This window comes from Ruditapes philippinarum, unplaced genomic scaffold, assembly GCF_026571515.1.
Source record: "Ruditapes philippinarum isolate M1 unplaced genomic scaffold, ASM2657151v2 ctg755_1_1_1_1, whole genome shotgun sequence".
Taxonomy (NCBI): Eukaryota; Metazoa; Mollusca; class Bivalvia; order Venerida; family Veneridae; genus Ruditapes; species Ruditapes philippinarum.
In genome coordinates, this window is record NW_026865297.1 from 200,409 (window position 1) to 261,356 (window position 60,948).

At 32.3% G+C, this 60,948-nt stretch overlaps 1 protein-coding gene across 1 annotated transcript; it reads left to right on the forward strand.

The window, feature by feature from the left end:
* The first annotated feature begins 13,037 nt into the window (after window positions 1–13,037).
* Window positions 13,038–60,635, forward strand: LOC132728575 (uncharacterized). The gene is made up of 32 exons (XM_060714235.1): window positions 13,038–13,121; window positions 15,227–15,352; window positions 17,935–18,039; window positions 20,466–20,603; window positions 20,855–21,014; window positions 21,506–21,647; window positions 22,066–22,126; window positions 22,475–22,580; window positions 27,045–27,136; window positions 28,040–28,075; window positions 31,128–31,209; window positions 33,104–33,232; window positions 33,574–33,843; window positions 36,919–37,122; window positions 38,702–38,848; window positions 41,696–41,799; window positions 41,983–42,226; window positions 44,483–44,615; window positions 45,721–45,839; window positions 47,562–47,690; window positions 49,080–49,165; window positions 49,959–50,055; window positions 50,516–50,684; window positions 50,901–50,998; window positions 51,474–51,578; window positions 51,998–52,141; window positions 53,135–53,275; window positions 53,492–53,604; window positions 55,027–55,444; window positions 56,066–56,272; window positions 57,591–57,789; window positions 58,707–60,635. Exons 1-32 carry the CDS (start codon window positions 13,107–13,109, stop codon window positions 59,014–59,016), a joined length of 4,629 nt encoding a protein of 1,542 aa, XP_060570218.1. The 5' UTR covers window positions 13,038–13,106; the 3' UTR covers window positions 59,017–60,635.
* Window positions 60,636–60,948: the final 313 nt, after the last annotated feature.

Below are 60,948 nucleotides of genomic sequence, written 5' to 3' on the forward strand. Positions count from 1 at the left end.
GATACCCTAGACATCTGAGAGAAACTGTCAAAGGAGACAAACAGCTGGGTAACAATATACTGGTAGGTGAAAACAGCCATCATCCATTTGTTGCTCGGCGTAGTAGGAGCGTTGAAAGAGTTATGTACGCTCTATTTTTGACAGTGATGGAATAACGGCCCGTGTCGCTGTGCCAGTGAGTGGTAGTGTCACTGAAACTTTTTACGGTGACGATGCATTCACTGCTGTATTTAATCATTACATTACAAAACACCCAAGGTCCGGGGTGCGCACGATCAAATTACTTGATGATAATGCACCTGCGCAGCGGTCAGCCTTGGTTCAAGCTTATTTAGAGGAGCAGAGAGTTGAGGTTTTGCTTCATCCCGCTTAAAGTCCTGACCTCTCTCCTAATGACTTATGGTTTAATCCATACATCAAATATTGCCTTCGCGGTTACTTGTTCAAAACCGTTGTGCCGTATGAAGCGCTCTCTTTCAATGTATTAATACTATACCCAAAGAACATTTTAAATGCTTTTTTTTTCAGAATTGATTCTGGGGCTGGCAAGGTGTATAGAAGTACATGGTGAAAATTTTGAAGGACCCTACTTGTCATCTTACACAGGTATGACTTATTTATAAAAACGCACTGTCGTTGCCACTAATTAAATTATTCCCCCGTAAACCGAATGAGTTCTCGAAATTGTAAAACGTGATAATCTAACCATTTTAAAGTAGACTGCACCAAACGTTTTTCATTTATCTCATCTGATACAAATTGTGAACATCTGAAATCATCTTGAGTCTGAAATAAAAATAAATCAAGACAAATTTCGCTCAAAATAATTGAAAAATATTTGTTTCCAAATTAGAAAGGTTAAACCAATATGAAAATAAAAGATATAGGGAGAAAACCGGAGAAAGCTTGACTCTCAAATCTCATTTCAGAAAAAGAAATAGGTGTTCATAACATTTTCATTTGTCAAATCAATGTTAAAAACAGATAAAAACAAGGACATAAATAGATAAAAATGACAACGTCTTAGAATATTACAGCAATAAAGCCGACAACTGAATTTTTAACCAATCCCACTTTTGTTACATGAATGAATGTCCATGTTTTATATATAACTCCAGATACTTTAATGTTTGTCATGTCATAAATTCCTGAAAATATAAAAGTCTTTTACTTCACATCTGTTTGATTACTTTTAGTTCCAGTAGATGTATAATATCTTGTCACGCTGAAATAATAGAGAAAATAAAAAAGCCTAGCGAATTAAGTATTAAAAGACATAGGCAGTCTAATGAAAGTTTCTAAATAGAATGGCATATCCTCCCACGAAATGTCTTTGTAACTCTACTGTCCATCCACTCACACGGGAACAGTCTGTTTCTAATTACGTTAAATGTAGATAGATAAAAAAAATCTCCTCAGCTACTAGCAGATAGTGTCAAAATATTATTTTCCAAATATGCTGCATTTAATGCCATTGCTTCATCAGGCAAGTTTTTTCTTCTTGTGTTTCTTCATTCAGTTGTATGACAATTAAACTTTAAATTGAAGCACATGAAGATATTGTTCGAGTAATATTTTTTATTTTCATACAGCAGGAGTTCAATAAAACTTTTTTAGTTAAATAAAGTTTTATAGTGTTTGCTGACGGAATATTGCAATTTATGAATTAAATATCGAGAAATATTGATAAAAGAAAAGGCGTATTTTCTTTTTTCCGTATTTTTACTGCATTGAAGCATATTTTCCGTTTTTTTACTGCAGTGAAACATATTTTCCGTATTTTCACCGGTTTCCTGTCGGATTACTTTCTGCTAAATTCTGCCAATATACTAAATTTAAGGTAAAGTCTTTCGAACTGTGATGTCAAAAAAGGAAAAATGTATATAGTAAACAGAAAAAATTCAAGTTGTTTCTATAAATAGGGATTTATTTTAATATTGTGCTATGAAAATTATTATATTTCATTCGAGGCTGCGGCCACTCATGAAATATTTATTTTCATATCACTCGATGAAAATAGATTTTGTATTTAAAAAAAACTTGAATATCCTTTATATATCAAAAATGTTATTTTTGTTCGTTTTTTGTTCGATTTTAAGGGATACTCTCTTTTCCGTGAGGTCAAAATATTAATTTTAGAAAAAATGATGGTATTAAAGTGAATTAAGCTATATATGTGCTCCAAGAATTATTATTTGAATTTAGAAAAAAAAGATTATGTTTGTATCTCTCCTAAAGAGCGAATTATCAATTTGAAAATAATTGCCAAACAGTAAAATATAATGATTAAAACATCATCAATATAAATTAATTATTTCATTCTGTTTACATACATTATTAAAGAGTATTTAACAACAAAAACATTCTATTTTACAACGTTTTCGATAATCGACCATAAGATTATAAAAATTTATAAAATAATCGGCATTTTACTGTTGAAAAAAAGTTTTTAAAGAAATTTTATTTATTTATCTCGCATACTTTAACCTATTTGTTTACAAAACATGCCCTATAAAAAGTACAGGTATCCCGTTGTTGTGCGCATGTGCAGCAGATGCTCATTTTGAGGCCCGAAAAGGGGTACTTTTATATATTGACCGACTACCGGTAAAGCAGACAATGTTTACGTATACATTTTGTAGATGAAATTCAGACTCACTTTTGTTTTGCTAACTCAGTAAAAAGGCTGATTACACAATTGTAATCTTTAAGTGGAATGGATCGAAAGACTGATGTTAAATGCTCCTTTTATATTTTAATGTGTAGGTTGAATACCACTAAAATAATTTCTTATTCACTCTGTTAAGCAAAGAAAAAATAAATTTGAATCACTTATTCTTTAACTACATATTTCGTTATACGTTAATAAATGATAATGCATGTGTTTTTACGTAAAAATGATTTAAATGTTACATAGTATGTTGCATATAAATGTTATCATAGATATTCATTACACTAACGTCATGCTCAACAATTTGGTAACAAATATTTTTTATTTGACATAAATGAACAGCAAAGAAATAATAAAATGTCAAAACATGTTATTTAACGTTTTAACTTGCTTATTTAAGAAGAAAAACAAAGAGCCGGAATTATCTACTCGCGGGCGTTAAAAATATCCTTTTTACGTACCTTTCCCAGGGCCTCTCAAAATTACCAATTATGTTTCTAAATATACCTTTTATGGTGATACCGGAAAATCGAAGAGCTGAAGTTTATTATGGTGCAAGATCATCAGAATACGTTAACAAATAAATGAAATATGCCCCCAAAACACTGATTTTCGGCCGACTTTATCTCCCAAACCAGTAAATGTTGTTTGTCATTGAAACATGTATGCTGTTACAATAAACTAATTGGACATTTTTAAATGAAAACAAGTTTTTGAAATATCACAATAATTATGCTGTTTTCTTTTTGTATTTAGTTTTATGTGAGGACATCAATCTGATGTCCGGTGTAAACTTACGAAGAGACAGCTTTAATAAAGACAATGTAAATCCATTCAATTGGATGTGCCAGGTAATGAAGAACGCGAAAAACAAAGTGAGCGATGCATGTTTCTGTACACCCCTTTTTAAATTTCTAATTAAAAAAAAAACTCGCATAATAAAGTAAAGTCAAGAAATAATGTTCCTAGACAAGTGAATTTTTCAGTTTCATTTTCTTTCCAACCATACATCCGTCCATTCATTCATCAGTCAGTCAATCAATCTATCAATCAATTTTTTATTAAACTTAATTAATCAGCTTAATATTTAAAACAGGTTTCTTTATATAGTTAGAGAAATGATTGAATTTATGAACTAATCATTTATATGCACACATTGTACGCCTCTTTTCAGGTGTCACGGAGTACAGTGTTCTCATTTCAACGATGACGTAATACCCAGTCATGATTTCTATGTTAATTTTAAGACATTTAATGTAAATGTGTTAAGACGTACTTATTGACTGCATATAAAGAAAAAGGACCGTCTGGTCTATAATTGCGTGACAATGAAGTCATATCATTGAAAAATAAAAAGGATTGTGTTTTGAACTTTTACTATCAAAGAGACAGACATTCCTAGGTAAATCCCCCACGTTTCTATGTCTGAAACATGATCATTTCTAAATTCTAATATTACATCCCTTATTTGTCGGTCTGTAATTCAACAAATAAATACAAAACAAAATATTACAAAAATTCGCCTTTAAATACAGACAAAAATAGAATTGAATAAAAGACCTTTATTCGGTGTAACTGTACTTTTATAATATACAAATTGCCAAACAATTGTCAATAAAAGAAATTGGAAAAGTTATTCCGTATGGCGCCATTATTTTCTATATAAAAGACACATTAACCGTTTTTAAATGGTGTATTAATTGAAATAAATGTGACTTATTTCATAAAAATCCTTGTTTCATTTTTTTGTAGTCAGATTCTTATAAAGTAAAGCTTCGTTATCATGATCGTGATTTAACAAACAAATCACATGAAGATGAACAATTCGGACAGATTCTGACAAGCTTCTCATGTATGTATCACTGTTATCGACACATTGTTTCGATTGTACGGTATAAAAACTGGGGTTTTTTTTATAATTCAGAGCTTATACAAATTTGCATTCAACAAGGTTGTCAACCTTAAATAAGAGAATCTCTTGAAATTAATGAAGTTTGGATCAAAAAAGCTTATCATTTCTATCAAAGCATTCGAGCAGTCTTATTCAGCATCATGATAAGCTTATATTCTAGCGTTATTCAGTCAAACCAATTGACGGAAACATGCATATTTGCATTAAATCTGATATTTTATTCATGTGCTTTTTTATGGTTTAAAACGGTGTCACTTGTGTGACATTCAAAGCGTTTAATGTAAAGTATTATCTTCAGTTGATGTTTTGTTTGAAATAATCGCAACAATTGTCGTGGTATTACGCCTACAATATTTTAGAGACAATGACTGTAATTGTAAACTGTTACAATAAATTGTGAAACATGTAACGATGACCCTTAAATATCATAGAAAATAAGTAATTTAATCCAATTTCCATAATTGTAGCAAAATAAACTTACATATTACATGTAGTTGAAAACTTACACTTATTTCGTGACACGGACGACATAGAACAGCTCTAGATAATAATATGAGAATAAAGATCAACAAGGCAAGGCGACGTTCACAGAACGCAGCCCCGACATAATCCATGCCACACAAGCAGGACACCCCAGAAGGCACCGAACTAAAATGGAGAGAGGACAGAAGGGCGGCGAAAGGAGAGGAGGGATGTGTAAGTATAAGTAAATCATACAGCAATGGTATTTTCTACAAAAATAGCCTTGTTGCGCCTCAATGTTCACAAAAACGAATTCGTCACACGTGTGAAAAATTCGCTCGCATTCCTCACATGTGTGTGACAAGTTCTTACGAATTTGGCACAAAAAGGTGCTATGAAATTCTCAATCCCTATTTTTCAACCACCTCTTATAGTATAAACGAAATTTCCACAAAAAATATGAGACAAATGGACACGTAATTTTCACACATGCAAGTGAGGGTTTTACGTTAAAGGAGGCTAAAATTTTAATTGTCCGGACAGTAACTCCTAAATATCCTTAGAACGGCTACAGCCATAAAGTGAAAGGAATTCAACCCCCACATCTGTAAACCCTGGACTAGATGGAAAGAATGGGTTTCTTCCTGTACACTTCCGGACAATGACTGAGTAGTTTGTGGCCCCTTACAATTGTGTCTCGCGCTTTTTCCCAAATAAAAAATATCCCCTCCCATTTTTATCGGCGGAGGATAATAATATGACATACTTTAAAGTTTTCATATCTTCAAATTCCAGCCCAGCCAGAGGTCAAGTTCACACATAAGTCAAAAGAATGGAACGTCTTGTAAAAAAGAATATTGTATAAAAGTTTGAAAATAATCCATCACGTAAACAGAATTAACGAGTATAAATTGTTTTAATATGCGTAATTGAATGTCTTGTTAAAGGGGTTATTGTGTCAAAATATGAAAGAAATTCATTCATTAATGAGGATAAAATATTTATCAAGATATTGAATGTAACAGAATTTCATATTTATGACCATTTATGACATTTCCCTCAGTCTATGTGCTCCTAATACCAGACACACTGGAAACAAATCGTGTATTAGTAACACATGAATAATTCTGAAAACTTCATTTCACCCTTTACGATTCACTAATCGAAATTTTGCAAGTTTTCTCTGCTAGACATGTCCTGTCGTTCTGTATGTGGGTCTTTGCAAACTAAGTAAAACAAGCAAATTCGTTGAATTGATATCCCCGCCGCATGATTCTAAACAATTTGACTGAAGTTTCTTTGTAGTATGTACCTCAGATATATTGATGAAGATAATTTATTATCCTTACTTATGAAATTGATCAATGTTGTTGAAATCCAATTATCCGATGTCGAAAAAAAAATTCAAAAATGAGTGTAACTGTATTACTGCATAACTAATGAGTGGTGTTATCTAATACTTACAATGCACTTTCATAACATATTCTGTTCATAAAATTATATGTGTATTGTTTAAAAGTATCCTTAGCATGCTTTTTCAGACTTTTTTGCAATAACTCGGAACTTACTAAGCCCGGAAACGGACATTACTTCATATGTATATTGTTTAACTTATCAGGGGTAATAACTATGGGTTTAATGGTCGAACCCGGTAACCTCAACGATATTCTCATCTCCTCTTGTTTAAGAAGTTTTATTGAAATCTAGCCGTTAATTTTCAAGAACTAGCACAGAAACAAAACTCGAACGCACAGATGGACGCACACACGGACAATTTTATCGGACGGGGATAACAATCTACAAGCGAACTTACTTGGTGATATTTTAGTATGTCGCTTTTTATTTTTCTTTTACGTGTGACGAATTCTTTTCTTTTTCCAGGGGGTAAAGGTGCTGAACAAATAATTCACTAATGTGTGCCAAATTCGTACGAACTTGTCATACACGTGTAAGGAATTCGAGCGAATTTTTAACACTTGTGACGAATTCGTTTTTTGTGAATATTGAGGGTTACCATTCCGGTCGCATAACAATTTTTTTAAAGAATCACGTCTTGGCCTTGATGAAGATCAAAAGCAAAACATTATATATCCTCAGAAATGGTGAAAGGGAGATAATTGAATTTACAACGAAACGAAAGAAATTGTTCGATAGTATATCTTCTTCACAAATAATATTGACCTAAAACACATTAACTAATAAAAATTGTAATCTATAGTTTGATTTTTGGCAATAACAATAACATAGACATGCTTAGGCAAAAGAAAATAAATAATAGAAATTCTCAAAAAAATATAATATATACATAAACAAAGATGAATCTAGACATGCTTAACATTCTTATTTTTTATTTATTTATTTTTCATTAACAGAAAATGATGAAAAGTATTGGAATCACCCAAAATCGAGTTTTTCCGTGTTAAAACACCCAAGAATATTTTCTTTTTAATTATTCCATGTTCTATGTTATAGTCACTTTAATACTTTTTCAAAGATGCAGCTTCCTTTTTGAAAATACCAATTACTTTTATCATAAATACGTCAATTTCAGAAAATTATGTTCCTGATGACATAGAAATAGCTAGGGTAAAAGTTTTATATAAAAAGAACTGTAATCTTGAAGTAGGAAATTATAGACCTGTAAGCATTTTAAGCATTGTATCAAAAACTGTAGAAAAATCAGTGTATTCACAACTTGAAAAGTTTTTAGTTGATAATGGTTTATTGTATGAATTTCAGTCAGGTTTTAGAAATTCCTATTCCACCGACACTTGTCTTATCCATCTTATGGATCATATCAGAAACAACAATTCCAAAGGTTTATACACAGGCATGATAATGTTAGATTTACAAAAGCATTTGATACTGTTGACCATGATATTTTATATGGAAAACTGAAATTGATGGGTATTCTAATACTGACTGGTTTATGTCTTATCTTAAAGGTAGAAACAAACTGTTAGTGTTGATAATATTTTATCGGATTAAATGCCTGTTACATGTGGGGTTCCCCAGGGTAGCATCCTGGGTCCTCTTTTATTTTTTGTGCTATGTAAATGACATGAGAATTAGTAAAGATCAAGAATGTAAGCTTATTCTGTATGCCGATGACAGTGCAATTCTTTTTGCTCATAAAAATCAAAGTATTATTTCTCAAAAACTTGGACAAACACTACAGTCTTGTTCATCTTGGCTTGTAGATAACAAATTGTCACTTCATCTAGGAAAGACTGAATGCCTTATTTTTGGTAAACGTAAACTGAAACAAGTTAAAGAGTTCAAAATTGTTTGTAATGGACATACTATTGAATCCACAAAATCTGCCAAATATCTAGGTTTAAATATTGATGATTCTTTGTCGGATGAATCTATTTTAATAGTATTCTTACAAAGGTGAATTCACGTCTTAAGTTTTTGTATAGGCAAGCAAATGTTTTAGATTTTAGGACTAGAAAATATTTATGCTCAGCATTAATACAGTGTCACCTCGATTATGCATGTTCTTCTTGGTACCCGAGTCTGAACAAGTGTTTCAAAAGTAAGCTTCAAATTTGTCAAAATAAAATTGTTAGATTTATACATGGTATGGGACCTAGAGATAATGTCAATAATGTTATTCTTGTTAATATGTCTTTATTAAATGTATTAACAGAAATAAGCAATTACGTCTTAATCATGTTTTAAAAATTATATGAAAGAAAATTTTGTACCTGTTAGAGACATTCATTCTTATTCAACTCGGGCGAATCAGTACAATTTTAGGGTCCCAATAAGTTATGGGAAAGATAATGTAACTATTTTTCAAAAAGCAATTTATGATTGGAATTCCTTGCCTACGTGCATTAAGAAATTAATAAAATAGGAGATTACAAAAGCTCAGTGAAGGCCCATTTACTAGATCAGTTAGGAAATCATAATTAAATTCACTAGTATGACTATGCCTAGATATTGATCTTCATTTTTATTGTTTTCCTTTTAGCAAAGTAAAAGTAAATATTAAATTTTAATAGTTTATTTATATGACATCTTCCAGTTTCCAAAGTTTTGTCTTTTCAAGTTTTTTGTTGATTCTAGTAAGTATATATCCAAGGACCCCATTGGAAATAAGCCTTCGGGCTTTCATGGGCAATCCGAGGTTATTGCACACTACTTTATACATGCTTCCACTTACGTCGTCACATTATATTTTACTTGTAAATTAATATCTAGTCATAGGAAAGAAAGATTTTTAGATTTTGTTTTTTATTAATTATATTTTATTATTTAAAGAGCCTCCTGTCATATTTATGTTTGACAAACTTCGGAAATATTTTATTACAATTGTGCCATCAGTTTTATATAAAATGCATAAGTGTTTGTATGTTTTAACCTGAATAAATATCTATCTATCTAACTTTTCTTTTAAGGATTGCAGATAATGTATTTGGTAAAGTATTCACATTACATAATTTATACCAAAATGTGACGATTTTATCTTCAATTTCTGACGATAGCGGTGTTCTTCCAGTTTCTCTCTATACATATCTTATTGTTTTGAATTTTTAAAATCTTAAAACATATCTGAGAAATTTAAGTCGCACACGTTGAATAATATAAAGATTTCAAAAACCCATATTTCAGACCCGCATAAAAGAATTAGCTTGTTTTTTTTTAAATATTTTAATGAAACTATACATAGCTCGTGAAGCTTGCGTGGATAAATGTTTCTTACATTTTGAGATAGATCCTACTAAAATATAATATATTCAACAGTGTACCTATTTTTATTTTTATTTTAAATGTAAAGTGATATTGAGGCATTCTTCCTTTTAAGAATAACTTATTTACAATAAGTTTCCAATCATCACAATATTCTTCTTATAAATGTAGAGAGTTTTGTAATTCATTTTAACTGTTCTAAGTATATGTCTTAATTCATGGTTTTAAGCCGGTGTATATCATATCGGAGATATATTTTATTCTTATTTCTTTCATTAGAAATTTTTAATAACATTCAGGCTTAATGCAAACATTTTTTTATCTTTTATAAGAAAATTAAAAAAATAGGGGCAATATAGGGGAGATTTTCGCCTTGTCTTACATCATTACATGGATAGAAATTTAATTTGATTTAACACTTGATTTAGTATTATTATTATAAACATTTAAAGTATAAGCATTTTCCTTTAATAGTATGATTACCTAGTTTAATCGCCAAACAGACGCAAAAGCTTTTTTAAGGCCGATAAAGGCGCAAAATATTATTTTCTGTTACAATGTTTTACTATTATTATTATTATTATTATTATTATTATTATTATTATTATTATTATTATTAGTATTATTATATAGAGGATATTTGTTCTGTTTTTTGTTGTATAAGATGAAATTTTATTTTATCGAGTGGGCTTTTAAAACAGTATTCTCACGAGTGGCGTAGCCACGAGTGAGAATACTGTTTTTAAAGTTCACAAGATGAAATAAAATTACATCTTACACAACAAACAAACAATTTTTTTATTTTATTTTATGCTTAAAAACAAGTTAAAACGAAATTTCCATAATATTAACATTAATATTAAAATCTGTTTTCCCCATTGAGAGCCCCATTTAGTCGGAATTTCTCAATACAAGAAGTCTTGAGCTGAAAAATAAGTTCGACAATCAACGTTAAATGACGGTGATATTATTCATTTTATTTAAATAAATATGAATGATCGCTTGTTTCAATAATAAAAACAAACAATTCTTATTAGACCTGGCTTTGTTGAATGTAAGCGGCAGCCATTTTTTAAAGTTGTGTATTTAACGGGAGGAAAATAATTGTGTTTGATTCAGAGGGATATCATATGGATTTGTTAGTCATACACCTTTTTAAAAGAAAGAAAACTTATTTGAGGATTGTAACAGACAAAAAATAAGTGTTGACAGATGTGAAAACATTCAAAAAGCAGCAAGGAAAATGGAAAACTTCAAAGACTGGCTCAGGAACGCTGGGTTGTTTACTTATTCTTCGGGTGATGACTGTCATTGCTTTTCAAGTTTTCATAAAGCATACGGCAGTTATTGCTCGTAGGATACTTTAATATGCCCAAATGTCATCAAGAGCAGTTTTGCATGTGGAAGGAATGTATTTTTCAGACTGTAAAAATGAAACAAAAAAATTTAGAGACGAAATTTGGTGATTGGAATTTGAATGAATAGAAGTAAGTTTTCTTCTTTTTATTACTTTTGACATTTAAGTTATTACTCAATTTCAGTTTTGCTATTCTTTAAATAGCCTGACATTGTCAGAATTGTCAGCAAAAATAAAATTGAGGTACCACATGGGGAAATCTTACAAGTAGTTTCGTCATTGAAAAGTGTGAAATTATATTTTGATAATTTTCACTGTGAAATTATCAAATATAATGTTCACGGATAAATCAGTAATCCACTGAAAAGCATTAAATAATATTATTGAATTATATGTTTAAGAAGGAACAAATTATCTTCAGTTATAAAACGTTATAACTTTGCTATGCTGTTTTATGCTATGCTGTGCTGTGCTGTGCTGTGCTGTGCTGTGCTATGCTATGCTATGCTATGCTATGCTATGCTATGCTATGCTATGCTATGCTATGCTATGCTATGCTATGCTATGCTTAGGCTTAGATAAGTTTATGGTTATGCTTAAAGATCCTGTAACACAATTAATTATGGTTTTATTTCATAAATATGATGCTCAAATTAAGATTTGTCAATATTGTAAGTTCCAATAAGCATTATTTATAAAGATACTACCGAATTTAACATCCCATGTAAATAAAGGGAGGTATCCTATAAATTCTAAGTCAAAATTTCCAATAAGAAATGAATGCATATAATTTATTGATTACAAATATATGCAGTACATATTTTTACATGTATACAAACGATGTTTGAAAATTGTTTTATTTGCATAATTATATACATATATAAATTCATAAATTAGATATTCCTGATGAAGATATTTAATAATTTTGGTACAATTCTTTCCTTTATATAAATTTTCTTTGTTAACAATACCTAGAGGATGCTGTGAACAAATTCTACCCCAGATGTATAACATAAGAAGAATATGATAATATTGTACCACTGTATTATGGGTCAAAGTTATATCTTTAAGAACCTACTTTAGCAGAAAAGAATTTTTCTTAGTATAAGTTTCCTGAAACTTGTTTGTCTTTTTGGTATTTTAACAATAAAATAATATCTTAGAAAAAAGTTAACATAAAAAAGAATAGTATGGACATAAGAAAAAACAATACATTACACAAATAAAGTATAGTTTATAAACATTGTTTTCACCATGGTAATATTAATTATGTAAATTAATAAAAAATATGAACGCACCTGCTTTTTGTATAGATTTAAACATAAAAATATATAGGACGAAAATTTAGAACGAAATCAAAAATAATCTCTTAACAGAACAAGTACTTTCATTAAATATAGCACGGCCGTAAGACACAAAAAGTATACTAAATAAGTGCTATATTGATATAAATGATGCAAATGGATAAAAAATGAACGCTCGTATTGTATCTATGGTTTAGTCAATGTATGCAATATCATTATAACTTGTCAGATAGTGATACAAAAATGTATGCCTTTGATGAGACACATCAGCTTATCTGTTATCTAGAAACAATACATGTTATGATAACAATTAGATGAAATAGTGTATCAAATTTAGTAAAGATGCTATCATCAAACAAATCAATAAGAACAATACAAGCATATTACATTGAACACTGACCTTAAAGTCCAGTAACACCCTCAGGATAAAGTCCGTATCGTATGTTTCGTAGGTCAGCCTTTGTCCGACAAGAAAATATAGATTGCAGATGTTCTACTTGTTTTAATTAATACAACAATATTTCAAATGTCATTTTCTAATAAGTAATTAAAATGGTCCCTCAAACTCGGACATAATCAAATTTTTTGATGAACTTTTCAGTAAATGATACTATCTATATATGAGCAGATGAGGTAGGTAGGTGTGAAACTCGTATAAATTGGAACCAAGCTTTGGGGGGCTTGACAGACTTGGATGGAAACATGAGAGAAATACAGGTAAATTGATACAGATGTTGAAATAACTTATGCGTGTAATCACTATAAGACAGTTTTAGATATATTTATGATTTATGCTGGTTTTTTTTAATTTTAGTATGATATATTTCATTGTGATAAATACTTCAATTGTTCTTAGGAGTGCTCTGACGACAGAGAACATATTGTATTTATTTTACAGAATAAAACCTTCATACAAGTGTGACAAATTTATTTATCGTAAAATGCTTTATTTATTGAATATATAATTTTCTCGGTCAAATAAAATGTGTCAATATAAAAGGGGTAAAAGATAAAAACTTAAAATAAAGCCAAGACAAATTTAAGAATCATAGAATATAAATATATATATTAAGGATTTTTTTTTTCAAAATTGCAAACACAAAATGTGGATATTTTCTAATTTTGATATGAAATATATAGCTTATAAACGGAAAACAACATTTTTTTCTCAAGTTTATTCTTGAACAGTTTTTAAAAAATCTGCTTTTGAAACAGACACGTTAAGTTGATGATTTCAGATGTAGAATGGCTATGAGAACGCGTTATTGAATTCCATAATTCTATCGTCATCCTAGCGATGTTAGTTTTAATTCTTTAATAACAAATATATTTGAATGCGCTAATTTTCTCACTTTTAAATGTAATATAAACCATATTCATGAATGGTTTCATTTTTATTTTTAAAAGATTTTTGTTTTCAGCTTCCTCTTTTAGTTTCCAAAAAATTGCTCATTGACCAATTACCTGAACCATCTTTAGCTTCTGTTTTGCATTTAGTAATAATTACAGTTATACATGGGAATCAAGATACCGCTTTTTGTTTACATTTTGCTTCTTTTATCACAAATAATGATGCATTCTGCGCTGCATTCTTTATGTGATAAGCATATAACATGCTCTTGATCTATTGCTTAAAAGGTACATTAAACACCAGATATTGCTATCCGCTTTAAGTAAATTAGTTTTGTTCTTAACTACTCGCTTGTATGTTTCTTAGGCGCGAAACATTGCTAATTTTGATCTGTTTTTATTATTCTCCTTTTTAACAGTTGAATATCATAAAAGTTCTGAAGTACGTATTGTTTAGTCCTCAATAAATATCGTGTTATTAGGTCACTGGCAGAAACCTGAAAATATACACGGTCTACTTACATTTACTTACATTTAGTGCAGTTATTTTGTAAAGTAGTCCGTTATCCGTTTCAAATATCTTGACCCTCATCCATCACTGTGGGATAGAACCCGCTAGGTACTTTAAAATTCTTTGATTTTTAAAAATCTATCCAGTTAGCTTACGGAAAGACGGTGTTTCCATTCATGTGCCCGCTCGAGCGTAAAAACAATGCACAGAGGGGCACCCGAGGTTTTTACCATATGACAGCGACAGTGTCGGTGTCGGGCGATTTGCATATAGCATAATCTGTAAAGAAAAACAATATGTTCAAACGGAAAGGCAATTTTAACAACAGTTTGAATAAATGTTTCTATATTATAAACAAGAATACACAACCATGAAATGAATTTAGTACAGAAATTAACAATAAATGAATATAAACAACATACAATAAATAGTTTGTAAACTTGAAACAAGAATTTTCCCCAAATACCGCTTAGATGAAACAATGCATGTTATGATTAGCGTAAATGAAACTGTCTAGAAAATTACTAAATAATGATATGAAATAACAATATGAAATGGGTTTGATAAACAAACTAACAATAAATGAATAGGAACAATATCCAATATATCGTTAGTAAAATTGAAATAACAGTTTTGACCCAAATACTGCTACAAACGTGCCGACTTTCCTCATATAACATAGTGCACTGTTGGTCCCGACGTAGTATGCTATATAGACTAAGACAATGCAGCAAGCAAGTATTTATATGGAATCATAGTTTCAAAATGGCTGTTATGACCTCATGCCGGGAAATACCATTCTCACAATTATTTTGATTACCGGTGTTGCACATTGATTCCTATTGACATAATTTAAGCTAATGAACAACCTAAGGCAGCCGGTACTTTGAGTTTTTATACATATAAACACATTTGCACTGTCTTACGTTTAAAAATCAAACGTTTAACAATTTGTATTTAGATGTTGACGACAATTGTGCTAATTGCACTATCCTTTACTGCATTCGTTACGCCATCTCCGGTACATGAACAGAAATACTATGCAACGGAAGATTATCACTATATCCCGACACTCGAAGAACTGCAGGTAAGATTATATGTATTTATCAAATATCTGTCAATTTTATTGATTACCGTAAATGTAATGAAAACAGAACAGAAAAGAGTAGAAAGAGTGATCCCTCGGAAGCACTTATCACAAAACAAATTACATGAAAATTGCAGTCAATTGATCGAGTTTGTACATGATGGGGTAGTGGAAAAGTGCAACATTCCTCACGCCACTTAGCACCGGTTTGAGCGGTTCTTAATCTTCAACATATAAAAGTGCCGAAATCAATAGATAAATATAACAACACTAAAGTGATGTACGGGCATTTTTACAGCTGTCACATGGCACTTGACACCTGCTGTTGAGATGCATAAAAATCTGGAGAAATGCTGATCCATCTGAAGCATTAATCACAACAAAATTACATAAAATTTGCAAACTCAGTTTAAGTCTGTACATACTGATGGATAATGCTACATCAATAAAACGTGCTAGTTTGGAAGTCTGTAAGCATCGTTGCGATTACATTGGAGTATACTATGCGATGTTGCAAAAGAAAATGTTCACTTGTTTAAACATAATTGTGTAAACATATTTAAGCGATACATTTGAATATTAAGTACCAAAAGTTGCAAAGATATATTGATTATATTAGTGTTTAGTTTTTTAGCTCACCTGAGCTTGCTCAGGGTGAGCTTTTAGGATCGGTGAATGTCCGTCGTCCGTCGTCCGTCCGGCCGTCCACAATTGCTTGTGAACACTCTAGCGGTCGCATTTTTTCCTCAATCATCATCAAACTTGGTCAGTATGCTTATCTAGTTGAAAGCTCGGATGAGTTCGAACATGGGTCATCTCGGATGAAAAACTAGGTCACAAGAGCTAAAAATAGAAAAACCTTGTGAACACTCTAGAGGTCACATTTTTGACCCAATCATCATCAAACTTGGTCAGGATGTTTGTCTAGGTGATAGCTCAGATGAGTTCGAACATGGGTCATCTCGGATGAAAAAGTAGGTCACAGGAGCTATAAATAGAAAACCTTGTGAACACTCTAGTGGTCACATTTTTTAACCAATCATCATCAAACTTGGTCAGAATGCTTGTCTAGTCAATTGCTTGGATGAGTTCGAACATGGGTCATCTCTGATGAAAAACTAGGTCACAGGAGCTAAAAATAGAAAAACCTTTTGAACACTCTAGTGGTCACATTTTTGACCCAATCATCATCAAACTTTGTCAGGATGCTTGTTTAGATAATAGCTCAGATGAGTTCGAATATGGGTCATCTCGGATGAAAAACTAGGTCACCGGAGCTATAAATAGAAAAAACCTTGTTAACACTCTAGCGGTCACATTTTTGCATCAATCATCATCAAACTTGGTCAGGATGCTTATCTAGTTGGTAGCTTGGATGAGTTCGAACATGGGTCATCTCGGATGAAAAAGTAGGTCACCAGAGCTAAAAATAGAAAAAACCTTGTTAACACTTTAGCGGTCACATTTTTGCATCAATCATCATCAAACTTGATCAAGATACTTGTCTAGGTGATAGCTCGGATGAGTTCGAACATGGGTCATCTCGGATGAAAAACTAGGTCACAGGAGCTAAAAATAGAAAAACCTTGTTAACACTAGTGGTCACAATTTTGACTCAATTGTCATCAAACTTGGTCAGGAAACTTGTGTAGGTCATTGCTGGGAACAAATCGAACATGGGACATCTCGGATGAAAAAGTAGGTCACAGGAGATAAAAATAGAAAAATTTTGTGAACACTCTAGTGGCTACTGTTGTGATCCAAATATTCTGTTAATTGGTCTGAAAGTTTGTTTTGATGATTTCTAAGTCAAGATCGAACATGGGTCATCTTGGATGAAAAACTAGGTCACACCGCCCAAATATGGAAAAACCTTGTTAACATTCTAGTGGTCACATTTTTCGGCTCAATTATCATCAAACTTGGTTAGGATGCTTGTCTAGGTAATTGCTTGGATGAGTTCGAAATCGCATGTGAAACTAGGTCACCGGAGCTTAAAATAGAAGAATCTTGTTAACACTCTAGTTGCTACTGTTTTGATCCAAGTATCCTGGAAATTGGTCTGAAAGTTTGTTTTGATGATTTCTAGGTCAAGTTTGAATATGTGTCACCTGGGTAAAAAACTAGGTCGCACTGCTCAAATATGGATAATCCTTGTTAACACTGTAGTGGTCACATTTTTGACTCACCTGTCATGAGACTTGGTCAGAATGCTTGTCTAGGTAATTGTTTGGATGAGTTTGATAATTCAGGTGAGCGATCTAGGGCCATCATGGCCCTCTTGTTTGTTATCATTTTTATAAGAGTTTTCTTCAACATGCAAATAGCATATGGATTTTCAATTACTACAATTTGGCAAATTTTACCTTTCAATCTTTTGTTATTTGCAAATTTACACAATTTCGATTATTATCAAACTTAAATAAGAAAAACTAAAAGAGTAGTCAATACATTTTGCGAATTTTGAAACCCGATTTCCAGAATTGACAGATTCTTCAGAAACAAAGAGAACACTTTCTTTTGCAACAAAGTATAGATAGTATATATACACTTCACTTAATAAATTAACATTTTCTGTACAGAGTGGCATTGGTATCGGTGACCCGACAAGTCGTTATACTCCAGTTATAAAAATGATAAATGGTCATATCACAGAACAGTCACGTGAAGAAATCGAACAATTTCATGTAAGTACAATTTGTTTTTCAAAAAAGGGATAATTTGTGAAAATTGCATACATAGTAAATTTTTGCTGATGTTCACAAACAAATGTTCTTATGAGAATTTACAAACAAATGTTCTTATGAGAAACTCATGATAAAAAGCCTGGAAATGTAACAGCATACTATTTAATTAGTGACATGATTTGAGCATGCCAGTTAAACCATATGTTTTGATTTTTTTGGAAAGAAATCTATTTGTGGCCAGTCAATTGCATATTATTTTCCAATCATCAACAAAATAAAATGGGAATTCTAAGTTAGATACGTTTCAGTCAATAACTGTTTTTTTATGATTTTCATACTTTGAAAGCTGTATATGCCACAGTTTAGAGAGAAACAGAATTAAAACATGAAAGATGGGGGTCTTTTTATGATTTTGAAACTAGTTTTGTTGGCTAGAGCTTCATTGGTGATTCTTTAAATTTATCTAAAAGAAACAATTATATACTAAAGGAAGATTTTATTTCTGAAGAAAATCTGAATCCGTCCTTTGTACCAAAATAAAAACATTTCATTTAATTATGGCTCAGGGAAGACAACGACTACTTACCTGTGGGGCAAACACTAGTTAAAGGACAATAGAAAATATAAACATCCTGAATGCCTACGTTCTTGCCTACTTCTTCAAAAAAATCTAACTATTGATTTTTTTAAAGTCTGTAAAAACTGTTAATCTAATGGTGGGGCACATGAATTTTTCCAATATTTTGGAGTGATAAAATTTAAGAAAATAAATATACTAAGAAATGTTGAAGTTGAGTATGAAATCATTCTAAACTATGATATTTGTACAAAGTAACAAAACTTAGCTTTACTAGTTTGATGTTGATTAGTGTAACATATATACATGAAAGAGATGAAAAGTTGAGGTTAACAAAATATCAAAGACTGTTGTATTCCTGTAACAAAAACGGCAGAACTTGGATTAAAATGTTAATAGAATATAAATTTATTGGTTCATTATATTATAGCCTGTCATTCGATATTCAAAGTAACATTAAAACCCGCTTGTCAAGTCGCTCTTAAAAATAAGAACAACAACAGAAAGAGGTCATTTTTTTAGATTTATAATTTTTTCCAATTTGATTTCATCTTAAAACGTTTCATTAAGTTGAAGAAGCTTATTTAGCTTTGCATTTCAAAGAATATATAATTTTGATAGTTTGATTTTCTGTTAATTAATGTACATATTGTTTCAAGTTTAATTATATTTTCGTAAAGCATACAGACAGATATATATCAGTTCTTGAAATTACAATTAAGTTAGTAATCGATGGAAAAATATTGTGTTGTCAATGTGTTTAATGTATTTGTAAGAATCATTTTAAAATACTACCGATGCTGCAGTTTTCTTGTGCTTATTCATACTTGCAAGTTTTGTTGGTAACTGAGAAAATTTAACCTATTTCCAACTGAATTGTCAGAACCGTTTAATTTGAAGCGATGTTTCTCCAACTGGGGAATTGTATCACATTTAGATGATCAAAACTATTATGTTTAGAAAATCTTTATTGTATCTTTCAATGTTAAGTTTTGTTATTCGCTAAGAGTGTTGCTAATTTGAACTACATGTAAAGTAGTAGTAAAGATGTTAGCCGTAGTTAGCAGAAGAACTTTCTTTTTTTATATACAATATTGATATTGGCTGTAGAATCTTTTACAAACGAATTTGATTTAATTTTCATGTTGTCTGTTTTACCCCAACCAGTCGATCTTGATTCTACTAAAGTGCCAGAGTCAAAGAAATTACATTTCAGCTTTAGAATCTATTTTCAAAGATGGTAAAATAAAATTTGAACGCGAAAAGAGACACTGAGATACAGAATAAACAGAACACTAGTTTAATATGTACAGTATGTGCATCTTCAGACAAACATTTGCCTGATATTATACGAGATAACACCAAATTCATGTACCAGTCAATCGTTAACCACGGCCTGTAAAACTAAGGCAATAGTAAGGACTTGTGGATTGTCAAAAGCTTGTTAACTCATGGGACTGTTAGATAGGGAGAATTATACCACTGAGAGCCAACGTAATGCGTGTAGAACATATTGTAGCCAACAAAAAAAACTGCATTGACACGACCATACAGGGACTGGCGGCTGAAGGTCAAAACTTGGCTTATTTTCTCGCTATTGTTCCCCGAGGTAGGAAATGGGATTGTAATTGACTGATACTTAAGTAGAATAGAAAAGATTGACAACATGTAGCAGGCAGATGTTACAGTTCTATATAAAAATTGAAATTTGACAAACATTACTTCTAGAAAATGTAATGGTAGGCACAAAGTGGACATCATTTGTCAAGTGAACCATCACAAAATTCATCGTTAGACAATTATGTTTTACAAAATGAACATTAACAAAAAGACCAACTATTTTCTTTAGATACATTACGACCCAGAAATGAATTTAGAAGGGGAGATGGTTGAAAGCCAGGAGGCATACAACCAGATGGTACAAGCTCTTGCTGAAGGAGACGAGAAAGAAGCAACTAGAGCTGAAACAGTAGCCAAAGTTTTCATGGTAAATGCAGAATAACCAGTCCATCATATTTTAATAGATACATATTTACTAATTTTCAATTCCTCTTATATGTTTTAATATCAAGATAACATTTTCGGAAAATTAGCCCATTGAAGCAAAAAGAGGACAATCCTAGGATCACATAAATTATTTGTTTACAAAAAGGTACTTGTTAATTTTATGGAAATAAGTTTAACAAAGAAGCGTTTTATGTTTTTATTTGTAACATATTTTAATTATAAATTAAACAGGAGAAGGCTGGGTTGACTATAGAAAACAAGATAACGGAAACACCTTATCTATATGACAAGGAAGGAGACAGAGCAAAGCGTTTTGTATCATCCTCTGCAAAAACTTCTGGTCATTGGGATAAATGCATAATACCATATGAATTCGATCCCGATTATTTCAGTATGTTAAATGTCATATTTTATTATTTCGAGATGTAATTGTGTAATACATTTTATTCGTAACATATTTATATATACAATACTGTTGTTAAATATTCACAAGGCGATGAAGTAGAAGTAACGCAAAAATTATATCTGATTTTTGAGTTACTGAATCTCAATTAGCTGTAGAGAACTGTATCATTCTATGATTGTTTATTTCTTGTTCTTTTGTACGATTCTTAAAATGATCTGCGTCACGACAAAACTAAAGTAGTGGGTTTGCGACCAGAATGGATCCAGACCAGCCTGCGCATCCGAGCAGTCTGATCAGGATCCATGCTGTTCGCTATTAGTTTCTCTACTTGTAATAGGGTTTGTAAGCGAACAGCATGGATCCTGATCAGACTGCGCGGATGCGCAGGCCGGTCTGGATCCATGCTGGTCGTAAACGCATAACGTTGGTTTTGTCGTGACGCGGCCCAAATATTGCTATGTTTGATTGCTTTGTAGCTAATCCTAAAAGCAGTGTAGAAATTCCAATGAAAATAGTTGAGTCATACACTGGTTTCCGATTTGTTGAATGGAACGAGTCAACCCAAGCACTGTATGGACTTCCTCATAACAACAGACTTCGATTTGTAAATTATGACGGGTAGGTACTGCATTCACATACCGGTATACATATAATGAGAGCGGTGGTACTTATATCCCTGATTTTGAAATCGAACTCACTAACAGTCTTTATGATGACACTTTAGATAAACTAGGTATCTTGTAATTGTGATCGTTTCAGTTTGCATGTGAAAAAAACAGTGTTCAGAAATGTCTATGTCAATTGCATTGTGCACGGTGGCAATTGCAAACAAACGTGACACAAATGCTAAAAAAGGGAGTCAGCAACTTACCAATTATATTTAAGCATTTATATAGAGATAAAAATACTGATTTCTTTTTTAAAAATAGATGTGCAGGTCACATTGCCTCTAATTATTCATGGTAAAGCCTAAACAATTTCTGTTCCAGCATGTTAATTGTTAAATATGGGCAAGTATGTATATTTTTCGTTCCAGGTGTTGGTCTTATGTCGGTAATTTGCGAGGAGAGGGCCAAAGGATCTCGTGTTGTTCGGGGGTATATAAATATATTAGATAACTACTCAATAAGCTCATGAAAATTAGAAAATAAAACATATGAACGCATAAAAATAGAATGCAATGTAAATGAGGATTAAAAACTATGAAAACAGTTCTTTTAATATATTCCTTTAATATATTATTTAATGAATTTTATGTTATTAATGTTAAGAGCAGATTGTACAGTTCCATTTAAGAAGCTACAGTTTCAATATACAGTACTTTAAACATAAGATGTTAATTTAAAAATTAGATATATCAGTGTACTTGCCGTCATATCATTATTGTAAATTGAAACTTCATTCTGGTTTTGCCTTTTGTTTAACCTTTATATGTCAATCTTCAGAGTACGTGCATACATGAGATAGGACACGCGTTAGGATTCCATCACGAGCAAAAAAGCGCAATACGTGATGACTACATGAGGATAGAATGGAATGGAATAAATCCAGGTAAAAGAAAAATATGTTATAATGTTTTTTATTTATGTAGTATGTGGTAACACAATCTAAAAATGTGAGTTTCATCAGAAGCTTATTCAGTTAATTTACTCGCAGTGTTTCTAACTACTGAATACTTCTTTACTCTTCTTTAATCTCGATCCATTATATTATTATTTATTTGCCTCTGATGCTTCAAAAGTGAATTGAAAATACAGAACTTAGAAAAACTTTTTTGTTTACAATTTTTAAAATTACAATTAGCATTATTAAAAAAATTATAATTGATAATTGCAACTTTTAAACTTTTTCTATTTCTCAAGTTTTTATCGCTTCCGTATGGAGGCCATTAACGATTCTTCGGTGCAGGTCAGAATGGGTTTTCTTGAGGTACTCCTCCAACTCATTCTGTCTACTCTCGAGCTTTCCACATTTTTCCTGACTTGGTAGATATTTCATGATATGTCGGGAGCTATATCCTTTTATGATATGAATCTCTTTCTATTAATGTATGTAGACGATATGGTTGTTTTATTAAATCTAAAGAAATTCTTCAACTTTTTGTCAATGACGTCTTATTATTTTGCAATAGTTTGGGTCTTAAGATTAATGTTGAAAAAAAACTAAAGCGCTGATATTTGAAAATGGCACACCAATTCATAATTCAAAAATTATAACACAACAATTAAAGTTGTAAAATATCTAGGCGTGTTTTTGTTCAGTTATGGTAGTTTTAAAAAATAACACAGAAACTTATAACACAGCATGCCTGGATTTCATAACAAAAGCTTTTCCAATATTTAACAGTACCAACATCATACAGAATATAACTTTGCAAAACACTGTTTGGGCCAATCTTTAAATGTTCTGAGATCCAGAATCATAAATTAAACTTGTACATATCAGATATATAAAGACTACTACAGGAGTAAAGATAAATTAAATTTATAAAATAAATTTAACTGCCCTCCGTGGAGAACTATGTCGGTTACCAAGGTTTGCCATGCAAAACTTTTAATATGAGTAAGCTAATAGTATCTCTTGACAATTAAAACATCCACCGTGAAATATCGTAGAGAAAGTATATAATAAACTACATGTAAAACTTGATCATCAAAATAACTAAGCATATCAAAACAAAAACTAGGTGTCTCTAATAAAAACAAAAATTCACAAACATTTGATAGTACTACACTCAAATTGATAAAGTAAAGAATATTTGATAACTATTTACCAAAATGGTGTTTTGAAATAAATAATTCAAGCAAATCAAAAACATATGCACTTTTCAAACATGGAATTTAAAGAGATAAATAGCTAGACATTATTAAAGAAAACTACTAAAAAATGCTTTTGCTAAATTTCGAATCTCTGCACATCAATTAGCCATAAAAAAGGCGATACACCGAAATTAGCATTTCTGTAAATCATGTAAACTGCAGTCAATTAAAACGGAAAACCAGTTTTATTAGATTGTTCAAAATAACATACAATAAGAAGAATCGAACCAGTAGACGAGCCAGTCATCATGCTAAAAATGAAGGAGCCCACATGGAAAGAAAAAACGACGTGGTTAAGAAAGCACGCCCTTGCTCTGTCCCAGGCCCTAATGGCATCCTATACGAGGTATATAAGAAATGCCCAAAGCTTTTACGAACACTATGGTCACTTGTGCGGGTGGTATGGAGGAAAAGAACTGTTCCAAAATGTTGGAAGACAGCGGGTGATGTCTGGTCCCAATGGAGAAGAACCCGAAGAATGTTAGACAGTTCCAACCAATTCAGACAAATTCTGGGATTCGCCTCCCATCCAATAGGGGATTCATGGATGACATGACCATCACCACAGAAACCCACATCTAGGCCAGATGGATTCTACAAGCACTTGACGAAACAGTGACATGGACAAGGATGTTGTTTAAGCCAGGAAAGTCAAGGTGTTTGGTAGTGAGGAAGGGGAAGGTAAAAGACAGGTTCAAGCTAACTATACAGAAAGAGAATATTCCTTCGTGAGTCAACAACCCAGTGAAGTATTTGGGAAAGTGGTTTGATTCCACACTCAAGCACACCAAAAGCCAAGACTAAAACAGCAAGTTAAAGCTAATGAGAATAGACCAGAATAGTCAGAACTCCCAAGAAAGTACAAAGCATGGATCTTCCAGCACGATCTACTAGCCAGACTTATCTGGCAATTGATTGTCAACGAAATCCCCATCAGTCTAGTCGGGAAGCTGAAGCAGTCGGTTAGCAAGCATCTAAGGAGGTGGCTATGCCTCCCTCCATTATTCACCAATTTAGGTTTATATAGCCGTTCATCAAAACTACAGATGCCATTCAACTTACTGATTGAAGAGTACAAAGTTGTTAAGGCACGTTTGCTGATTACACTAAGGGACTCGTCTGATGAAAAAATCAGTGGTGCAGGCATTGAAGTACGAACTGGGAGGAAATGGTCAGTAAAGCAGGCAGCAGAACAAGCTGAAAGTAGTTTAAAGCTTCAGGATATTGTAGGAACAACAAACAATGACAGAGAAGGACTAGCTACTAAGGAGAGCAGAAGATGAAACACGGTCATCAAGATCAGTTCAACTTGGATCACAGGGGAACTGGATGAAGTCGAACTTACCAGAGAGGAACTAACCTGACAGGAGCTGTGGAGATATGAGACACTTCAATTGAGCTTTCTCCTTAGATCTGTATATGACCTACTACCCTCCCCGACAAATCTTAAACTGTATAAGTTGCCGGAAGATCCCAACTGTCCACTTTACGGGAATGCAGGATCATTACGCCATATCATGTCTGATGTAATACCACTCTGCCTCGGGGACGATACAGGTGGCGCCACAACCAAGTTCTTCGTGAAATGGCGGATATCCTGGAGAAAGAGAGGAAGAAAGATAGACCGTTAAACAAGACAGGACCATATTTTATCAACTTTGTTAAAGAGGGGGAGAAGTCTTCAAAATCTACAAGTAATGGCATTTTACATTGATTCCAAGAACTGGGAAATGTTGGTTGACCTTGAACAGAACCTTAAGTTCCTAGAGGTAGTGACTCTCACATCCCTCCGGCCAGACATGTGGTCAAAGTCTCCAAAGTTGATGGTGATGGTAGAACTCACTGTCCCTTGGGAAGAGAGAGTAAAAGAGTCGCATGAGATCAAGATATTAAAGGAGGAGCTCGGAAAACCGCAGCACATGCTCTTGGCAAGGCTGCAGAGGGAGCGTCCAGTTGACTCTGGCTAAGACGCAACGTTCAGCAGTATATCTGTATTTTCACAACAACAAAAACAAAATATGGCCAACAAAGATGAACTGGCGTCTCTCTGTTTAATGCAAGACGTATTATCAAATATGAGAAAAAGTTCGAGTTAAACCGGACGCAGAACTTACGTTATATATGGCACGCAGTGCTAAAACTTGGTACTCACGAATACGTTTAACAGTTTGTGTCAGTTTTTGGCATTGCTCACGTCTTCTTTTTTATACCAGGGTAATTATACTTTCGCCCCATAGTGCTAGGTATTCTTAATTGTCAAATATGTAGTTTTAAACATGAATATTATATTTCAAAAAGGAAGTGTTATTTAAATTAAGGATTTAAAGGTCTCTGTATAAAGTTGACAAATAACGGTACATTTATTGTTTTGTGGCGGAATTGATTTCGGTAATTCCTCCTCTTTAATCACTCCTTTAAACATTTCATTATGGGATGTAATATTATCGGCTAGGTTTATAGAAATCATCATAAGAGTTTCTTTTTTTGTACTTAGACTTTAGAATGTTCAAAATCGTATATGTTGAATGCTTATTTATTTAAACGATCACTTTTTTATCTTTTTTATTTAGATTTACACTTAGCTTTCCTTGTATAAATCATTCGTATGAGTTATGAATTAAAAAGAGAAACGGATTTCTTTATATATAGTCTTATGTTAACCATTTGTATGCGCAGCATGTTGCAGTCCACTTAAGGAAATCCGCCGAGTTATTTTGAAAAAAAAAATATTTTGGGGATTTGAGTACAATTTGATGTAGGTCTAAAATAATTAATGTGCAAAATTCTAAATCATTCTCTGATTCCACTTTTCCAGAATAATCATTTTGATTGCGTAAAAAAGACCTGATATTGAAAGGAATTTGAATCCCTGTAACTTAAATTAGGCTAAGAACCGTTTAAACACTTTGGAAAATATAATTCCAGGATCTTTTGCAAATTATCAGTTTTAAAAACCAAAGTTAAACTATGTTTCAAATATATGCTTTTAGGCGTTTACACCTTCAAATTAACATCTTCTTATATTTTTTTTTAATTTGTCCTTTTTTTATCATAAACGTCAAACAGTAAGGTATTTTGTCCCCGAAGGGTTAAAGAGTTAATCACGGTTTATTACGACATGCTAAGTGATTTATTTTGCGGTTTTAAAATCTTTCTCTATAAATAAAAGCCGTCATTCGTCAATGATTATTTTCAGATTATTGGAGTCAGTATTATATATACAACAAAGATTGGGCAGACCTTTTTGGATATTATGATCCTTCATCTGTTATGCATTACTGGAACGGGGTAAGTAAAATGACCCTTAAATTTTTTAAATCGGCAGTTATAAATCCTTCTGCGCAGTTAAGAAATAAAGCCAGTGATTAGCCCTTGCTAATCATTATAGAAACCAAGCCATTGATTCGCCCTTGCTAGCATTATAGAAATAAAGCCAGTGGTTAGCCCTTGCTAGCATTATAGAAACCAAGCCATTGTTTCGCCCTTGCTAGCATTATAGAAATAAAGCGAGTGATTCGCCTTTGCTAGCATTATAGAAATAAAGCCAGTGATTAGCCCTTGCTAGCATTATAGAAATAAAGCCAGTGATTCGCCTTTGCTAGCATTATAGAAATAAAGCCAGTGGTTAGCCCTTGCTAACATTAAAAAAACCAAGCCACTGATTTGCCCTTGCTAGCAGTATAGAGCAAATACAGTTAGCACTTAAAATGAACTTCAATATCTTGCCGTAGAAATTAAGTTGTACTGTATTCTTGTCGTAGAAATTAGGTTTCACACGAACACTTAATAATTAAAAACTTGAATTGAAGTGCGCATGTGGAAACTGAATGTAGTAGTACTGCCTTTTAAAGGGTAAAATTCTAAGCGAGAACTAGTCATAAAATCAAACAACTCCCTCTTTTTTGTGGCGGAGTTGTTTTGTTTATTTATAATTCCGTGGAGAAAATATAGACAAACCTAACAGTATGGTCATTTTGAACTAACACATATAAATCACAAATGGATGATGATTGTCATTTTCAAACACTTATTAATTAATGCACACAGTAAGGTTCACTCCTTTGTTCTCATCGTTTATGTGTTATTTCAGTATATTTCACATGAATGTGTCCTCAAACCTCAGAGAAAATATTATACAGAGATGGGCTAAGGTTGATACTACATAAATCATTCACGTCCAATATTTTTCAGAAAGTTGCTAAAATGAAGGAGTCAGCGGCACACGATGTAAATAATGTGCTTTCTGTGACCTGACATACTTTCGTTATTAGTCGCCGGTAGAAACCGGCGACTATATTTGTAACAGTTTAATATTATACCTATGGTAGGAGAAGGCATTAAAATCTGAAAATAAAAGCATATCAATTACTGAACAATTAAAGACTACAATTGTTTTCAGTAATCTCAAAAATTCAAACATAGAATAATGTTGCTCAATGAAATGAAATATTCAAATATTGACATCGTAAAAAGCAACATTACAATTTTTATAAAATGAATTAATGACGTATCCCTATGGACCAGTCATTGAATTTAGGGATGTTTTTCCTTTTTTTCAAAGTGTCAAGCGTTGCTATTTTATGATAAATAAATCATGCATGATATTTGAAATGACACTTTTAAATTATCTGGCTGTTTGTGTGTTATCAGACCTATTCTATTTTTTTATCTTATTTATTATAAACAGCTTCTCCCAGAATCACGTGACTACGCGTTGTATGTTATTGTTATAAAATCTATTAATAGTAACAAATGGCTGATAAGACAGACATACAGGTAACTTGTGAATGGTTGGCAGCTGATAAAAGTGCATATCAAAGTAATTTTGTATGAAAAATCTCGGTATGACAGTAGGGGCCGGAATCGTATTGGATACACAGAGAAAACTAATAAACTATCCTTGTGTTGATAGTTTATCGCACTGAAAGGCAATTTAACGTTAACTATATCGTCTGTAACTACAGGAATATTGATAACAGCTAAATAGTATATTTTTTCGATAGTGCATAAGAATAATTTTTTATGCAGACACCACTTTTACAGTAGAATTGCATTGTTTTATGCAATGATTAAGCATATATTTTTTCATAGTCACTTTGCAAATATTCGATGATCGGTAGTAATTTGTCGATAATTATCGGATTCTGAAGTAAACCATACGGAGTTCAAATGTATGGTACAACGGTATATGTATAAAGTAGAATTACAAGTAGAATTATAATCATATCACTTGCTTTACAAGCCTCGATGACAAGGTGTTAGATTTTAAGTTAGTTTCAAATTGAAGACTGTAGGTTCGATAAAGTGATTTTTTATGTTTTCTTTTATAATACACAATGTACTTTTTGTATTTTGCAAAACTTGACCATTTATCAAAATTATGAAATAAAAAAGTGCTAGAAATGAAACACACGATTTATCAACTTATGTTTCATAAAGTTAAAAGATATAATAAAAATCAATTTATGAAAACTACACACAGGATTTGTCCAAGATTCGAACTTGCGCCTACTACATATGTAGGTTACAACTTCGTCATACTTACCACTAGGCCATCGAGCAGTATTAATTGATATAATTATATATGTAATTATACTTACAATAAAATCGTTAACATTAATCATAATAAGTTATGTAAGCTAACGAAACAGCTCCCGATTGAGTCTCGGGTAAATATTGCCAAACAATACTTGCTTATTTAATAATGATAACAGTTTCTTGACAAAATTGCTAAGCAAGTTTGCTTCAAATATGATGTTTTATTATAACATAACATAAATTTATTGCATAAAACTCTTTTACAAAGTTTATAGCAAGAAAGATATAATTGTGGCAAGTACATGAAAACGTGTTTATGAATACACATTACTCAACTTATTGTTCCTCTTTTCTTTATACTTGAACCATTAAACTGATATTTTCTTTTATTTATGATAATACAATAATATTTCTATCCGGCGACTTGATGCTTTAGCATCAAAATCTCTACTTGTTTATATAATGAATTAGGTAACTGAAATATGAACTGTGCTTCCTCAACACCACCCATTGTCCTTAAAGATTTTTAATAGGCTGGAGGCGTTCTTGTGGGTGAAATGAGGTTAAACACTAAGTAAGTGAATATTTTAACAATAAAAAACCAACGGTCGCAACCTCCCGGTCGCTTAATTGTTAAAATTTCACTTTATAAACACTAACATTTACGTAGAAAATACGTTGTACTGTAAAGATTCCCCTAGAAATTAAATTATACTGTGATATCATGCCTTAGAAATTAAATTGTGTTGTCAAATCTTGCCTTATAAATAAAGTTGTTTAGAAATATCTTGTCGTAGAAATTAAATTGTACTTTAAATATCTTGCTGCCAATATACTTAGATATTTTGCTTAAAAAGTAGACTTTGTTACTTATTGCTAAGAACAGTTTGGTGGTATTGTGCTAAGAATTAATGTATCTCTAAAGTTGTGCATATTCATGTGTATCAAATATGAGAGACATCTGTATATTTAATCTCTTTTGACAATCAATAAATTATATAAAAGTATTTTATAAGATATAGCATTTATACTCTTGAAGGTGTATTAGATACTACACTGAACTAAAGCAAAGAATCTTACATGTTGTGCCTTTAGTTAACGCTAGCCATGCTGAGTATCTGAAATGGATTTGTTTATCTTTTAAAACCAGTTGTATGGAAAATTTAAAACAATTACACTAACTGAATAGAAAACAGTGCAGAATATGATCAGACAGAATGAATCTTGGTGTACAGTGGTCCCAATGATGTATCCAATTGCTGGCAGCAGGATCAAGCTTGCAGATATTGCCACAATTCCTGAAAATACTCAGTATATGAATTAAGATTTTCTTCAATGTCGAGAATCTCTCTTTTTTACATTTTTCACAACAGCAGTGTTAAGTTCAGTTGTTAAAAGTTGCCACATACTATTATACTCGTATATTATTGTATTATATTTTTCTGTTCCCTCGGGATCATTGGTTCCAATTCTTTATTATGTTGAAGATTTAATACTGCTTAAGTCGGTGTTATGGTGCGTAAGAGATGTTGTTCCTTTCAGTATTTCTCAAGTATGCAATTTAAATGTTATTATTGATTATATTGATCTTAATTAAAAGATATCTCCGTTTCCAGATTTTAGTGCAAACACTGCAAACATTGCAAGCTCTTCAAAATTATTTTTAAATCATTAGTTAATATGTCCAAAATCATCTTTAGAAATGCATTTGATTATTATGTCAGAAATTTATAATATTCAGGCAATGATAATGGCAAAATATCCTAGAAGAAGACTAAATACTTCCACATTATTATCATATTATGCTGAGTTTTTCCTGTCTCGTTGGTAAAGTATTTGCTGTAACATAAATATAGTGTGTCCCATTAAAAATGGAAATGAACTTTTATCTGGTGTGAATTAACAAAACGAGGTTGAAAAATAATTTAACTATTTTTGCAAACTAAATAAAGTCACCCTCGTGATTTTTCAGGATTTTACTCTAAAGTGTCTACTTTTCTTGTGAAAGCAAATTTTGATTTCTCCATGGTAAATTTTCCGTAGCCATTGCCGAAGTACTCTTCATTTGAAGATGAACGGGAGAAAGCACGTGCCATGTTTCTAAAATATTCATGAAGTTCTCGGGGTCGTTTCATGATTATATCTACAAGATGTAACAGTTTAGTTGCAATGCATGATGGAAAACTTTTTTTAAAAAAATGAAAAATAAGCACCAAGAACATCGAGTCACATGGAGTAGATCAAGAATTTGCACTTACTTTTAAGCTGAATAGAATCCCTATGAATTTCGAAATAGACTAGATCTTTATAAACGTCACGACAAATTCGCATTCTGAAGATTCCTTCATTACCACATTCTATCCAGTTCCGTAGATCCCATTTTTTACTTTGAAACTCCTGAATGACATGACTCCTACACTTAATATGATGATCCAGATTTTTTTTAAACTGTTAATCCGTCTAGAGCTATTAAAACATTGTTCAATTTGTGGAGCTATCTGGGTTAGCAAATGAAATATGTAAATGAAACACATCATAATTCAGCATATTCCAAATCCATAATTCAAGAACGGCCCATCAGTTTTAGTTGTCAACATCACAATGCTTATAACTCTTGAAAATGGATTCCTGACGACAAAAACTTGATAACGTCAACAACTATTTACGAAATATATGACGTCACAACAATGAAAAACATGCCTAGAGATATTGACGCCATGGTTAACATGACATTAATTTAAATGATTTTACTATTATATTAAATAAAAAATGGAATGTTCAAATTTGATAGGACAGACTTTTATGTTAGTTACTTTACCGTGGTACATGATTATAGATATTAGAAATTAATTTCATCACATATTTGACCAGCATTTTGAGCGCGTCATGAAAAGCCAACTATAATGGATTTGCTTGCAGTTTCCATCTAGCTTGTGATATTTGTGAAGCGCAACTCCTTAGACCTGGTCATGCGCAGGCATTTTGTTATTATCAGCTGGATGAACAAACCCATTAGATGTAGTGGAATTTTTCAGAGCGACTCAATTTTTATCTATTATCAAGCCTATTTGGTATTACACATAAATGTGACATGACGCATTAGAATCGTTGGAATTATCTACTCAGAGATGAAAATCTTATGAGATGGATACAAGAATTTGGGATAATTTTACAAATACTGTAATTTATTCAGTTATTTTAGAAATGTAATGATTAAACGGTCATAGTTTTTTATAATTCCAGTGAACTCAATAAGTGTTACAAATGGTATTTAAATAAGTGCAAGATTTAAAATATGGGCGGTCCTGACATTCAACCACATGTCCAAAAATGCTGGAGGCTAGTGTTAGGTATTTCAACGAAATTTGGAATATGACCATGTTTTCCCATTTTTTGGTATCAGTATTGATAAAATATGATAAACAAGATCAACAAGGAAAGGCGGCCTCCATGCGACCTAGCAACAAGAACGAGTGGCAAGAAGCCAAGGAGGCCCCCGAACAAAAACAAGACAGGGCGGAGCATGGACAGGCTTATCAAGAATTACAAAATGAAACATAAAAAGACATGAAATAAACCGACAAGGAAAGTTCCTGGAAGAAAAGGTAAATTAAAAAGTGGATGATATTACACAATGTTGTTGCAAAATCTCGTTTAACAATTTATAGCTTATTATGGATAAATGAATATGTTAAGACAACATGTGTCTTGTTTCAGATTTATTCTGCTCCGAAGACATAGAGTGTAAAAACGGAGGATACTCATCTGTTGTAAAAGGAGAGTGTACGTGCAGATGTCCTATTGGATTGGATCCTAAAACAAAGTGCTCAACACAAGAATTAACAGGTCTCTAATATAATATTATGAACGATCAATATTTAAACCCTACATTGGTTCCGCTTCCTATATTGTTTTCATTTTTGAACTAACCATTAACAGTTTTAACAGAGATATCAAGATGAAAATATAAAATTTGTCAGCCAACAGCATAGGTTCAATTACACAGCAATCGTATTTTCTTAGTAATTTTGTAGAGATATGTAAAGTCAAGTCAGTTCATTGTCGTTAGAATATCAGGTTTTGCAAAAATACAAAAAGCTTCACGGGACACTATCATCTAGTGAGTTCAAAGTGTCAGTATTAGAAATTTTATTGTTTTTAAGCTGTTTCTTATTCTTTAATGTCAGATAGCACATTGGTTGACCGACAATGGCCTGCAGGTTCATTTGCCATACTTAATTCTGTGAATGGGTGTCCCGAGGGCTTTGATCTAGGATGGCAGTATCATAAACCGCCGAACTATGTATGGGGATCAACGCCGTATCATGCAACACCTTCATGGGGTTGGTGGAGTGTACAGCACGAGTTTTGCAGTCGCACAGATGAAGTTAATGATGGTCCAGAGTGGCCTCCAGGAAGTTACTGTATTTACAGAAAGGGTGGCAGCTGTCCTACAGGTATATCTTAATAGTTATTAGTGATGTTTTTCGAAACGTGTTTATATTTGTTTAAAGATGCATACTCGAGTTTCTTTGTATAGATTTATTGTTGTTAGTAAGTTAGTTAGTTTTTGTTTTGTTTTGCTGGGTTTTAGGTGATACCGACTAGGTCAAAAGGTCATATGGTGATTTCCAGCGTAACCGGTGGAGGAAGACCTTAGTTGTCCCTCACTGCATAATTTCAGGCACGAGCCACAGACATTACATTAGCTAGCTGGCTTGATCGCTTTCTCAAATGCAACACTCCAAAATCCTTGGCTGGAATCGAACTCACTGTGTGAGGGGCGAGTGGTTTGAAGTCTGGTTTCTCATTGTCAAACCCAAAATGATCAATCAGAATTTGTCAATCTGTTCATTTGGTCAATGTGACTTTCGATACACATACAGTGTTACCCAGATGCTAAAGGACGCCGAGTAGATAATAATAAAAATTGTAATAAAAGTAATAATCATGATAATATTAATTAATTAATTAATTAATTAATTAATTAATTAATTAATTATCATATTCATACCCACACAAACGAAATTTAGGAGATTATAAAGGATTGAGCTTGTCGGTACGTCGGTACATTTCATGATGCTTCCGGAAGATCACTAGAATGAGAATGTCGTAAACAAACTTGGTATATATCAAGCTTATGCAGAAACCTCGGTTGAGATAGTAATTGGGCCGTCTGGGGTCAAGGTTTACTGTGATTAGAAATAGAAAAAAATGTTTTCCGAATGTAATTAGAATTAGGAATGATAGTATAATCAAATTTAGTATATAGCAAGTTTATATGAAGACCCGGTGAAGATTATTTTTAAACCTAATGGGGGCAAGGTCCCTGTTACTAAAAAAAAGAAAAATGGTTTACGATTGATAACTTGAGTAAGGAATGGAATATTGTAATAAAACTTAGCATACAGCAAGGTTATGAGCTTATGTAGAGACCTAGTTTGGGATTGCTGATGGATCCCCTATGATCAAGGTAAAGGTCACAGTTACTTAAAATAGAAAAATGATTTATGGAAGATAACTAAAGTTGGGGATGAAATATTGTAATTAAACTTGGTATATAACGAGCTTATAAAGAGATCTAGAGGTCAATGTCACTGTTACTAAAAAGGGGGGAAAATCAGGAAAATAACTAGAGTTAGGAATGAGATATTATAATCTAACTTTGTATAACAAGATTATGAATAGCACTCACTTGGGATCGTCTTTTGACCTCCTTCGGGCAAGGTCTTTTTATTGACAATAACTACAATTAAGAATGAAATATTTTAATTAGACTTGATGTATAGAAAGTTTATGTAAAGACCTGGATTGGAATTGTTTTTGTCACATCTAGAGTCAAGGTCACTGTTACTAAATTGGTAAAATATTTTCAAGACCATAATTAGAGTTAGGAATAAGAAATTATTATCAAACTTTGTATAAAGCAAGCTTACTTTAAGATCTTGTTAGGTATTTGGTTTAGTCTCCCTAGGGTTGAGGTGGTCAAGGTCTCCGTTATTAAAATAAGATACATGGTTTCTAAACATACCTTCCGTTTTCCAATGATTACTTTTTAATGAGACAATGAATTGTACGGTTTGATTCAAATTTTCTACCATTTTTTCATAGTAACCTCACTTTTTCTAACCTAGACCACTTACTTTTCAAAAAGTTATTTTATCTAATAATGGAGAGTCTCCGGTTTTGAGCTTATGTAGAGACATAGCTTGAGATTGCTGATGGATCCCCTATGATCAAGGTAAAGGTCACAGTTACTTAAAATATAAAAATGATTTATGGAAGATAACTAAAGTTGGGGATGAAATATTGTAATTAAACTTGGTATATAACGAGCTTATAAAGAGATCTAGAGGTCAATGTCACTGTTACTAAAAAGGGGGGAAAATCAGGAAAATAACTAGAGTTAGGAATGAGATATTATAATCTAACTTTGTATAACAAGATTATGAATAGCACTCACTTGGGATCGTCTTTTGACCTCCTTCGGGCAAGGTCTTTTTATTGAAAAAGAAAAATGGTGTTCGGGCAATAACTACGATTAAGAATGAAATATTTTAATTAGACTTGATGTATAGAAAGTTTATGTAAAGACCTGGATTGGAATTGTTTTTGTCACATCTAGGGTCAAGGTCACTGTTACTAAAATAGTAAAATATTTTCAAGACCATAATTAGAGTTAGGAATAAGAAATTATTATCAAGCTTTGTATAAAGCAAGCTTACTTTAAGATCTTGTTAGGTATTGGGTTTAGTCCCCCTAGGGTTGAGGTGGTCAAGGTCTCCGTTATTAAAATAAGAAACATGGTTTCTAAACATACCTTCCGTTTTCCAATGATTACTTTTTAATGAGACAATGAATTGTACGGTTTGATTCAAATTTTCTACCATTTTTTCATAGTAACCTCACTTTTTCTAACCTAGACCACTTACTTTTCAAAAAGTTATTTTATCTAATAATGGAGAGTCTCCGGTTTTGAGCTTATGTAGAGACATAGCTTGAGATTGCTGATGGATCCCCTATGATCAAGGTAAAGGTCACAGTTACTTAAAATAGAAAAATGATTTATGGAAGATAACTAAAGTTGGGGATGAAATATTATTATTAAACTTGGTATATAACGAGCTTATCAAGAGATCTAGAGGTCAATGTCACTGTTACTAAAAAAGGGCCCGGGGAAAAATCAGGAAAATAACCAGAATTAGGAATGAGATATTATAATCTCACTTTGTATAACAAGCTTATGAATAGCGATCACTTGAGCTATATGTAAATCCCTGTAATATAAATTTTGTACAGTTCTATTTCACTTTTCAAATTTTCTTAGTGGTTTGACGTTGTATGTCTTCGAATGGACTTTTGCAGAAAATTAAGACAGTAATACAGATTCCAGTATATATTTGTATAACTATATCTTTATAAAAAATACATGTGTATCTGTAAAGATAGAGGTACAGGTATGCTAATAAAGAAACAGGTAAAGGTATATACCAAAGTTCAAAAGACCTTATCTTCGACAACTCTGACTTCAGGTTTTGACACGGGCTACATTCAAATGGACGATGCTCCCACTGGCAGGACTAACGTTACTGCAGGAGAACTCCCCGACGGTGTTTATGGAGCAAACACGCGCTGGGAATTTTGTTGCCGCTCGGATTTTGCTGGTCAAGTAGAGTTTCCAACTAAAAGTTCGTTTATATTATTCCACAGGGGAAGTGGATGTCTGGACGTTAAAGGTAAATGTAGTCAGTCTTTAATATTATGCAACAATAACAACATAAACTTTATTAAGCTCAAGCCATTATAACAAGCATGTGAGCATACAGTGTATAATATCAATATGAATACAAAATCTAGTTGTCAGATGAGGTAAACTCTCAAAATTGTTAAAAAAAATAATATTAAAGGTTTAAAAGCTTGATATTAAACAAAACATTCAGGCATATTCAATGTAAACTTAATTCAGTATTATCATAAGAACTTTTTGATAATTAAATAATTGATTGCATAAAATTATTTTAAAGAAGAATAAATAAAATGCATGTGATAAAATTCTTGTTTGTGTAACCAAATGATACTATACGGTATTTACTGAGTACTTTACTGAAATCAGTTGAAGGCTAGCATAATTTTTTAAGGATAAAGGTAATTAAATCTAAGGAAATACTCCGGCAAAGTCAGAAAAAAATTGACATCAGGCTAGGTGAATATGAATGGATCAAATGTATATTTGGTGATCACATGATGCAAACACTGGTAGTTCATTGGTTATATTTACAAAGTGTGAATCTTTCAGTGGTAAATCTTTGCCACCAGTGTAGAACCAGACCAGTCGTGCGATCCTCTTTTAATGTAAAATTTCAGAATCAAAATTTCCGAAAATAACAGAAACTTGGCAGGTCCATTTAAGAAGTTCAAGAGGCTACGTGTGAATGTGAAAGAATAGTAAACTTCGTCATAGAAGTAAACAATATATTATGTATACCGCGCATACAGCAGTAATTACATTTTGGAAAAAAAAGGAAACTTCGCAGTGTTGGACATACATTAGATATTTTGCGTCATTTTAAATCAGTTTTGGTTAATCTTAAAATGAAAAAGACTGTCAACTATTGATATAGAACCAGGAGAAGAAATTGCCTTGAAGAAGTGCTTACACTTTTTTCGAAATAATTATGAAATTGTATCTGAATTATCATAATTACTTACACTAATGGTAACATAATTACTTTCAAAATTATAATTATTTTTATATGAAATATGTTTTAAGAATCGATGTTTATTTATGGATCTTTTACACGTAAACTTAACTTTAATGTGTTATAGAGTTAATGTTTTAATTGGTGTTCGAGTGCATGATGATGAAACACTTATACGTTGACGAAACACTTATACGTTATACATTTTGTATCTTTTACGTAGAGCATAGTAATAAACTTTAAATTGTGACTAGTAAACTTTTGCCACGTTGATAACAGTGTAAGAAACGATAATGTCTGGTTCTTAAAATGTTGATTTTACCAATAATGGACAGTAAGTAAGTGTTTTCCATTCACTTGAGTTTGTGGCTGCGTGATTAATGCGATATACTTGAGTCGTATGCAGGCGGTGATAGTAAAAGGCGTTGGAGCACTCTTTTAGCGATTTTGATGAGAAAGGGTTAATTAAAATGATCATTTAAAATCTTACTGTTGTTCCTTTCATCCTGATGATTTTCACATGAAGCTAAGCTTAATCCAGGCAGCCTTGTGCAAATACTTTATAGCAACAAACATTGTAGTAACTTTAGAATTTAACAATACTATTTTTTTTCAGGAATGACTTCATCTGAAGAATATTTTACTTGGCGAAGTGATACTGCTGACAACTATCATGAATTCGGCGGTGAAGTTCCATATCACTATGACTTTAGTGATACACTTTTTAATCTTTACTTCTGTTACTACACGCCCATTAATAAAGGTTTGTTTAGAAATGTATTTCTTTTTTATTGTACTTAAAATATATGTGTAACTGATCTTAGTTCACAAATCATTCTCTTTTTAACATTAACAGGGGAGAATTTCTGGTGACTTAAAATATCACAATTTCAACAATTTCATAATAGGATATATATTATGCAAGATATATCAAAGTTCAATGCTTGTACATGTATATATCAATATATTTTACATTATTATATTCAAGTATTCCGTTCTTAGTTCAAAGCTGTTCAAAACATACATATCATATGTGAATATAACTCCTTACCTCATTCTTTATAAGTTATTGCCCTATGTTTGTTTTAATGCATATTTTTACCCAAACAGTACTGATGAAGGTAAATAGATAATACATGAAATTCGACCTTGGTTAAAGTAGTTGACAAGAATGACAACTCTTCACATTCTAATTTTGGGATAATTATTTTTTCTGTGCTAAATTTTCAATTTTTATTGTGTTTGTCCAAACCATAACGCATTATATTTGAGAGACATCAGCTGTAATAGGTAAATACCTCTCATTGACCAATTGACCAACAATGTAGTTGGAATTATTAAATTGCCCTATGGAATGATAGTGTGTGATAATAGACTAATCTTTTTTTAATTAGATTTTCATCTAACGGCTTAAATCATTTTTATTTTTTTTATTTTGACATTGATTATTAAACAGTTACGAGAATAATTTGATTAAATCATTGCATACGGAATAAATAACATTTTTATTATTTTATATTTGTTTTCCATTCAGCACGATGTATTTGTTTATAATCAAAACATTTTTTAAATATCGTTCAAATTAAGAATTTTGCAGTATTTTATAATCACTAATTAATAATTATTTATTTAATTGATTATTATTATTGGTTTATATTTATGATGATATTTTTTTTCTTGATAATACGTATATTTTTACTTTCAACAACATTAACATCATTTTCCAAATGAATATATAATACCAAATATGCTCTACATTGACACGAATTTTAACACCAATTATCGCAGCAGTTGTCGCCTTCTTTGACATAAACACCTTTCTTATAACTCTGAGGATTTTGCAGCCGCCAGCTTAGCCCTGTAGGAGGCGCATTAGATTAGATATTCTGAGGTCGTTGGTTTGATCCTCAGGAAAGTCGAATTTTATCCATGATAATTTGAGCCGCGTCACGACAAAACCAACATAGTGCGTTTACGACCAGCATGGATGCAGACAGCGCAGTCTAATCAGGATCCATGCTGTTCGCTTACAAACCCTATAACAAGTAGAGAGACTGATAGCGAACAGCATGGATCCTGATCAGACTGCGCGGATGCGCAGGCTGGTCTGGATCCATGCTGGTCGCAAACCCATTATGTTGGTTTTGTGGTGACGCGGCTCATTTATCACTGACTCTGTGTATAATGTTCATTTCTCTGTCACCGCTGATTCAGAAACCACGTGATGTTAGCAGTTGGTCACTTGCGGAGGTAATTACTGGTTATTACTAGTAAGTTATCCAGAAAAATATATTTAGGTGGATTGACAGCCGAGATATGACCAAATTATGTTAAAAAATCGACGTAAGACAAAAAACAAACAAAATATAGAAAGCTCCGTGGCTCGCTGTGGATTATAAGCCCGTCATGTATTTTGGATCTTGAATAACAAAAGGTCAAGGTCTAAGAACTAAGTTTTGAAATTCTGATAAACATCTGACACGATTGTAATATAAAGAAAGTGCAAAATTATGATGTTTTTTAATCGTTTGGTTAAAATCAAGGACATTTAAACATGTAAGTTAACGCCCAAACAGTTTGAACTCGGGGAAAATAAATACTTTCAATTGCAAAATGTTTAAATAGAGGGATAATATTAAAGACAATTTTAATGAAAACTACGGTATTCCTCATGAATTTACTAAAGTCACGATTTCAACATATTGAATTCACGATTTTATTGTAAAGAAGTCAACTGCATGATTTTTAGATTTAAACATTTCTATTTTAAGTTAAAATCGTTAATTTATGATGTTGAAATCGTGCATTTGGGAAGTTGAAATAGTCAAATTTAAAACGTGAATTTATGAAGTTAAAATCTTGAATTTGTGAAGTTAAAGCAAAGTATTCATAAGTTTGAGTACGAAAGACCGGTGGGGACATTTCGACTTCATGAATTCCCGATCTCATTTTCGTGAATTCACAATTTTATCTTTCTGAATTCACGATTTCATCTTCATGAATTCACGAGTTTAACTTTACGAAGTTGAAATCGTGAAGTTGATATTGTGAATTCGTAAAGTTGAAATCGTGAATTCGTGAAGTTGAAATCGTAAATTCAGGAAGTTAAACTCGTGAATTCATGAAGTAGAAATCGTGAATTTATGAAGTTAAAGTTTGTGAACTTGAAATCGTGACTTTGTGAACTTGAAATATTTTTTAATTCATGAAGCTGAAGTCGTGAGTATACATGTAGTTGAAAACGTGAATTCACGACGCTAAAATTGAATAGTGAATTAACGAAGATGAAATCGGGAATTCATAAAGTTTAAATGTTCCCACCGGTTTTCGTATTTGAGGCATTATTTCATAAGAATCCATTCATTGAAATCGCGAATTCTTAAAGTTAAAATCGTGAATTCAAACAGTTAAAATTGTGATTTTGTGAAGTTTAAATGATGAAGACAATATGTTGAAATCGCGATTTCTTGAAGTCGTAAACATTAAATAAAATCACATGAAATTAAAATGTCCCCGCCTTACATTTATGGACAACGACAACAAATTTACGTTTTTAACAATCGGTTATGCGTTAAAGAATTATTGAATTTTCAAGTTTGTTTTCTTCCAGATTGCGGTGGTGTTTTCAACCTTGATTCAACACCGTTGGATATACAAAGCATGAATTATCCTAGTTCATATGATTCCGATATTGACTGTGTCTATACTTTACTGGTAATGATTTAGTTAATTAGTTCATTGACTGGTTTAAACTATTAGATAAGAAAATATAAAAAACACAGTATTTTATTTTAACATATTTTTAACTAAAATTAAACACATCAAATCAATTATTTTCAGTTTTCCTTCTATGTTAAAACGTGATATTCATTAGATACGTGTATTACTATTCCACAGGCGCCTGAAAATAATGTCATTCAGATAGACTTCGAAGAATTTGAGATTGATTGTGAAATGGACACTTTGGAAGTTGCTGCATCCTTACCAGGTCACAAAGGAGCAGCATATTGTGGTTCCGGGTTTAGTAAATCCATTATATCTAGTACTAATTATATGAGAGTGACACTGCGCTCAACAGGGACGAGACAAAGCGGAAATGACATACAATATCGATTTAAAGCGAGAGTCCAGCTTAAAACAGGTTTTCATTTTATTTTTACTTCATTTGTTAACTGGAATTAAAAGCTAAAGATAATTATTCGAGACCAGATAATACGGCCCTGTATGGACGGTTATTAATTGTATTACTCTCACTTAGCGACGTTTGCAACCTTTTAAACTGGCCAAAAACTTGTCAAAATTCTTTTAAATTTACGAGGTACACGGATGTCGCAGTTTTGTATCAATTTGCTGGGAAAACTTTTGGCGGCAAGAGACTTGGTTTATATTAAAGCATAACCGTGTGTGTTGTTTTCTTTTACCTGATGAAATGATAATAAGTAATAATACACAATAAATGGTGTATTGAAACACATATTAGATGATAATAATTATAATAATAATAATAATAATAATAATAACTTTATTCTTTTCACATAAAGTTACAAACCCATGAGTGCCATGGTTAACAATTACTCATTTTACAAACATATATGTCAATGGAGACATAGAATAGCCTCTTATTATCACACATTTTACAAAGGTAAAATGTACTACTGTCATGTCGCCGCTATAAGGCGGAGCTACTACTTTCAGTTTACATATGCGCACTTCGTTTCAAATTCTTAATCATTAAGACTTAGCTAAGTGTTCTACTTAATAAAAAAGCGAGAACTTGGTCAACGTTTCTTCATTAAATCAATTAACTACCGCTTTTAATGTCGGAGTCGTTTTGTTAATAATTCCACGGAGAAAATACAGACAAACACAAACATTTTTGTCATTCTGAACTAACATATACATAAATCACAAATGGAGGACGATTATTATTTAAACATTGATTAATAAATGCACACAGGTCACAGGCACATAAAGGGTAAAGTTTTACTCCCTTTACTGGTTATTTCATTATAATTCCCATGGAATTGTCCTAAAACCCTCAGCGACAAAATTATACAAAAACGTGCTAAAAGTGAAATAACAAAAATCATTCACATCCAATATTTTTAATATTCACATCCAATATAATTCATGACATACTTTTCTCTCCCTAATCAGTTCCTCACCCTGACGATTTTCCAGTAAACGCTAGTTCTCCGTCAAATTTAAAATATGCACAGTTGTCCCTCCAAAAAGATTTTCATCATTTATCTATTTTCATTTTTTGTATAAAGATATTTTATTGTTATTATTTTTCAACATGATAAGAAGTATTGGAGGTGAAGACAATTTTCCCTCATAGATTAACTACGTTTACAATGGCTCCTTATTGAAGACAGCCATTTTAACAATGTTTATGAGTGAATGTTAATTCTGTCCGATTGAAATAAGTGCACGAAATTTGCTTGCGAATACAATTTGAAATTTTCTTAGTATAGCAAATAACCATATACTGATCATTGTGATCATACTATCATATAATTCTGATTTTATAAGAAAAGAAAAAGAGTTGCTTGCTTAATGATGATTCGGAATAATTATTAAACTTCTGATTATATTAAAGAAAGAACAGATGTTATAGAAAGGGAGGGCATCGAAACACGTGACTATCTGAATTGAATGAGGGGGGGGATTAGCCCCCGAGTATAAATATCGGATTTTCGAGTATTCTAATGGTCTTTCTCTTTTAAACCATAAGCAAAAATAAAAACATGTTCCCTGTTGTCACAATATGAAACCCCAGAAAAAAGTAACCAATGAGCATCTGAATATGATATGTCTATTGCTACTGGTTGGGGACCACCAAAACCGGACAACCACCAAACCCGGACGGCCCCAAAAATGCTTTATTTAGAATTTTCTTTGTTCAGTGGTGGTCAGTCATTTTTATATCAACAATAAATGCATGTTTCTTCTAAAATTAAGTAAATAAATTTATTTCAACCCTGTAAATGGTAATATTTTAATGTCTATTTCAAGAATTTTGACGTTGAAATTTGGGGGTCAAGAAAGCAATGCCTGACCTCATATACCAGCTATAATCATTTGCAGAGTAAACAATAGAATATCCAAAACTTCAGCATTTGTTGCTGAAATATTGTATATCATGTTAAAAGTCAAAAATCAAAGCACCCAAGCTTTTATCTGAATTAAATCATGTCATGTCATGTCATGTCTTTCGTCACAATAAGTTACCCCGCCCCCCTAAAAAAACACACAAAAAACGCTTATCAATGGGTATGGTAACGAATACCTGCACTCTAGTTAACGGACTGTGCATGTATATATATACCATTTAACTCTGACACATTTTCAACAGAAAGGTCTCCAAACTATGATACAAACCTCCTTTTTTCAGATACTGCCGAATGTATCACAAATAAAGGTAAAGACAGGAGTTATTCTGGTGTTTCTAGTTATACAAAGAACTTTGAGCCTTGTCTGCCTTGGAACGAGGTTCAAAACTGCAAATACCATAGATTTGCTCCAGAGTAAGTTAAAATTTTGCTTATATTTTATTTCTAGATATGAATAGTCAAAATATTTTATGTTAACTTTATAAATTATGCAATAAATTTCCATTGTAATATGCTCATAAAATTAAACAAGAATCATTGGAAATCTAACAAGGCGTCATTTGATTTTTGTTGTCATATTATATATGTTATTTTGGTTTTGGAGTGATATATGTGGATATATTACCTGCTAAGATTTTATATCACCCGAGCCGTTAGGCGAGGGTGATATTTTATCTTGGCAGGTAATATATCCACATATATCACTCCAAAACCAAAATAATAATTTTATTACCCTTCCCCTGCCGAGTTTAGACGAATTTTAAAAAATCATTGCTGTTTCAAATGAAACGTCGAAATAAGATTCCCTTTAGGGTACCTCTTCGTCACAACATGACGTCACATAAATACATGACGTATTTTTCCCGTACCTAACGAATGTAAACAAGAGAAAAGGAGTAGTCTATTGAACGCACTTTTTTGTAATTAATATCAAGCTTTCACAAGGTCATATTTGTTTTCAATACTCATGGTAATATGTATCATTACTCTACTTTGGTAAATATTTATCATTTGACAGTTAAAAAGTGCTTGTAAATCGGAATTTACACCGCGTAAAATCGAACCGTACGCGCATCACCTCAGCGCATGTTAACAACGTTGGGTACCCAAAGGGAAAATTTAGTGTGTATATTACCCGTCTGGCTCGGTTATATCAATTTCTTTCGGGTGATCAATATCCAATCAAAAAGGCGGAAAAAATCTGAAAGGGTAATAAACATGTATGTCATCAACTGACGTCCCGATGGTCCTTGCTTAACCCTTTGTATATGTTGCGTATTTTTACACTCGAAAGTAATTGCGTATTTTACACTCGAAAGTAAAACAAATTTTTGATAAACAAGGAAATGATAGGAACCGTGTCATATGACATGCGTTACTTTTATGTTGTGGGTTGTGCACTTATACATGCTTCATATACAATATTTTTAATAATTGATAATCTCTGTTATTCTTTTTTTTTTCTTTATATTTTCATTTTTTTTCCTTTTTTTTAATTAAAAAACACCTTTTATTCTAGAACATTTGATGACGATCTATCGGAGAATTACTGTAGATATACTGGACACGGTACCGGGCCATGGTGTTACACGAACGCTGAAACATGTGCACGTGGTTATTGCGATGCCTGCAGCTCAAGTAAGTATTTTTAATATACGAGGGATGATCCAGAATGGCCAAGCATTTGTTTCTATTTGTAATAAGTTTCATGTTGTCTTCCATTACATTTATACCTGCGTAAAGTTTGATGTTTCATCTATTCAATTGGGAAAAAAATTGTACTGCCTTGAATAACCACGGAAACGCCACAGCTACGCAGCACAAAGAAAACCAGCGCCACAAATTTGCTGGAGCTTGGTGTAAAACTCGAAAAACGTCATGCTGAAATTTCACGTAATTTCTTGTGTAATCAAGTTTTAACGATTTGTAGTTGCAACGTTTATTTATTTCAAAAAGTCGTCTTCAAGGCGTCCGGAAAAGGGCGTTTTCATACACATTTGTCAACAGTTCAGAAAACTCCTTCAGAAACATCTAATATGTCAGAGATACTCAAGGGGGTATAGACATTTTTTAGAAAGCGTGACTAAGTAAATCCAATTCGATGGATTCATTTGCTTTCTTATCTAAAAAAAAAAGCGACATTAAACGAAAACTACAACATTTTATTTACCTTATTTTCGTACATTTTAATTTTTAACATCTATTTTTATCATACACATTTTTTATTTAATTAAATGACATAAAGAAATGTTACAAGTCTCATGCCTTCATCTTTAAGATGCATAATTATGATTGTCGGATTCCCCCCTCAACCAAGTCAAACAACTGTTTAATAGTCATAGGTTTAAGGACTCCCTCAACATAATTATTTACCCAATGGGTTGTAAAGCATCGCCCTTAATTAAATTGTGTATACAGCGGCAACTACTTTGAAAACAATTTAATATTTTTAACGTCACCGTTTATGACGTTGTGACAACGTTTAATCTGCACGGTATGCTCATTACAGTTTGCTTAGATATGCATGTTGTGCCCAAAACATGATAATTATTATATGTTTTTGTTTCCTTGTAAAGAAGATATATTACGCATTAATTTAATGTAGTGTTTGTTATATGATTTTTAAAATAAATATTATCTAATTACTGACTTCATTCCGGGTCTTTCTGAGTCATTCCTGTATTAAGTGGAAGAATGATTTAAGTTGGCAAGGATGATGCATCCATAAAAATTTGGCAGTATAAACACAACCTCTTAATTGATCCCCAGAGAGAAACATTATCCTTAAAGAACGGCCAAAAACTGCACAATTGAAAATGTTGCAGGTTCGTTTTAATTGAGCCTTGTCATGTCCCCAGCACCGGCTAAAGCCTAATTCAATATTTAAACGTGAAAATGGTGCAGTTTTGAATTAAGATGCATCGGTAGATGTGTTCATGTGAAAAGTTCGTGCGATTCCATGAAAAGCAACATATGCTCCTAATTAAAAGAAAGCATGTGCCCTAAACGAAAAGACGATGTGAGGAACTAAATAAAAGGGAATTTTGAATATAAAGCCTGCATATCACAGACGAGACGTCAAAAGGCAAATTTAAAAATCAGGCACCATATCCTAATGGTGATTATACAGAATTAAAGTAGGATTACTGTAACCACCCTACAAAAAGGAACAACTTGAAGGAACAAAAATTTCCACAAACATACACATTCTCCAATACGTTTAACAAGTTCATTATATTAATTCAAAGTTCTTGGAAGGAAATACTAACGTTTTTCACGTCACAGTCATGATTATTCTTAAAACAATCGCTACAAAATGTCATCATTATTCAGTACATATATGTTATTTTACTATTTCAGTGAATTGTTATGACCTTTTTGATGACTGCAGTGATCTGATAGATGCAGACCCGAGTTTCTGCTCCACAAACCTTGACGGTCAAGCTCTCAGAGGCTGTCGTTTCTCCTGTGAGCTCTGTGAGATTATTGGTAAACATATTTTCTTAATCTTGCTGAATTTGAATCGAAACTCATTTTTTAACCTGCTTAATTTGAATGAAAACTCCGTCCACAATCATCTAAATTTTAATCAAAACTTAGTTTGAACTTTGAACAGTCCACATAAAAAAATGTGCAGGTTGGTCTGGCTCAATACTGGTGCCAAAAGGTAATCACTTAGGGGTTCAGCAAGGTAATAAATGGTCAATATAGTTATTTGGTTTCAAACTTTGTCTACTGAAATACACAGCAATTTCCGTATCAAAGGTCATTATAATTCAATATAATTTTCAATAGAATAGTCTTAAGTTTACGTATATTTTAAGTACGGTTTGGTATTCATCAAGTATGTACCAGTTAAAAGCGAGAAATACATTAAATGTTGGAGAATAAGATGATTCTTCAAAGATGTATTTTAGACACATTGTGTCGTGCAGGTTAAAGTGACATTATGCCCACCCTAGAGTACATAGTGAGTGAACAGGTTAAAGTCAAAATAAGTTTACATTTTGCCATTATCAATTTTTACCATTTACTACATGAAAGATGTATAGCATACGTTTCCCCAAGGAAAATCTGTAAATATCCACCAGAATTTACCCATAACGTTCAATTTATAAAAAAGACTAGGACAGTTTTTTTAAATATTTTAGACAGATTAACATTTTATCCTTAACATTTTTTTGGTAAATCACTATTATGACAGAAAATCTTTTGAAATAGTCAGTTCAGCTATACTTGACATTGAATAAAAGAGCACATTGTCACTTTAAGAAACGTTACATTGTAAAGTGTACGAGCTTCTTTATGCTCTGTTAGATAAGGTGGCTGATTTGTTACACTTTTGCGCTATCGCCTTTTCGTCTTGTCGCTGCGAAACTGTAGCGCGTTGTCGTCCTGTAGCTTGGCATTTTTCGAATGTTTGTTTTTTTTATTATTTTTTTTATTTGCTTCTTTTCGTGCCGTTGCATGACTCGTTGTCGCGAGCATCAAAGCGCAATTAACCAATTCTTCCTTTTGAGAAAAGCGACAATTTTCATCGCGACACAACGCGCCATTTGTCTTATTTTGCTAGCGACAGGACGACAATATGACAAGGCGATAACGCGCCGTTTGGCGCTTTGTCGTGTTGTCGCCAGCGACAACGCGACGAGCAAAAGTGTAACATATCAGCCATCATAAATGTATAACTTTGACAGCTGACATTTTTTCATTGATAAGGTAAAAGTAAGAATTATATTGCGTTCTAAAATGTTTTTGTTAGGATATCAATATGATATCTGAAATTCGTTTAAAATGGTATTTATGTCATAAATTAGTGTTATAACGATGACAAATTTAATCGAGTTGATGTATAATTTTTTATATAATTTCTCTCAGAATCGGAAACAGTATGTCCAAAGCCCTCAATGGTTGAAGGAATTGCACCATCACCAATGAAAACGTCTTACGCAGTTGGAGAGCAGGTGAGATCGTGTTAATTAACATTTGATATAGTTTACCTGGGAACACTTTTTGTAATCGTTTTTATTCTAAAACAGTTGATTAAGCATGCGTTTAGAAATGATAAAATAAAACAATTTACATATAAGTTTTCAAAAAAAAACAGAGACTTTAATGTGGACAATACGATTACTGGTATGACGCGATATTTCATTTTATGTTATAGTTTATGTATACATGTAATTGTCATCTTGGGATAATTCAACTATGATATAATTTAAAACAGAAAAACAACAAACGCTCAATTCTGTTGAAAGATATAAACTTTTTAGTTTCTTATGATCAATGGCTTCGCCATGCAATAATTCATGCTGTGTTCACAGTTTATTAAGTATGGTTTAACTATATACATTATATATAAATGAAAAAATCGTTTTAACTGTTATATTATTTGAATGATACATTGGACATTTTACCGACTATACACTTTCAACTGATTATTTAGACTTTACTCGAATAGCGACTATATGATGACGTGCCATTTTAATATTCTTTCCGATTTATTGCAATATACATTGTAATTAGTATTTTTAAGCATAATTCATAGATAAAAAGAAAAATCGTAATTTTCACAGTCTTTAATTATTTAAGTTTTATATCGTTTATCTTTTATATTGGTAGAGTGGTTCTTGCTGTGTATTTTGTTTAGAGCTCTTAGAGAGCTCTGCTACGTGTAATTGTCAGAGTGTTAAATATTAAAAATTTAAAAGAACAAAATATAAAAGTGTTAATCGTGTTTGTTATATCACGTGACAGGTGGAGTATGTTTGTCCGACTGAAAACAGCAATGACGTAAGGACAAGAACGTGCACGTCAAGTGGCACATGGACCGACCTTGGATTTGTCTGCGGAGGTAAAGTACAGAACATTATGTAAGATAGGCATGAATGCCAGATTCTAACGTAACAGGTCGTCATTGAAATATTAATTGAAATATATCCCTGATATTCGCAAGAAAAACTGTTATAAAGGTTTAATAAAATATATTATAAGACTCAAATACAGATATTTGTTCGAGAGAAATATTCAGTTTTGAATATGAATACAGAGGTTCCCTTTTTATCATAAGAAATTATAGCCATAGTTGTGACAACTTCATTATTGTATCTTACTTAACCTATTTAATTTCATCAGAGCAAAGGAATCCTAGCATTACCAGTACCGATGTTCATGTATAAAGAAATGAGTCACTTCCACGGAGATGATGATGAGATCTTTTCTAATGTTGTCGAGTTGAAGTTCTGAAAATCTAAATTAATTCAACACTCTTTTTACTTTTAAAACTTTTAAAATGATCGCGTTTAATTTTTAAGCTTGTCCAATGGGATGGGGTTTGGTCGACGGCAAGTGCTACAAATGGTTCGATACATTCCTGAACCGTAACGATGCTCGAGCTTACTGTGAAAATATGGGCGCTACTCTCCCAACAACAAAAACACAGAAACAGTTAGACTACATCAGGAAGATTGTCGATGTTGACAAGTATGAAACAAATTACTAGTATTCTCATTTTTTCACTTATTTATTTATTTCATTTATTTATTTATTTATTTATTACAAAAAGTTTCTAGTTTTTGATGAATAACACAGATTTAATTTTAACGTCATAAGTTAATCTTCATTGACAGAGTAACGGACATCAAAACTGAAACAGACCCTTCATATTTTTACTTTCTAAATAAATATGGTTAATTTCAGAGAACAAATGCAGATAGTTTGGCTTGCAATGAGCAAGGTAAATGGAGCTTATGAATGGGATGATGGAACAGACCTCGAGTTTCTTGCCTGGGGAGAGAGTAAATATTTTACATAATTGAGCCGCGTCACGACAAAACCAACATAATGGGTTTGCGACCAGCATAGATCCAGACCAGCATGCGCATCCGCGCAGTCTGATCAGGATCCATGATGTTCGCTAACGGTTTCTCTTCTTTTTATAGAGTTTGTAAGCGAACTGCATGGATCCTGATCAGACTGCGCGGATGCGCAGGCTGGTCTGGATCCATGCCGGTCGCAAACCCATTATGTTGGTTTTGTCATGACACGGCTCATATCTTTTGTATTGCCAATTTTAATTTTTATCATAAAAGCGTAATATATCAAAGTCAACATCTTAAGAACTGTAATGTTTAATTTGTTTTATTTTTGTATCAATATAATGTTTTGTAATTGTTTAATCAAAAGCGTTTAATTGATTCCGATGGCTTTGATGGAAACTTTTATGCAATTCTGTTGAAATCGTTATGATGTAAAAATAATGTTTGATTTCAGATGAGCCAAGTTTCTGGGGCGCTTGTGTCACTATAAGCTCTAATGGATGGGGCTCATATGCGTGCTCGTATGATAAATCAGTCGTCTGCATGCACACACCTTCTGGTATGCTAAAAATATTTACATCGTTGATGATATGACTACACGTGCAATGAGCATCAAATACGAATACTTCATCTTACATTTTATCACTTTGGCATACTGCAGTATAAAGCTTTGATTGGAACCTTTAGTGCCTTATACACTATGACCTGAATAAATGTGATTTTTGTGATGACATTTTATATTTTTAAGAATTTGTTCCTAAAAACCATTGATAATATGTAGCTGTAAGGATAGCAAATTTGTTACAGAATTGTACTTCTCTATTATTTCATTATCATCACATGCATTGTAATAAATAAATTATTTGATAGTTTTAAATGCCCTATGTAAATAATAATGCCATATAACAATTCCCTGATTTTGTTTGTCCCGTAAGTAAACATTAAAATACAGATTTAAACTTTTTACAATTTTTGTAGAGCGGACTGTGTGTGCTGACCAGTCTAGACACTGTGAAGCTTATATCCGGGCAACCCCAGACCTTTGTGTTAGACAACAAGACTTTGCTGAGGCTAATTGTCCTTACTCGTGTGGTATTTGTAAAAATGAAGTTATAACAATACGTAAGTACCTGCAATGAAATTGTACATTTATCAAAACAATAGTTTTAAAGGTATGCAAATTTTTTCTTTTCATTTTGCCCTTACGAGGTATGGCGAGTCACGTAAGAAGTATTTCCGCCATTTTTGTTTAAAACCCCATGCATAGTAATATTGCTTCTTCATAAACACATGCCACTGCGTTTATACTTGATGCCCTCGGGTGTATTGTTACATTTTATACATGCCGCTATAGTAAAGGACTGTTTTTATATCATATAACGTCAATATACTTTTATCATGGCAAAAAAAGCAATTCTCCACTAGTTGTTATTCTTCATTATTTCTTCTAGTTCTATGAGCATATTGTTGTGCATATAAGAATGGATTTTTTCTTGCATTATTACATGTAATTATACGATTTCTAGTTCTTATGTTACTTAGTCCCATGGCGTTTGTTCTATGCGATTTGAGTATTTACTGTGCTTTTGAACCGTGCAACACATGCTTACAGAATATCTATTTCCTGAATATCTTACAAGATTGAAACATCATTAGCAGTCTCTGATATGATATACTAGTAGTCATCACACTAGTTCCAATCTGTCTGCCAGTTCTTGCATCATTTTGATTTTTGGCGTACATGGTAATCTACAAAATTCGTTTATGTAATTTATTTTTAAAAAATTGGCTTGAAATTAGATGCATTAATGTGATTCTGTAAACACAAGCTAAGCTTACTCGTAGAACAAAAGATGTTCATTAAGAATATGTTCCCCAAATGACCGCTTGACAATGATTGTTAATGCCAACTCGCTCTCTCATGAATGACACCAGGGTCTGCATTCATTCATATGACGAAGCTATTAATGTCGCATACGGAAAGTTACTGCTTGTACTGTGCTACCAGCTCGGGCCTAATCATCTAGAACGATTACTTTAATTGTGAACAATTTCTGTGTGAATTAAAAGTGAAAAAAAATCATATCAGCTCAAACAAAAACGTTTTTATTTTAGAACGCAGCACGTGCTTTGACGTTGACAGCAACTGTGACGCTTTAGTTAAAGCGACAGATGATTTTTGTGTCAGCCATACACAGTTTGCTTACACTCACTGTCAGTCTACTTGTAACATGTGTGACGTGCATGTTAGTATAGGTAAACAATTTTGTTAGTTGATATAGTTTCATTTCAAAATTGGTTATACAAAAAAATCCTTAAGCTTCCTTTACGCTATTTGGTACTTGTACAATATTGGACTTCTATTTTTATCCTCATTGGCTGATGGTCATTCAATTGTACTCTGATAACAAAATGAATCATTTTCTTTTATACTTTATATGATGTGTTTATAAGAAGAGACTATAATTATAGATGATGAATCAGATCAAGAAGACATTGGAAAAAGATGGATGAATTCGGAATACATGCCAGAGCTAAGACAACCAGAAAAACGGTCATTTGATGACTGTGTTGATTCAACAACTGTAATTATTTATTCTGATAATTCGATATGACAAACTTATGATTCCCGAAATTAATATGTAAATAACACATATGTAGATAACAGTAAAATACTGTTACCTGAGGTGTTACCCTAGCCAAAGGTTAGAAACTAAGTTGGTTAAACTGACTATTCAGTGATTATTATGAAAGTGATCCGAAATTTTGTAGATGGTTTTCTGTATCACATATGGATCTCTTCAGCACATAATTATGAAGCTCGACTGGAATTTTGACCAACAATTCCTTTATTTTGAGCCAATTGTCAACAAAAATTTCAATAAGGGTTTGTTTGAATATTTAGCATCGTTCGGTGGTAAGATTTTGTGAAAACTCTATATTTTGAGTCCGCTTAAAAACATTTCTTAAAACGCATTGCATATTTTGGGCACAACAGAGCCCACAACGGAAAGAATATCTCGACAAGGACTGCATAAAAATCCGATACAAAATGGGTAAATGATCAATGAAAAGTCAGGAGGGTAGAATCATATTTCGATCTTCTTTGATTGAATAAACTTTGAATTTAATATAAATGTTTGAAAAGTTGAAAACATACCTTGTGATTGACCTATTTTCTCCACATACTGTATATGGTGTTTTAGCTCATCTCTGGATCACAGGAAATTTACATAACTATATTTTTACTGATGCTCAATTTCAAGATCCATATGGCGTTCAACCCCCTGGAATCGTCTGCTTGTTTCATTTTGACACATACTTTCGTGCAATACCTTCCTGTTTACTTTTTTAATATTAAACTAAAAGATATTTAAGACGTGAAAAGCACTCTAGGTAGCAAGTAACTAAATTACCTGAATGCCATAGTCATTCTGATGACCCTTCATAGTGAACTTCGAAAGTAAGAAGCTCAATCAAGAAAAACATAAATGGCGTCCATTTTATTGTTTTCTTTAGAAAATAAACCATGCGAATATATTATTATTGTTGAGAAGTTTTAACAGTAAGAATGTTTTCCGTTGGCCTATGGGAAATTAACATTGCAAAACAGTTAGGGGTGACAATACACAATACAATAATCGGATCAAAATAAGGATAAATTTTAGGATCAAGATCGAGTTTGGATGAACTGTTAACCGCGCATATCTTGTAAAGTAATAATTTTCATTTTTAAGATTTCATAAAAATGCTATTTCAAGTATTACAATGAAAATTAAATCTATGAGAATAAACAATGAAGAGTGTCTGGGTGATGACTTTTAATCCTGATCAGACACGGGACCAGGTGATCAGTTTATGAAATTCATTTCGATCTAGTACCAAAACGCACTAATATAACCTGAAATATAAAGTTGTATATGTATAATATGTGTCTTTGTACTTATTCAAAAGTATATGTAAAGTAATGATTTATTATAATTTGTAAACCATGTTTTTTATCTCAGACTAAAACGACAGAAAGCACTACTTCTACGACAGAAAGCACTACTTCTACGACAGAAAGTACTACTTCTACGACAGAAAGCACTACTTCTCCGACAGAAAGCACTACTTCTACAACAGAAAGTACTACTTCTACGACAGAAAGCACTACTTCTCCGACAGAAAGCACTACTTCTACGACAGAAAGCACTACTTCTACAACAGAAAGCACTACTTCTCCGACAGAAAGCACTACTACTCCGACAGAAAGCACTACTTCTACAACAGAAAGCACTACTTCTACCACAGAAAGCACTACATCTACGACAGAAAGCACTACTTCTACGACAGAAAGTACTACTTCTACAACAGAAAGCACTACATCTACGACAGAAAGCACTACTTCTACGACAGAAAGCACTACATCTAGTACAACAACAGGTACTGCAGAAGGCGACAGTTTATAAGATCAGTAGTTCCAATATATGTTGACATATTAAATATTACATGAAATGTAATCTTATCCAATTTTTACCCAATCATTAAGCGAAGTCTGCGATATCAGTTTTTGACTTTATTGATATTTTACAATAGAAGTATTTTTTTTAAAAAGAATATTGTTTCAAATATTAATTTGCCTGATCTTTTGAGATATAAAATTATTGAAATGTAAAACAAACTACTGCAATTGAGTTTTATTTACTGTTTTGGAATATAAGTAGCAGATGATATCATATTATGGATTTTATATTTTCTATTTTAGAAATAATATCGGTCTGAGCTGTGTTTATCGTCTGTCTAACACCGGTTTAGAGTTTTGATGCGTATGAATTGACAACAAATGTCATAGACCTGATTGGTTAATTCTTTCGCATCGAAACGATTGCCTTAAAATGTTTAAGGATTGGTGAATTTAAGAATGAATCGGCATAGTTCTATAAGATATATATCTCTAATGTCTTTTTAACCCCTCTTCAATGGACAAGACTTCTGTTTAATCCTCATAGGCTGATGGTCATTAAATCATTATAAAATATGTATAATTTCACCAACCTGTTTCAGAACCTACAACCTCTACAGCTTCCCCGCCTGTTCAAGATTGTGATCCTAATGGACAACCAGCACATACAAACATTATATCTACAGCAGACGACACGGGTCAGATATACGAGTACGTGTGTGACAACGGGTTCGCTCTTTCCAGCGGCAATTTGATTAGGGCTTGCTTAGTAACTGGAGAACTGACCGGATCTCCACCCGTATGTCTTAGTAAGTGATATATCTATATAGCTTAATGTTATTGTAACACATATGATGAATGTCATATTGTTATAGAATGCTCATTGTATAAATAAATTACGAAACACACATATACACAAGAATTTCTGAGCAAATATGTATTAATTCATAGATGACTAAATTCAGAGAATGAAAAAGTTATAAAAAAAACCTAGGAATATTTGTGGAAAAAGCATTTAACCGTAGAAATTCAATCATTGAATTATTTGATATATAATGTAGACTTATTATAATGTTAATACCATTAGTAGAAACAATCTCATGTAGTCATTAGCAATAACATTGTGTCTCTGTTTACTGATATTATTACATAACTGTTTCCTTGATCTCATTACTTGCTTTAACCGTTGAATGTATCTGAAGAGAAGTAAAATGTCTTACCTGTAAAAACTATGCATACAATTTAAGTTAAATATTTACAGAAGATGAGTGGTATATTCTAGGAAATCTGCGAAAGTATAAATACTAATAAATCATTTTGAACATGATTGTAAATTTACCATATTATCAGGCTTACAGTTTTGTTTCGGCAAGGCCGATATGTTTATGAAATTATCATTACAAACGAGTTAAGTATGTATAAATTATAAATAAATTATAATCTATGTTACTTCTCTTAAAATGCGGGAAGACATGTGGATATATTCAGTGTTAATTAATCTATTATATGTCTATATGCTTGGTAAATATACTCGTACTTAATTTCACATAGGTTTAAAACTTTAAACATATGTCAAATACATTTTTTGGTTTACATTTATATCAAATGGTACTATATATATGCATGTTTATTAATATTATTATTAATGAATGTATACACCTGGAAATAAGTTAACCACACCCCGAATTTAAAATTGGTTGTGATTGAAAGCACTGTCATAAGATGACGACTTAAGTGAGCTAAGAAATAGTAATTTGATAAGTAGCAATACCAATTTAGTAATCATAGACCAGTAAATTTTTGAGTTTAGTTTATTGTTTAACCAAATTATTGAAACATAAGCAAATGTGTTGTTCTTTACCAAAAAAATGTAAGTGTTTATAAGTATGGTGTTGGAGCGTTTACAATACATTTATTGGTGGATATTTTTGGTAAATTTGTGGTCATGCAGTGAGTAATGTTTAAAACAATTTTTTTTTCTTATCTATGTCGAACCTCTTTACTTTTACGTTTATAATTATTAAGATATTGAACTTTGTGTGATACAAGTATGCACATCTTTTTCGACAAAAAAGTTATGTTCTTATTTTCAAAATTTAATATAACATTTAATTTCGTTCTTTACAGGTGAATCAGAAGTTGAGTTACCAGTAAATGACGTCAATATTCGTAGGAGGGACAGAATTCCTTGGAATGGATACACATATACAGCTATGAATAAGGACTTTATTATAACAAAGTCGGGTAAATTGACCAAATGGAGATTTTACAGCTCTCAAGACGGTGACATTTCGTTGCAAGTTTGGCGATTTAGCAACAACAATATGTAAGTTTGTGCTCCATATCTGACATCTATAATAAATCTCAATTTTGGCCTGGTTGAAAGTAATAAAATAAGGTTCAGAAAAAAAAGAAATCAACGTTGTTTATGCGTAGTTAAGACCAATGCAGATACTAGTAGGTAGAAATACAATAAAAGGGCCGGTATACATATGGTATGTCCGAGCAATAAGCAACAAAGAATTTGAACAATGAACCCTACACTATTTTACAGTCTATCTACATTGGGCGGAGAGTTACTTTCCAACAACATTGTTGAAAACATTCTTCAACTTTCCGTGTTCGTTTTCATTGCAAAACTGGTTGTGAGGAAATTGCGACAACATTACGTCAATGCAACAACTTTAGCAATAGATTTATTGAAAACTTTGTTTCTTTTGCAAAAGTTGTTTGAACAGTGCATAAATTTGTAAATACTTGTAAATATCATTATTTATTTGAATGCTGTCAAGTAAACTTTTTTTTTTCTTTTTTTTTAAAGTCTAATATCGGCGACCAAGCATTTTTAAACTAGTAAATATCATGTGTACAAAAAAGTCTGAATTTCTAAAGTTACTAGTATGTAAATTTTGTAAAATATGTTATTCAAAAGATAAGAATGTAACTGTTAACTGGAAATGTTGTACTTATTATATTAGGTCAAAAAAATCAAAATCACTAAAAGGCTAAAAAAGGAATCAGTTTTATGAACATTAGCACAAAAAAACATAAAAAGAAATAAAAGCATGTTTTCTTTGATTATGAATAAATTGGCCTTGAATCCAAGTCTTCAGTTTAGTTGTTGTTGTTTTTAATCATACTCTAAGATTGGTTTTAATTGATACACTTTACATTTTGCCTATATGTCTCTATAAAAATTGTAGCTTACGTCATGAAAGTTTTAAAACACCCTTTATTTTACAGGGACTCTGGCACTTTAATCGGATCTAACTTTGTGAGCGGAACCGGAAATGACAGGATTAGAACAATCGAAATTCCAGAATCAGAACAAATCAGCGTGCAAGTTGGTGACGTCATTGCTATGCAACAACCATTAAAAAATGCAGCTTATATTGGGTACACCAGGTGCGACCTGAACTACGAGCCAACACAAAACAATCAGCTAATTAGCAATGCGAACGACGAACCGTCATCCATTGGAAGTACATATGGATTCCAAACGGATAGTAACTACGATTGCAAAACAATGTCTTTGAACGCATTTATAAAATAAGTTGATAGAGGTTGATAGTTATCATTTCCAAACTACATGACTGTGTGTAGAGTTTAATGAAAACCAATGGCATAATATTGTTAAAGATAAAATAAATATGACCTGAAAATCAATCCAATCAACGATAATAACGATGCTTTTATTTAGTATAGCAGATAAAAATGTATACGGTTTTAAATAATGATAATTACAACTTGGCAAAAAGGTTTGTGTCTTTGACAGCAATACCTTCAATTTGTGTGGCAATATACATGGACCACATTTCTAATTTGTCACCTACATTTGTTTTATTTTCCTCAGCACTGGATCGAGTAAAAAACGAATATTAATACATCACTTAAGCCTTTCTATTTCGCAGATTGTATAAAAAATCACAGAAACGATATATTTGATAATGTTTCAAATTCATACACTCGTTAATTAAAATCTCGAAGTCAACAAAATTAAAACTTGTGCAAAGAATTGTCTTAAACTTTGTACGACAAAGAAATTTATGGAAAAAAATGATTTGGGATCGCCAAATTAATGTTTTAGTTATTTGCCCTGAATGTGAGTTTTAGCTCTATTTTGGTCATTTTCAAGAGCAGATAACTCATAACGAACTTTTGCAGCTAAAATCTTATCTTAATTCAAATTCATTTCTGTTATTTACTTGATTGTCACGGAGCAAACTGTGTTGAAATTCTATGTAACATATTTCATTATATAGTTGATTCTGTAAAATGCTAAAAAATTTAAATGTGTTTACGTATTGTAGGCTAGTAAAATTTCTTGGACAAAAATTGTTTTAAACTTGCATAATAACCAGAAACAAAATGGCAATAAATAAGTTGAAATAAATTCAGACCTCAAAATGTTTGATTGTGAGTTACCTGATCTTGAAAATGACCACGAAAGTACAAAAAATACTCTCCTTCTGGGGCAAATAACTCACAAAGGCGTGATTACATGAAAGTCACGTCCCTTTATTCAAGAAGTATATCACGAAAACCAATGACATTCGCTGAAAAAAGCAAAGTAATTTACTTAAACAATATACTTTCTAGCAAGAAGTAATTTTTAGATTAAGTTTTCGAATAACAATATCATTTATTTAAACTCAACAATAAAGATGGCATTTACTTTTACGCCAAGAAACATTATCACTTACTCCTACACTCTCGAGGTTCTATCATTTAATGATTACAAGTGTTTCCACGACCGAGCTGATGCAAAGACGTCCGTGAAACATGATTACAAGTGTTTCCACGACCGAGCTGATGCAAAGACGTCCGTGAAACATGATTACAAGTGTTTCCACGACCGAGCTGATGCAAAGACGTCCGTGAAACATGATTACAAGTGTTTCCACGACCGAGCTGATGCAAAGACGTCGGGGAAACATGATTACAAGTGTTTCCACGACCGAGCTGATGCAAAGACGTCCGTGAAACATGATTACAAGTGTTTCCACGACCGAGCTGATGCAAAGACGTCCGTGAAACATGATTACAAGTGTTTGCACGGCCGAGCTGATGCAACGACGTCGGGGAAACATAATTACAAGTGTTTGCACGGCCGAGCTGATGCAAAGACGTCGGGGAAACATGATTACAAGTGTTTGCACGGCCGAGCTGATGAAAAGACGTCGGGGGAACATGAACAGTGTTTGCACGGCCGAGCTGATGCAAAGACGTCCGTGAAACATGATTACAAGTGTTTCCACGACCGAGGTCATGCAAAGACGTCCGTGAAACATGATTACAAGTGTTTGCACGACCGAGCTGATGCAAAGGCGTCCGTGAAACATGATTACAAGTGTTTCCACGACCGAGCTGATGCAAAGACGTCCGTGAAACATGATTACAAGTGTTTGCACGACCGAGCTGATGCAAAGACGTCCGTGAAACATGATTACAAGTGTTTCCACGACCGAGCTGATGCAAAGACGTC

Coding starts and splice junctions, on each gene's coding strand:
- LOC132728575 (XM_060714235.1), top strand. Junction 21,648..22,065: donor CGATTTGTAAATTATGACGG/GTAGGTACTGCA, acceptor TTTTCGTTCCAG/GTGTTGGTCTTATGTCGGTA. Junction 50,685..50,900: donor AAGATTGTCGATGTTGACAA/GTATGAAACAAA, acceptor GGTTAATTTCAG/AGAACAAATGCAGATAGTTT.